At 43.5% G+C, this 64,772-nt stretch overlaps 1 protein-coding gene across 2 annotated transcripts; it reads left to right on the top strand.

Annotated features, from left to right (window-relative positions):
- Positions 1–17,129: 17,129 nt before the first annotated feature.
- GABRP (gamma-aminobutyric acid type A receptor pi subunit) lies at positions 17,130–44,344 on the top strand. Of its 2 annotated transcripts, XM_008061071.1 has the most exons (10): positions 17,130–17,296; positions 22,218–22,314; positions 23,383–23,501; positions 29,182–29,249; positions 30,217–30,434; positions 31,761–31,843; positions 38,115–38,252; positions 39,313–39,465; positions 39,966–40,153; positions 42,749–44,344. In XM_008061071.1, the coding sequence occupies exons 2-10, from the start codon at positions 22,262–22,264 to the stop codon at positions 43,049–43,051; spliced, it is 1,323 nt and encodes a 440-aa protein (XP_008059262.1). In that variant the 5' UTR covers positions 17,130–17,296; positions 22,218–22,261; the 3' UTR covers positions 43,052–44,344. The 2 variants fall into 2 exon arrangements, with proteins under 2 accessions (XP_008059262.1, XP_021569611.1); XM_021713936.1 differs by lacking the exon at positions 39,966–40,153 and having other exon boundaries at positions 42,749–43,295.
- The last annotated feature ends 20,428 nt before the right edge of the window (positions 44,345–64,772 follow it).

Here is a 64,772-nt window from a genome sequence, read left to right as displayed (position 1 = left end):
GAACCCACGGGCTCAGGCAATCCACTCACCTCAGCCTCCCAAAGGCGCAGGATTACAGGCTGAGCCACCGAGCCCAGCAGGGTGAGTCTTCCATGAAGAGGGACCAGGTGGGTGGCGTGTGCAAAGACAAAAGGTACCACTGAGCCTGGTACATGTTGGGAGCGGCGGTGCAGGGCAGATAACGGGGGCAAAAGGGAGAAGGGGAGGGGTGGTTTGGGCCACACTAGACGGGCCTTGCCGGAGTCCCCAGCAACCCATTAGGCACAGATGTCCCAGCATTCTGGAGAGACAGGGACAGCAACAACCCCAAGGGGAGGCTCAGGATGAAGTCAAGCAAAGTTGTGTCAGGGCTACATCTGATCTGGCTGCATGAATGTTTACAAAGCATATGTGTCCCTGAAGGATCAGGAGCCCACATTCCAAGGCTGTGCTGAGAGTGTCACATCTGCAACATGCAGGGAAGAAGGAGGTGGGAGCAGGCCAGAACCTCAGGCGCAGATGGGCTTATTGATTCCTCTAACCTCTCAGGACTGGCCTCCGGCAGCTTCGCCATTCACTGCTCTGCGCAAGCCCAGCCTCTCTACCAGTTGCCTGTTTGACCCCCACCCACACACACCCCGCCTCCACCCTAAGCCAAGTGTCTCTAACCTGTGTATTCTTGAGCACGAGGAAATCCAGCACAGCCCCCCAGCCGCCCCTGCACCAATCAAGGCAGCCCCTTAGTCAGTTCTAGCCAGGGCACATCTCCTTTGTCGGCAGCTCTCTCTGCAACCTGAAGAAGGTGCTGCTGAGTAGGACACTGGGAAGCCGGCCATGGGGCTGAGGGAGTTCAGTACTGGGAAGGGGCAGCAGGAGCCCTGAGGCTGTGAGGGGACTGACTGGTTGTGTCCTTGAGCAAGGCGGGCTAGCCTCCCTGACTCTCTGTTTCCTAGACAGGAATCCTGAAATGCCCACAGCATGGAAGTGCTAGGATTCATTCAACACCTGTGTATACCTACTAGCACTAGGTACTGGACTACATCAGGGAGCAAATCAGATAGACCCCTGTAGAATGGAGCTTGCAACCTCCGGGAGAGCAGTGATCATGAATAAGCAATAAGTATAATAAATGACTCCCTGTGGAGGGCAGTAGAGGGAGAAACAATGAGGAAAAGGGGAAAGGGAAGGCAAAGGGGCAGGATGGCTGGGATGGCAAACACTGGAATATGAAATGTGACCATAGGGTGGGAACAGTTGGGAAAATGCTGAAATAAACCAAGCAGGAGATGGTGTGGCTGAGCCCAGTGGTGTCTGATGATTCCATGAGATGTCTACCGCCATATCATGTGTCTGATGTTATCCATGGGACGGCTGTGTCTGGCACTCTGAGGTTCGAACTGAGTTTGGAAGAGCCATCATCATTCTAACTGGCTAATCAGGCTCTCAGCCTGGCTCAGTGTCTCAGGACAGAACCTAGGCCTCACAGGGGTCATTCAGCCCACTGGGACCAGTCCAGTGTCTCCAGCTACCCTGCAGCCCTCCTGGTGACTGACTATTGTCCTGGTGATTTCCCTACAGTGTCCACCAGCAACATGCCAGCTTATAGACCAGGTGCCTGGGGCATCCCACCATGCCAGAATCAGCAAGTCCAGGTACTTCTCCTGCTAAAAATAGCAGGGCAAGGCAAGCTCCTCAGGTTCCCTCTCACTGTGGGAGCTTTTCTGTCCTCTCAATAAATCTGGCTTTTAAAAAAAAGAAAGAAAAGAGCAAGGCAAGCCATGCCTGCCAGTGACCCTCATCCAGCAGAGCCAATAGGTCTGGTATTGATAGGAGTTTGCGCTGATTCTCAACCTCATCCTGAAGTTGTGAAACAAAGTTTTGTATCCCCCTAAAATTCATATGTTAAAACACCAACCTGCAAAGTTGTAAGAGGTGGGGCCTTTGGCAAGTAATTATATTCAGGAAAGCTTCATGGTGTCATGGGTGGGGGGATGATGAGATTAGTGTCCTTTTAAAAAGAGTAAGAGACTGGGAGCAGCAGCTCATGCCTATAATCTTAACACTTTGGGAGGCTGTGACAGCAGTATTGCTTGAGTCCAGAAGGTCTAGACCAGCCTGGGCAACATAGAAATACCTTGTCACTGCAAAAGTTATAAAAATTAGCCAGTTGTGGTAGCTCTCACCTATAGTCCCAACTACTCAGGAGGCAAAAGCAGAAGGAGTACCTGAACCCAGGCAGTCAAGGCTGTGGTGAGCTGTGATGGCACCATCATGCTTCAGCCTGGGCGACAGAGTGAGACCCTGATTCAAAAAATTTTTTTAAAGACTAAGAGAGACCAATTCTCTCACTCTCTCCATCATGTGAGGAGACAACAAGAAGGTGGCTGTCTATAAGCCAGGAAGAGGGCTCCTACTAGGAACTAAGTTGACCAGCACCTTGCTCTTGGACTTCTCAGCCTCCAGAACTATGAGACAATAAATGCCTATTGTTTAAGCCACCCAGTTCATGGTGTTTTGTCATACCCATACTGACTAAGACTTCTGAGATTTCTAATGCAACTCCCACCTCCACTGCAGAAGACAGCATGGTTTGACTTCACAAATTCTTCAACTAGACAAAACATATAGGATATAGGGGGCTGTGCAGTGTCATGGAAAAAGCACTGGGTGGGAATTAGGAGAGTTCAGCAGCTATTTGACCTTGGACATGCGGGTCAACTTCTCAGGAGTAAATTGGCTTGGTCAGTGGTTTTCTAAGTCTGTCCCTCACAGCCCTAAAGATACTTGAGGATGCCTCAGGAAAATGCCAGAGATACAGGTCTCCCTGACACCTCCCTCTCAATCATAAACAGCTCTAAGATGCTATGGTGTTTACCTGCCTTACATGCTGAGCTCCTTAGAAATATTTTTTTAAGATAAAAAGTACTTTTTAAAAAAATTAGAAACAGCTCAGCCAGGCTTGGTGGCTCAGCCTGTAATCCCAGCACTTTGGGAGGCCAAGGCAAGTGGAGTGCCTGACCCTGCAGGTTCGAGAGCAGCTTGGGTAACTAGGCGAGACCTCGTCTCTACAATAAATAAAAAATGAGCCAGGTGTAGTAGCGCGCACCTGTATTTCCAGCTACTTGGAAGGCTGAGGCAGAAGGATCACCAGAGCCCAGCAGGTCAATGCTGGGGTGGCCGTGAGCGTGGCACTACACTCCAGCCTGGGCGATGGAGTGAGACTACAACTCAAAAAAAAAAAAAAAAGCTCAAAAACCTTGAATAAAATATCTCTGAGGCCATTCCCAGCTCTAAGATGCTATGATGCTGATTCTGAGACTTGGTTAGAATAAGAGAAGGAAAAAGTCGTCCCAGAGAAAAATGCACTCTGTGTTGGGGTTGATGAGAAGAGCTGTTCTTCAGCAGATAGCTAGCAAGGTGATGGGAAATTATGCAAGTGGCAAAAAATTCAACTCAAAATAAATAAAACAGTAACTCTGACTGGAAAATTTATTGGCTTATTTAACTGGAAAATCTAGAGGACGCACTAATATCCTACTTCAGACAAGACTTGATCCAGCAGCTTAAATAGTGCTGCCTGTCTCATCACTTTGCCTTTGGAGATATTAGCTTCATACTCAGGTACCAGGTGGCAGTCTATCACCTCTCAGAAGCTCTAGGTGCTCCCTTGCGATAGTAAAGCGACTTTTTAAGTTTCAGATCCTACATCCTCACATATTTTTCCTCCAGAGGAAGACCAAAAGTGTAAGTCTTCTCTTTCTCAGAAACCCCAACAAATATTTCTTCAATCACCCATTCTAAACCAATCATTGGGACCAAGGGGATGGGATATGCTGCTTGACCTATACTAATCAAGGCCCACCCTGGAAGTAGGTAATGGAGTCAATCCCAGGCAGATTGCAGACTGGAGGGGAAAAGGTTACACTTACGAAAGTCAAAATAAGAATGCAAATTAAAACCACACTGAGATATCACCAAACTTCAGGCAGGATGGCCATCATCAATAACACAAAAAACAATAAATTCTGGATGTGGGGAAAAGGGAACACTTCTACACTGTTGGTGGGAATGTAAACTAGTACAACCTCTGTGGAAAACTGTGGCAATTTCTAAAAGATCTAAAAATCGACCTCCCATATGACCAAGCAATCCCTCTTCTGGGAATATACCCAGAGGAACTCAAATCACTCTATAAAAAAGATACCTGCACACGCAAGCTTATTGCAGCATTATTCACAATAGCAAAAACATGGAACCAACCTGCCTTACAACCATGCTGCTCATTGAAAGTAGACTGGATAAAGACGTGGTACATATACACGATGGAATATTACACAGCCATAAAGAAAAAATTATGGACTTTGCAGCAACCTGGATGGAATCAGAGTCCATAATACTCAGTGATTTATCACAGAAACAAAGATCTGAGTACCACATGTACTCACTCATAAGTGTATCCTGAACATTTCTCATAATATGATAAAAACGGGATTGGCAGTAGTGGGACACTGCTGGGGCGGGGGACATAACTTCAGTAAGACTACTCACACTTTACCTGTACCACATACGCACCTAACCTTGAATTGTACCCCACATTTTTAAATTAAAAAGAAAGAAAGTCAAAATACAGATAAACCGATGAAGGTTGATATATGCAGTGCAGCAGACACAGGCATTGCCTGGAATCCCTCATAATTGTGACTGCTTCATGCTCGACCAACCTTTTAAATACATTTGTGCCTTTGATCTCACCCTACCCTGTAAAGCAGTCGAGCAGGTACTATTTTCCCCATTTCTAGAAAGGGAAACAAAAACCCAGAAGCCTTGAGTTGTGCCAGGATCCCAGAGCTTCTGATTCCCAGCCCAATACTCTTTCCAAAAGTCATAGAGGTACTTATTGACAATGCTGTTCATCTACAGAGAAGCTTGGAGAGGAAAAGTGAGAAGATGAACTAGACTCAAAAGTGAACGAGCTTCCAGGCATATACCCAAAAGAATTGCAGGCAGGGACTCAAATGGGTATTTGTACACCCATGTTTACAGCAACATTATTCACGATAACCAAAAGGTGGAAACAATCAACGGATGAATGGACAAACAGAATGCAGTACAGTATATACGTGCAATGAAATGTTACTCAGCCTTAAAAGGAAGGATATTCTGATATATGCTACAACATGCAGGAACCTAGAGAACATTATGCTAAGTAAAATAAGCCAAGGGTGGTCAGAGTCAGAGAGATAGAGCGTGGAATGGTGGCTGCCAGGGGCTGGCAGGAGGGAGGAACGGGAAGTCAGTGTTTGGTGGGTGCAGAGTTTCAGTCTGGGAAGATGAATAGTTCTAGCCTAGTGTTGATGGTTGCACAACAATGTGAATGTACTTAACGCCACCAAATGATACATTTAGAAATGGTTAAAATGGCAAGTCTGATGGCAAATTTCACAACCACACACTAAAAAGTTAAGAAGAGTAGCTGCAGGTTTTCTGAAGGTGAGCAAGAGCCTAGCTCAACCTGACCGATGGGGACCTCTGCCCCGACTGTTCAGCATGAAATAAACCCCAATAGGAAGGGGCCCCTGCAGATAGGTGTGGGACTTCACACACCAGACTCTGCTGGCATGACTGGACAGTTAGAAGTCATCCCCCTATGTTTAGAAATGAGATGCGGAATACTTTTCTCCCTAGATTTGGCAACTTCAGAGCTAGTAACAAATTGCATTAGCAGAGAGAGGAAAGGGGAAAAAGCAGAAAATGTGGATTTTTCCAGTGTGTGTCATATACCAGGCCAAGACAAGAAACACACCCAGGCATGGAAAACAATAAGCTAAAATTAACTGACCAGGGTTTGCGTATAATACCCAGGTGAACGCCCAGAGGTGGGGCTTTACTGAACCTAACTTCACATTAAGTCTTTCCCAGCATCTTGAGGCCCCCAGGGAGAACAAAGCCTGCCGAGACCCTGGGGAAAGCAAACAAGTCTCAGAGCTTGGCTCACTTATTTACCTTCTTATAGATGAGGGACAGATGCGAGGAGTAACTGGTTCAAGGTCACATTCTTTAGTCTCCCACCTCAGCACAGCCTGGTCTGCCGCCCTGGTTCCTTGCTGAAGCCCCTGCCTTTAGTTTCTCCAACTTCAGACTTTCCACCAAACAGTTGCCAGAGTGATCTTCTCTATAACACAAATTTGATCATGTCACCTCCTTATCTTAACTCCCCTAATCCCATAAAGTCCACATTCCTGGGCGTGGCATTCAGAGATGACCATGAGGCTCCTTGCCTACTTTTCCAAACTTTCTCTAGCTACACTAAACCCTAGCTCAGGCCCCATGCCTGTCCCCACACTGCTCCCTCCACTTCTGGTGCTCTTCCTCCCTAGGATGCCTGCTTGTCATCTCAGATTCAGTCAAGCATCCCTTCCTCTATAAACTTTCATGACCTACTTATTCTCATGCCAGATAACATTAAGCAAGCCTCCTTCACTTGTGCCTCCACTGCCTTCAGTTCTAGCACTCAACCTTCCAGCCTCCATTTGTATTCAGCAGGCTACTATTTTGTTTGACAAATATGTTTTCCTAAGGTTTTATACCACTTCAGTTTCTTAAGGAGTCACGTGCTTCTCATTTCTTATGTATTGGTATTTCACAGAATCACAGTTTTCAGACAGCACGAGGATGAAGCGGTCATGAAGGTACAACAGTTATAGCTATTTGGCCTTGTGGACCAAATTCCAGTCAATGCCTGGTTTTGTAAATAAAGTTTTATTGGAATCCAGTCATGCCCATTTGTTTATGTATCGTCTGTGACTTCTTTTGTGCTATAACAGCAGAACTGAGTAGTTATAAGAAAGACTATGTGGTCCACAAAGCTAAAAATATTTATTATATGTCTCTTTATGGAAAAAAAAAGTTTGCTAACCTGGAAGTTCATACAGGCAAGGACTAGATCTGTTTGGTTCCCAGTACATAAGCAACAACCGATAAATACTTTTGAATGAATGAATGAATGAATGATACACAAGTTCCTCTGGCACAAAAGGGGTTAGAAACATGACAGGAATGAGGATGGAAGCAAAGGCTGGACATGGGCTATCGGGAAGGACCTGGAGCATTTGGAGATGCACACTATGGGAGAGGGAGCCATGGATTAATCTGATGTTATCGTCTGGTCCTCTGATGAGAGAGGATTGGCTCCCTTGACTCAAAAAGGAGATAGAGTCTATGTCCTGGGGAGAGGGGCTGCCTACTCCTTCTCCAAGCTGAACTTGGTTAACAATGGATCTTGGGTGGACCAGCTTTGAGAGCAAAGGGGTGAAAGCCAACATGTAGAGTTCCTTAAGTCCCTCTGTTTTTTCTCTTGTCCTAACCAAGAAATACAGAGTGCCTGGGCCATTCTGTGACCCAGCCAGCTGTGTGTATTTCCCTGAAGACTTGAACCCAAACCGGGGCCTTAAATATTTCCAGGCACTGATTGAACTGCTTAATTTGTTGCTTGAAAACACTGAAAGATTAATCATGTTGCTACATACATACAAATTAGCCCCAGCAGCAGAGGCAAGCGGATTGCCTGAGCCCAGAGGCTTACCAGCCTGGGAAACTTGGTGAGCCCTCATCTCTACAATAAATCAAAAAATTACCTGGTGCATGCCTATAATTCCACCTATTTGGAAGACTGAGGCAGAAGGATCACCTGAGCCCAACAGGTCAAGGTTGTGACAGCCATGAGTGTGCCTCTATACTCCAACCTGGGTGACAGAGTGGGACTTTGACTCAAAATAAAGAAAAATAAAAAGAAGGAAATTAGCCCCCACCCTGAGCCAAATTCCTTAAACCTCCCATATAAATTTCATACCTCAACTCCCTAATGATGGACATACCTAGATAGAATACAGTATCCCTCAGCATCCCAGGGGATTGGTTCCAGAACCCCTGTGAGAATATCAAAATTTTCAGATGCTCAAGCCTTTTACATAAGATGGTTTTGTATTTGCATATAACCTGGGCATATCTTCCTATATGTTTAAAATCACCTCTAGATTACTTATAATTCCTAATACAATGGAATTGCTATGTAAATAGCTGTTATACTCTACTAGTTTTAATTCATATTATTTTTTATTTTGTGTTATTTTTTCCTGAATATTTTCTATCTGAAGTTCGTTTGATCTGTAGATGCAGGACTCTCTTTTCTCTACCTGTCCCTCACAAGGGCCATGGCATAACTTCATCTATAAGTTCCCCTAATAAATGCTTCAGACTGAAGCATTTCTTTGAAATCCAACCTCCCCCATCTTGGAACAGTTTAGACAGACTCTTGAAGGAGCTCCTGCTGCCATTTTGGGGCAACACCAAGCATGGGATAAACCAAGTCGGACACAGCTGCCTCTGACTAGGATCACACTGCTGCAGTTCCTGCTGAGAGCCCTGGCTAGTTCACTCTAGGAATTCAGGAGAGGTGACAGCCCTGAGACTGTGTCACCAGGGAGGCAGGGAAGGTTAGTAAAGGAAAGAAATAAGGAAAGTTGATTGGAAAGCCTTGGGAAACAAATCTCTCTCTCTCTCTTTCTCTCAAATTCCTGAGGCTGAAGAGGAGAATGGATCCTAGTGGAAGGTAGAGCCAAGCTATGTATTTAAGGAGGTGGTCGGGGAATCCCAAGTGTTCACACATGATTTATAGTCTAGCAAAGGGCCTGACCCAATAAATGTATGCCAAATGATTGAACGTGTACACAGTCTCCAGGTTTGAGAGAATGACCAGAAGTCAGACAGTCTGGCCACCAGACTCAAGGCAAAGTAGTGAATTAAGTAAACATCAGGCCAGAAAATTCAAATTCCTGAGGTTGAAGACGAGAATGGATCCTTGTGGAAAGAAGAGCCAAACCATGTATTTAAGGAGGTGGTCGGGGAATGCCAAGTATTATGCCTGCTACAAAGATCTCGCCCACGTGGGCTGACTCTGCCACCTCGGAGCTGGTATGTTTCTGGCACTGAGTGCCATGCCAGTGTCTTACAACACCAAATGCTTCTAGGAAGGGTGCAACTGACTGCTCAGGAGCCTGGGTCTGAAATCACAGATTAAAAAAAATTTATTGAGCACCCGCTATGTGCAGGCACAGTGCAAGTCGCCCTACATATGCTAATGCTGCAAAGTAAGTATTGTGATCCTCACTTTACAGAGAAAAAACTAAAACTCAAAATGCTGAGAAGATTTGCCAAGATGTCAGAGCCAAGAAGCTGGAACCCAGGTTTGGCTTCAACGCCTGGGCTAAGCTGAAACATCTAATCCCAGACAAGACCTGCCTCCCAGAACCCCAAGTTTCACTGACTCAACCCAGAGACTTTTCATTCCCTTGTGATATATAGACCCGTACCCCTTCACCCAGAGGTGCCTCTTGACTCTTGAGGAAGATGCCAGGGATCCAAGGTGGGCAGGGTTAACTTGGCAAATGAAAAGGAGACATGAGGGGGCCCCACTGGGCTCTGAAACACAGGCAACACTGTAGAAAGTGCAAGCAGATATTTGGAATCAAGAACCTGAAAACTGACCAGGGAATCATTTTGACACATCAAACTAATATGTATAGCCTGAACGTCAGGCCATGACATTGAGGGTTTTCATTTTTAAAAATGTCTTTGATCATGTATTTACTTATCTATTTATCTATCTGTCTGCTTATTCAGTTGAGTCAAGAGAATGTGGTAAGGCTGGGTGTGCTGGGCCTGCGCTCTCTACAGCAGGTAGTGATCCTGGGGGCTTGGTGAGGTCATTTGCCCCCTCCCAGTCTCCTTGCCCAATGCAGGCATAACACACTCCTGGCCACAAATCTTTCATCCAGGCCGCCCTTCCCAGGAGCAGCTTCCCGGGGTGTGCAGTAAAGGGCATGGACGGTCCACCCTCACTAGAGACTCAGCCTGCTTCAGGTATGTCCAACCCACCTGCATTCACCTGCCCTGGCCGATCGTGTCTATGCTTGTGTTCGTGACTTATGAATGGTCTCTGAGGTCTTTCATACCTTCTGCTTCTGGCAGAGTCTTCCAAAGATGCCAGTGACTTAGCAGCTCAGAAGAAAAGACTGATTGAGAGAAAAAAACAAAGCACCAAGGGTTGGAAAGAGTGGGTGGAGACCTCACCAGCTTCAGAGATTCTCAGGCTGCGGAGTCTGGCTGAGCCCCAGGAGCTACAAAGGATTTCAGGTCTAACCTAGGGTTTATGTTACTGTAGATATTCGAGTTTCTCAGAGTTCGAGGTGGTTCCTGAGATAGAAAGAGGCTAACTCTTCACTTCTCCTCCAGTTAGGACTCATTTACCTGAATCAAGGTGCTCTCTGAGTCCCTGAGAGAGCTCTGTCTGCCTCTGCCCTTTTCCTCTGTCCTCAACACGTGGCTGACTCCTTCCCATCCTCCAAGAATTAGCTTAAATGTCACCTCTCAAAGGCTTACTCCAGCTAAGCTGGTCAACCCCACTCCTTAGTTTCTGTTGCTACATCCTGTTTATTTCCTTCAGGGCTCTTATCACAAGTTGTAGTTAAATATGTTTCTTAACTTAGATATTATCTGTCTCCACCCTTAAACTACAAGCTTCAGTGGAAGGGCTGAGTGTGATTGAATCATTATTATTTCACCAGCACTTAACATAGTGCCCGACAAGGAATGAGTGGGCATTCAGTAATTTTTTTTTAATTAATAGAGACAGGGTCTTACTATGTTGTCCAGGCTAGTCTTAGTCTCTTCCACTTAAGTCATCCTCCTGCCTCGGCCTCCCAAAATGCTGGGATTATAGGCATGAGCCACCACCAGTAACATTTATTAACTGAGTCAATGAGTGAATGAAATGGGAACACTACCTTAAGGTAGTAGTCTGCAAATTTTTAAATGAATAAGAATTATCTGGGAGTTTATTGTAGCTTCAATTCCTAGGTCTCACTTCTTGAGATTCTGATTCAGTAGGTCTGGGAAGACATCCAGGAGTGTGCACTTTTAAAAAGTACCCCTGGCTGGGTATGATGCCTCATTCCTGTGCAACATAGCCTAGGCCATGTAGTGAGACCCCGTCTCAAAATCAAAAAATTAGTCCAGCCAGCCTCGGTGGCTCAGCCTGTAATCCCGCGCCTTTGGGAGGCTGAGGTGAGTGGATTGCCTGAGCCCGCGGGCTCAAGACCTGGGCAGGTGAGACCTTATCTCTACAATAAATAAAAAAATTAGCTGGGCGTGGTAGTGCATGCCTGTAATTCCGGCTACTTGGAAGGTTGAGGCGGAAGGATCGCCGGAGCCCAGCGGGTTGAGGCTGCGGTGGCCGCGAGTGGCCACTGCACTCCAGTCTGGGCAACTGAGTGAGACTCTAACTCAAAAAAAAAAAAATTAGTCAAGTGTAGGGGCACACATCTATAGTTCCAGCTACACAGGAGTCTGAGGCAAAAGGATCTCCTGAACCCAGGGGGTCCAGGCTGTGGTGATCGTGCCACTGCACTCCAGCCTGGCAACAGAGTGAGATCCTGACTCAAAAAAAAAAAAAATAGCAAAGAGCCTGGTTATTCTTTCTGACAGGAGCCCCTTTGGACATACCATACTTTGAGAACCACTGCCTTTACCTGCATGGTTTGTCTTCACTGCAGAGACATTGCTGAGAAAGGAGTGTTCATCAACTGCCAATTTTTTTCTTCAGTCTTTAAGCATATGGAGTCTGGAAGTTTATGACTTGGAGTTGAGGGGGTTTGCAGAGGGAGGAAGGTATCATTATCAGAAATTAGAATCAAATATAAAAAGTTCACAATACACTACTGTCACTCAGGTCACCCAGGTGTGCAGGTGCCACTGATTTCCTTCATTCATTGGCCCAGTAGACTTCTTGGAGAGTGACCCATGCACTGACCCTGGTATTGGGGATGTACCAATTAAAAGGGAAAGGTGCCTGGCCTCAGAGAGCCCTCAGTTGAATGGTGTAGACAGGCATGTCCATGACTGTTAAGCCCAGTAAAGCCCAATAAGCCCAGCAGGTGAGGGCAGTCCAAGGAGGGAAAGTCACCTGGGAAGTGAGGGGCCCCTCAGGAGAGAGAACATCAGAACCAGTCTCCATTTAACTAATGCTTACTTGGCCAAGGAGAAACATGACAGGGCAAAGATTGGCACAAACTAGAAACACACAGCATGCAAAGCATTTGGGAGGAAGCAGTGAAAGACCTATCAGAAAAGATGCATTCATTCTCCCTGCTAACAGGCCTGGCCTTGACCTGCTCAGAGCTCATTATTGCCAGCCCCCAAACAGAACCCAGGTCACAGCGGTGTTTTCTGTTGCTTGCTCCGGGTTTACTTTTTTTTTTTTAATTGAAATGTTTCTAGGCAAAGAACTCTCCAGTTCAACATGACTCTACCCAGTTCTTATATGCAGCCCTCTTCCTACGTCACATAACCTGCCCAGCCCCCAAAGGCAAGTGGGCTTCCATCCTTTCTAGGAGAAGGCACCTCAAAGGAGAGCAGAAGTCAGAAGAAGAACTTGATCTCCCCTCAGCTGTTATGAAGGTCAGCCTGGTGATATGTGGTGGGCAAGAGAGGGGTACATTTGGAGGTAGAAAGAACAACCGGGAACTTCCTCAATAGCCTGGCCCAACTGTCTCCACACTTTTTTGATCCTATGCCTTCTATATATGTACATTTCTTTACGTAGAAACCACATACATGTCTTCTGTCCTTATAGAGTGTGTGTGTGTATGTGTGATAAGATAGATCCAGAAAGTATTTATTTGCTTGTTTGTTTATTTATGAGTTGGAGTCTCACTTTGTTGCCCAGGTTGGAGTGCAGTGGCACACTCATGGCCACCCCAGTGTCAACCTGCTGAACTCCAGCTATCCTTCTGCCTCAGCCTCCCAAGTAACTGGAACTACAGGTGGGTGTGGTAGCTAATTTTTTGACTTATTGTAGAAACAAGGTCTCACCAAGTTGCTCAGACTGGTCTCGAACCCATGGGCTCAGGTAATCCACTCACCTTGGCTTCCCAAAGTGCTGGGATTACAGGCTGAGTCACCAAGCCTGGCCCAGAAAGAGGTATTTAAATGGATAAAAATAAAGATGAAATAACATGTCGTTGATATGTTTTATTATGTTTGTGTTATCTTCGTATTAACATTTTTGCAGTACAATATTTAGAATGTCTGGTTTTAAGTTCAAAGTATTTTGATATTTGGTTCTAATAGCTTTCAGAATTAATAAAAGAAACCTCATTAAGGTGCACAGGTCCAAATGGAAAAAGTACTATATTGTCCATACTTACTGAAATAATAATTTTTCAGTCTTACCAACTATGCAAAGATTTTTGCTTAACTTCATCTGATAAATTTCTGTCTTCTCTGATGTTGATCAACTATTCTTACAAACTTGTCATTTGTATTTTATATTTTTAACAAAAGAGCGTGAACACCACTTCAAACTCTTTGTTTGGAAGATGTCTAATTAGGTTAGGATGGGTGAAGTGTCAACTTCCATTTTCGTACTGTTTGTATTATTAGTGTCATCTTCTCTCAGTAGTTTCTTTTTTTAGGATTCTCTTTTTTTTAAGCCACATGTTCATTTCTTTTGGGTTAATTTAGTGAAAACAAATCATAAATCCATTTAACCTAGCCCACATGAACCGCAGAAGGTCAAGTTGCACTGAGAGCAAAGGGTAGTGGGGCCAAGCCTTCCACATTGCAAAGCTCCAGCTCCATCCTCAGACTTGGTCCATTGGTTCATGACCTTGGACTGTCTGACCAACAGACCAGTGAATGGCCAGTGTCCATGCACATAGTAACCATGCACGTATTACTAAAGCACAATGTCTTTCCTATTGGTTGAAGCCATAGAAGTTTTAATATTTTCTCCCTACATTCCAGAGTTTCATGTTGCACAGGGCCTTGTACATTCATGCCTCTTTTTGGAGTCCCCAGTTTCCAAGGCAAGGAGATGTTGAACCAGGCAGTGGCAGATAAGACAGAATGAGAAGGTGTCAGGAGTGAGAGTCAACAAGGTGTTGAAGTAGGAAAGAGGGAAAATGAGAAGACTGAGGTTGTTCTACAATTTCCAGCTGGGATTGCAGATGGGTGGGGGTATCCAGTTATGACAGGCAACATTTCCAAGGACACATAGATACAAAGTAGTCTCGTCCCTTGATATCCTCCCAGGCAAGGGGAAGACCCAAAGGCTGTCTCTGTCCCCTGCTGTACTCGAACTCTGTTCCTCTGTACTCTCCACCATCACTGAATGGACATGTGGTAGATGACTTCACATCCTAGGACCTGGGTTCCAGTCTGCGATGGCTCCATCGCTCAGTAGCTGGCTGACACAGCTTTACATCTCCTCATCTGCAAAATGAAAATAGAGAAACAATTCCTACTTGCTTCACAGGATTATTACGTGGCTCAAAAAAAAATAAGGCACACACACACACAGTAAAAGGCTCTGAAAATGGCAAAGCACTGTGTAAGTACATGGTGTTACTATGACTTAGTGTCCTGTATGCATTGTGACTGAGGTGCAAGGCTCACACCGCTCACACCGACTCACTCTGGCCTTTGTTTTTCTGGAACACATTCTAGGAGGGTGTATAGCCAGGGGGAGTAGGAGGTGGATCCTGAGATGAGTGTCCTGTGGGCAGTTCATCTGCATAGTTGAACATCCCGAAATACCTTTTGGGAGGCCTGAGGTCACACTCGGAAACTATGTGACCTGGCTGGTGCAAAGGTTGCGGAGATTCTGTAGCCAAGGAGCAAGAATGCCTGGGACCACTGGAGAAGCAGCTATTTTCCCTAGAAGCTCCCTACTCTGTGCATCTCTTCAGTTGATTTGAAAGAAACCTAGGAAGAAGCTGGCACTAGACTGAAGCATTGTTTGAAACTGGGGGAAAAACCTTTTATCATACCTATTTTATTAACTTAAGATCTGATTTTCCCAGGCCTGCAAGTGTAATCAGTCTCTTAACATATTTACTGGATGTCTATACAGAAGTACGATTCAAGTCCCTTGCAATGAAAGTACTAACAATATGATTAAGAAAATTGAACATAGACAGAGGCTGGGCTCAGTGTCTCAGCCTGTAATCCCAGCACTTTGGGAGGCCAAGGTGAGTGGATTGCCTGAGCCCACAGGTTCGAGATCAGCCTAAGCAACTTAGTGAGACCTCGTCTCTACAATAAATAAAAAAAGTAGCCGGGTGTAGTAGCACGTGCCTGTAGTTCCGACTACTTGGAAGGCTGAGGTGGAAGGATCACCAGAACCCAGCAGGTCAATGCTAGGGTGGCTATGAGTGTGCCACTGCATTCCAGCCTGGGCGACAGAGTGAGATTCCAACTCAAAAAAATTAAAAAAATAAAAATAAACACAGACAAATAGATTGATAGATGCTGGTGATGAAGAACAATGATAGATAGATGATAGATTAATGATATAGGCAGATGACTGGTAATAGATAGATAGATAGACAGATAGACAGATAGATAAATAGATACTTGGATGGAGGGTTGGATAAACAAGTACAAACATGACAAATCACTAACAGCATCAAGAGAAAAATAACAATTTGTTGAGCACATACAATGTGCCAAGTACAATGTGCTGGCTACTTTCAGACAGGCTACCACATCTATCATGCTGAATCCCTGCAGCACTGCCATGAGGAATCATCCTTCCCAATGGTCAGATAAGAAACTGGCATCCAGAGAGGTTAAGCAACTTGCCCAGAGCCACGCAGTCAGCCAGCCCATGTTCTTCCCATCTATGGCTCACAGTTCCTGAATCAGAGGGACACCCCCTCCCACCCTCCCCTCCCAGCTCTGAATTGTCTTTGTTACACTTGAGCCTTTGTTCTGTGTGAGAACATCTTAGAAATTCTGAGAAAAGCCTCAAACCATTGTGCATTGAGAACCTGAAACTGACTCGCTCAACTGCTCAACCATTGCTGTTCTAGTCGCCTGCAGGGTTCCTGGGTAAAAGTAAAGACTTCAGGAGGAATGAAAGAGCTTTCTCTTCGGGTGCCCACTCCCTACCAAGCAGCAGAGAAACATGTTCGAGGCTGGTCAGGTTCCAGAGGCGCACCAAGGAAGTTGGTTTGGGGCCAAAGACATTTACGATGCATTGTACACTGAGGGCCCCCCTTCCTGCAACTCCATTGGCTCCCTGCTATCTCTCTGTATCCTCCCTTCCCCCCACTTCAGGACGGGCAAGGACTGGGCAGGAGCTTGGCCATGATGTCAGGAGGGAAGAAGATGCCTCTGGGCATCTCGCCACAGACTCAGTTCTCTCCCTGCCCCTCCATCTGACTCCCTTCTGACTTGAATCCCAGCTCCCTCAGGGTGCAAGGCCAAACCCCCAAGGAGCTCCCTGGATCTACCCACAGGGCTGGAATCAAGAGTGAGTTTAGGGGCTACTGGCTATGGTGAGGGGGATGACTCAGGGCTCAGTGAACAGATAGTAAGAATTTTTGATAGTAGATTCGGCTGGCTAGGGAGGAAGAAGGCTTCCCTCTCTGGGATGCTCCTAAAGGGACTTTGCAGGAAGTAAAAGAATCCTCTGTATGAAGGCTGAGACGGGGGGAGGAGGAAAGATAGAGAAATCTAGCCAAATTCCTCCCAGAGTCTGTCCTGCCTCTTTCTGGGTTGGCCTGCTCAGCCTCTAGCCTCCATTCTCTTGGCCTCTAGGTCTCCTTTTGCAACTTCCTAACCTGGAAAGCACTGGTCCTAGGATGTGAAAGTCTCTTTTAATATAGACTAGGGCTTTCTGTTGACCCTAAAGAAGTTCTTAAAATGCATGACCAGAAATCAGAGTTTTGAAAACAGTCAAGTTCTCATGTTATGGATGAGAAGCTGAGGATTAAGGAGGTGAAGTGGCTTGCCCAAGGTCATACTGCTAACTCCCATTCCATTGCAATGGGAGGATGGAGTGGCCTCCAAGTTCAGAGTCTGGCATGGCAGGTGGGGTCTTCCCACTCTTCCTGACTCTCATGGGTCTTTGATCTCAAGAGTCTTTTCTGGCTGGAGTGTAGGAGCATGGCTGAGACACTATCTCAGAATCAAACCCCTAGAGGTCAAAGATTCCCACAGATGCCACACAAGACAGAGCCTCACCAGGGGTGGGGCTAGGAGAGGCTCCGCCCACCTCTGTTTTTGTCCAACAGGTTCAGCAGCTCTAGTCCTCCCCAGAGAGAGTCGCTTCATCAGAGAGTGGCTGCGTGCTCACATCCACGGGGTCAGGGCTGAGGATGGGGAGAACCTTGGGGACCCAGAAGACCATGCCCTGCCTGCAAGTCCTGCCTGAAAACCCAAAGGACTTTCCTTAACAGAGCATCAACACTGCCTGGTAAGGGAACTGCTGGCCAGCCCCTCCTGGTGCCTGAAGAGAGGGGAGGGGAGGCAATCCAAATACAGGCCCTGCTGGGGCTGAGGGACGGGAGCAGGGCCTGGCATTTGCTGAGCACCTAATTTGTGCCAAGTGACACCCTCTCGGAACAAGCAGCAGAGCCCAGATGAGAATTCATTCCGTCTAACACTAGAGCCTCAGCTGCTCACCCATCAACCAACCCAGTCCAGCAGACACAGGGCACGCCATGCACTGCTTCACCTTTCATGATTTTCTTGAGGAGCAGCCATGGCAATGATGCCTTTCGTCACCTCAGACTGCTTCCCAATATGTGATCCTGTCTATGCTGAAGAGCAGGGAACCCATGCCTGAAGGAAGGAAGCTGGAGGTGACTCTAGGGATGGGAGTGGAGATTCACAGATAGGGGAATTACTTCTGCTTCTCAGAGCCAGAAAAATGTACCATCTGCCACCCGTGTGACCTTGATGTCCTGTGTCTGACCCTGTCCTTCCTGAGGTGGTGCCAGTCAGTCCACACTCTGAATGGCAGCTGGGGGCATATTAGAAAGAGCTTGGGTTTCTTGTTCATAGTGGGATCTTTGAATTCCCCATGGAAGATGTGGAAGGCAGAAGAGAGTGAAACCTGATAGTTATTGAATGGTTTCTATTTTCATTTGTCGATGGGAAAACTGAGGCTCTGAGAGGTTAAATGACTCAAGTGAGCCTGAATCCGAAGATCAAGCTGGATGGTTCCAGCCAGAATCCGTGTTGCAGTTGCTGGGACAACTCTTAGGACTCTGCTCTCTGGTGGCTCAGTGCATCTCTCAGCTAAATGCCATTGTATTTAGAGGTTCTATCAGAAATGGCCTGAGCCTCCACCCAGGCTGGCAGATACATAAATAGGCACTTAAGGATTTGGCCCCCATGCCACATGGGGTGATGGCACCAGCTGCACTTGTCACTTGGGATGTGCCATGGATGCAATACTACATCCCAGAGATGGGCTTGGTGTAAGAAGGACCAGAGTCCAGTGGAATCCAGTTCAGCTTGGGAGGCTTGGGGTCCTTCTCCTAGATGCAGGACAAAGAACAGGGGATTTGGAAAACATAGATGCGAGTCATGGCCATCAATTGTTGTGCCAAATCCCTTCACAAATCTGAGACTTGATTCTAAAAATTAACACCTCTGGGCCATTTGGCCATGAGAATTAAATGAGATTAAGTACCAAATGCGTCACCTAGCACCTCGCAGGCATTTAGAAGGCTCTTTCCACTTCTCTTTTCTTCCTTTATGAGATACTCTCAGCAACCTAGCTGAGCAAACAGGATAGGATGGGACCACATGTCTGACTCTAGCCTGAGTAAAGCTTCTCAGAGCATAAGATTCCTCAGAAGAGGTTCAGAAGTCCAGGGCCAAACATTCTTTCTTTTTAACAGAAGTTTGGTCACAGAGAAAGCACTATTCAAGGATTCTTGGTGGCTAGGTGCTTATGCCTGTAACCCCAGCACTTTAGGAGGCCAAGACAGGAGGATTGCTTGGGCCCAGGGGTTTAAAATCAGTCTAGACAACATAGTGAGACCTCATCTCTACAAAAAATTAGCCAGGTATGGTGATGCACACCTGTAGTCCCAGCTACATGAGAGGCTGAGGCAGGAGGATCATTGGAGCCCAGAATGTAGAAGCTTTGATAAGTTGTGATGGTGCCACTGTACTCTAGCCTGGATAACAAGAGTAAGATTCTGACTCAAAAAAAAGGAGTCTTGGAGCCAAAGACTAAATAAACGTTTCCTCATCTCATCTTACTTGATCAAGGGCAACTTCCTTCCTAGGAGGAAGAATTGAGGAATATGCCCAAGGACAGCCATGCTAATTCAGGCCGGAAAAGAAAGAAGTAGCAGACAGTCAAGAGCTGCGGGGAAGAGGCTGAGTGAAAGTGGGTGGGAGAGAGGTCATGGACAAGCCTCTACAACTTTGTCCACTATCTAGAGGGGCCCCACCCTCCCTCATCCACCTAGCAAATGCAACACTCTCCTCAAGAATCCAATAACCTTCTCTGTGACCTCCATCCGGGTCCTGCCCCATCTCCCCCAATGGCACTGACCACTCACCTCCTGGGCATACTGAGTATTCTCTTGCCTGCACTCCTGTTACAGGTAGAGGTGGGGAACATCAGTTCACCGTTTACATATCTTTCTCCCTTACTGGGTGAGAGCTCTGGTGATGCCTCATGTGTGTCTGGTTCATAGGAGGAGCTTGAAAAACCTCTGGAAAATGGAATGAAAGGATGAGGGCCACAGGGGCTGCTCCATGGACCCTCTTAAACTCAGGGGGAAAGTGGGACGGGGGAAGAACAGGGCTTGGGGAGATGGGCTGAAGGAAGAGAGTGTGAAGACGATCGTTGGTGGGTGACAAATGCTGATTTTATAGCTGGTATTTTTTATGAGTAAGTCGGAAAGAGCTACCATGACAGAGAGCAGGATTATAGAGCAAAGATGTTCATGACTAATTCTGTAACAGTAAAAGTTTTGGAGATAACTTAATATTCATAATAGGACATGTGTCATATGAATGTTGGTACGTTCTTATGGTGAGATACCTTGTAGCCATTTGAAAGAATGAGGCAGATCTCTATGAACTGACACAGAAGGTGTCGCTAATATTGGGACGAGCCCGTTCCATGGCACAGTGATCAAGAGTCTTGGTCAGCTTGAGTTGAATCAGTTCTGCCCCTCACTTGCTATGTAACTGTGAGAACATTTCATATTCTCTCTAATCCTCAGTTGTCTCACCTGCAAAATGAGGAGAATGGCAGTAACTCAAAGAGTTGTGAGGATGCCAGATAAGCTTGGCACAGTGCAAGCATGCATTACGTATTTAGTCAATATTTGCTATAATTATTTAGTGGGGAAAAAAGTAAAGAGCGAAAAAAAATGCATGCTGTTGTTTCAGTTTTTTTTTTTTTTTGAGTTGGAGTCTCACTCGGTTGCCCAGACCTGCTGGGCTCCGGCGATCCTTCCGCCTCAGCCTTCCGAGTAGCCGGAATTACAGGCATGCGCTACTATGCCTGGCTGATTTTTTTATTTTATTGTAGAGATGAGGTCTCACCAAGTTGCCCAGGCGGGTCTCGAACCCGCGGGCTCAGGCAATCCACTCACCTCAGCTTCCCAAAGGCACGGGATTACAGGCTGAGCCACCGAGCCCAGCTTGTTTTTTTATTTTTTAAGTCAGAGTTTCACTCCCTCCCCTAGGCTGGAGTGCAGTGGCACACTCACGGCCACCCCAGCATCGGCCTGCTGGACTCCGGTGATCTTTCCGCCTCAGCCTTCCAAGTTGCCAGAACTACAGGCGCACATTATTATGCCCAGCTTATTTTTTATTTATTGTAGAGACGCGGTCCCGCCAAGTTGCCCAGGCTGGTCTCGAACCCACAGGCTCAGGTAATCCACTCGCCTTGACCTCCAAAAGTGCTGGGATCATAGGCTGAGTCACCGAGCCCAGCCAGTTTCACTTTTCAATTTGTTTCTTTGTGCAGAGACATATGTGTATATAAATATATGTGTGTACATGTGGATAAAACAACAGTTAGCAATAGTTCTCTCTGAAGTATGAGACGAGAAGGAAGAAATTAGGGAGGGAATTACACTTTTTCTGTTTTTGTTAATAGACTTCATTTTTTAGAGCTGTCTTAGGTTCATAGCAAAATTGAAGCCCTCATCTCCCACCCTCGCCACACACACACAAACACACACACACACACACACACATCCTTCCCTACCACCAACATCCACACCAGAGTGGCCCATTTGCTGTCATTGATGAACTTACGCTGCACATAATTGGGACTCACACTTCTAACTGTGTGCATTTCTGACTTGTTTTCATTTCTACAATGAGCGTGTATTGATTTTGTAAGTAAAATAATATTAACAAATGGCTGAATCACGCCCCAAGCTCCAGAATGGCTAGATTTTAGAAAGTAGCCTAGTTCACAGTGGTTGCCACAGAGAAGGGTGATACACTCAAGGCTGCGTGGGAATGGGGCCTGAGTCTTAGAACCCCCATTCTGCTGTCGCCAGCATGAGGGGCCACAGGCCTGCTGGGCTGCCTCCTGCTCTCTCAGAAGGACATCTGACACAGCTCACAAATCTGAGGAGGCCGGGCCCTGGGCCATGCCCATGAGGTTCTCAAGCTTACACCAGCTGAACCACATCAGGGCTTTCAGGGATCCAGTCGTGAAAGTGGCGAGTGTCCTCAGGCCAACTAATGCATGGTCCCTACCCAGTTCTGAAGACAGTACCAGGGACAAGGCAAAACAAAGTCTCCTCTGACATTTACTAGCATAGTGTCTTTTCTGTGAGCCTCAGTTTCCTCATCATAATACAGGGATTAACCTGCCCAGCACACAAGGCCATTGGGAGGATTAAGTGAGGTCTGTGGGAAAGTATCTAGCACACTACTTGGCCCATGGACGGTTCCAGGAAGTTTTAATTTCCTGTCTACATGACTAGCCTCACAGGTCTAGACCCTGCAAAAAATAAAAGAAGTCCTGGCTCAGTCGGAGTGGTGTAGGGTTGGGGGTGTCCTTCCTGGCAAAGTCAGAAGAAGGACTGGGTAAGGATAGTCTTGGGGCTCCCCAAATGGGCAGCCCAGGGTGGCTGGCTGCATTCCTGGTGCTGATGAACCACTCTCCAAACAAGGTTTCAGTCTTTTTATGGGATGGATTTAAAACATAATCCTCCAAAATGAAGTCATTCTTGGATGGCATGCAGACAGCAGGAACTGTCACCAAAAGGCGTGCAAAGAGACTACTCTCCACACATGCTGGGAAAACACTGTGCCCACTACCCACAGAAAGATACTGACGGAGAGCAGATGAGCCTATTAGACTGACTGTCATTCACATGTCCCACGTGTTTCCCCAGGTGATTCCTACTTCAAGCCCTCCCTGTGAGAACAGCTCCTCAACATGAACTACAGTCTCCACTTGACTTTGCTGTGTCTGAGTTTCTTCACTCAAAGGTGAGCTCTGCTATCCCAGAATGACCTTGGTCTGGGTGCTTTGCATACGGGTATGTGGTGGAAGGGGTCAGCTCTTCCTAGTTATGTGCAGCAAGGCCAAACCTAGTCCACTCACTTCCCTGCAGCATCAGAACAATAAAACCTTCCACTATTTATTTTATTTAGAGAACTAGGCTAGTCGCAGTGGCTCACACTTATAATTCCAGCACTTTGGGAGGCTGAGGTGGGAGGATTGCTTAAGTCCAGGAGTTCGATGCCAACCTAGTAAATATAGCAAGACCTCGTCTCTACAAAAAAAATTTAAAATTACCCATGCATGGTGGCACGTGCCTGTAGTCCCGGCTGCTTGGCAGTCTGAGGCAGATGGATCACCTGAACCAGGAATTTGAGCCTGCAGTAAGCCATGATCATGCCTCTGAACTCCAGCCTGGGCAACAGAGTATGACCCTATCTAAAAAAAAAAGAGAATGAAGCCGGGATCGGTGGCTCAGCCTGTAATCTCGTGCCTTGGGAGGCTGAGGTGAGTGGATTGCCTGAGCCCGCAGGTTCGAGACCCGCCTGGGCAGGGAGACCTCATCTCTACAATAAATCAAAAAATCAGCTGGGCGTGGTAGCACACGCCTGTAATTCCGGCTACTTGGAAGGCTGAGGCGGAAGGATCGCCAGAGCCCAGCAGGTCGAGGTTGCGGTGGCCGGGAGTGGCCACTGCACTCCAGTCTGGGCGACAGAGTGAGACTCCAACTCAAAAAAAAAGAGAGAATGGAAGTTTCCAGAATGGTCATAGGTGGATGCACCCCTGTGTTGTTTTTTGTTTTGTTTTAGAAGACACTTGGAGGTTCCTGAATTATCATGACATTTTGATCTATGGTAAATGGGTAATAAAATGGAGATGCTAATTCAACAGCTAAAAATGAAGAGGTTTCTCTTTAGGAGAGTCACTGTTGATACAGGTACAACACACAAACACACACACCACCCCCACACACAAACACAAGCTTAAGTTGATGTGTACACATACTGATTCACACATAAACAAGCATGAGCAACAAAACCCATTTTCTTTTCCAGGATGTGCACCCATGGGAATCAGTTCAACATCGAGATTAGCAGAAGTGACAAGCTTTCCCTGCCTGGCTTTGAGAACCTTACAGCAGGATATAACAAATTTCTCAGGCCCAATTTTGGTGGTAGGTGATCCTTTGTGTCCAAGACATCAATTCAAAGGGACAGGGACAGAGAAAATAGGCAGGGGAGGGTTTCAGGAGACTTTAGTTGACTCCCTTTTCTGATCTGCAGCCTGCTTAATGGTTGTTGACAATGGATGAGGACACAAGCAAGGGTCTTCACACTTCTTTGAAGAAAGCACTGTGCCTATCCACCTGTGAGATAAAGAAACATTCCTCCCCACTGGGGAGACTGTGAGAGCCTCCAGACAGTCACCCACATGCTGTCTTCTTTCTGCCCCCACTCTATGCATTATTCAAGGAACTCACCAGGTGACACCAGGACGACCCCACCTGGCCATCCTGCCTCCAGCCTGCCCCTCTTTGCCAACTCCCTAGACTGCCAGTGATGGCCCGCCTGGGTCATTTGCTTGCTTGGGACACCTGCACGTGCCCCAGCAACCTCGCATTGGGTCCAGACACACAGGGCCCTTTCCAGCCCAACCTCTGTCTATCTGCCATGTTCTCATCCTCTAAGCTACTCCCCCTGCCCTCTCTTAGGATGCTCCGCAGTGTGCCCCGAACGTTCTCTGACATTCCTGGCCTCCCTGGCCTCTGTGCCTTTGCAGAGGCTGTTTACCTGCCCAGAATTGCTTCTTCTAACTTGACTCCTTGGAAAAATGCCAGTTTTCCTTTCTGTCTCGCAGCAAAGGCTCCCTTCTCTGAGAAGCCCTCTCTGATTCCTCCAGTCCCCATCCCCTTTCTTTGCACTTTATTTTGAACATAACTTCAAATTATAGCCATTGCCCCGTTATACTGTAGCAGGTTTTATGTCTTTGCCAGCTCTAGGCTGCAGCCCCTTGTGGAGGTCTGGCTCCATTTACCTCACTAACTCCAACAGAGGCTTCGTGCTTGACATATAACAAGCTGTCAATTAGTATTTGTTGAAAGAATGCGGCAAGGAGGGAGGCAATGAGACCAACTACATACTGCTTCCAGAAGGAAGTAGTAGAAAGAGCCTTGGAGTTGAACAAATCTAAGTTTGGCTCCTAGCTCTACTGCTTGGTGGGTACCTTAGCTTTCTGAGCCTTGGTTTCCTTTCCATGAAATGGGGCTATCTATCTACTCACAAGGAGGACTGAATGAAGGAGAGTGTGTAAGCCTGAGGCATAGTGCCTGCCATAGCCATAGAGTGAAGTTTATTTTCATCCCTTACCCTTCCTGCTCCTCCCTTCCGATGTTAAGACTCTCTGGTCAGATCTAGGATCAGTGTGGCAGTATCGACCCTCCAAGGGGCAGATGTCAAGAGGGGATAACCACTTCAAGAAATTTAGTGGGACAATGTCTAGAAGGGGAAATGGGGTGGGAGGAGGGGGAGGAGAATGTTCGACCACAATGCAGGTCTCATCAGGGGAAGGAGAGAGGGAAGGAAAGACGGCTGGGCAGAAGTGTCTTACACAGCAGTGCAGTTCTCAGTGTGTTTGGAAAGGCCACAAATTTTCAGGCCCAATTTTGATGGTAGGTGATCCTCCATGTCCAAGACATCATTTCAAAAGGACTGAAACAAATAAAATATGCAGTGGAGGGTTTTGAGAGGTTTTAGTTGACTCCATTTTCTGATCTGCAGCCTATTTAAGGATGTGCTTGAGTTAAAGATGCCATCAGAGGAGTCTCCCATCTCTGTACCTTCCAGGAACAGGCCTGCCTTAGTGTTCCCACTGTGCTCAGTCACTGGTTGGCTGCACTGATTTCCACTGATTTCCATGGGAATTCTGGCCTCCATGCAAGCGTAAGGATAGATTCCAAAGCACACCAGTAACTGACCCTGAGTCAATTACACCCCTCAGTTGGTAATCTGAGCAATGCATTTTCATGGCCACACAATCAGGATTTGAGGCCCTTATGTTAAGGATCCTGGAGAGGTTTCAACATTCCTGGTTCTCCTGGGCCCTACTGAACACTAATGACCAGCATATGAGTCCGCACACCTCGGTTAGGTCCACTCAACAATTTCTCTTGCCTCTCAAACCCCAAAGAACCCTGCCCTTCTTGTTTGTCTGCTCACTGGCCAACATGACACAGGGTCCTTGGGCAAAGAGCTCATTCTGAGAACAGGGGGCCTGGAGTGGGCCTATGTGAGGCCTGTGTGAGGCTCAGTCCCACCTGGAGTGAAAATGGAGTATGAACTCTCCTGTTAAAAAGAGAGGAAGGCACGACCTCCCACCCCTTGCCTTGTGCATTTTGGCACTTTGCCTCCTAAAAGAACCTGTATTTGCTTGGCAGCCAGGGACCTATGGAGGAGCCATTCATTGCTCTCTGCAATGCATGTGAGAAGAGTCCCAGAGATCCTTAAGAGCTCCTAGCTCTACTGCTTGGTGGGCACCTTAGCTTTCTGAGTCTTGGTTTCCTTTCCATGAAATGGGGCAGTATATGATTTCTCAGGTACTGACCTGGACAGAGCAAAGGTTTGCAGGCAGGCACTAGTGCACACTACCCCGGAACTGGCTTTGGCCTTTTTCCTAGGAGAAAGCTGCCCTCTGGTGGCACAGCTAACTCTTGTAACTCAAGGGGAAGAAAGAGTAAGCTCTGGCCCATAAGCAAGCCAATGGAGGCAAGGCCTGGACTAGACAGCGTAGAAATAAACTGAACAAAAACACAACAGAACTCGAGTTCTTGTGTGGTTTCCATTCTCCGCATTCTTTGGGTGAAGTCAGTTAACACTGTCCAGTGGCACTTAAAATAGGTTCTGTAACCTTCTCAACCCAACCTTCCATAGTAGGCACTTACTTGTCTTAGTCCATTTTGTGTTTCTATAACAGAATACCTTAGACTGAGTAATTTACAATGAACAGAAATGTATTGCCTTGGCCGGGCATGGTGGCTCAAGCCTGTAATCCCACTTTGGGAGGAGGAGGTTAGAAGATTGCCTGAGCTCAGTGGTTCGAGGCCAGCCTGAGCAACATGGCAAGACCTCGTCTCTGCAATAAATAAAAAAATTAGCTGGGTATGGTGGCACATGCCTGTGGTTCCAGCTACTTGGAAGGCTGAGGTGGAAGGATCGTGCTAGCCCAGCAGGTCGAGGCTGCGGTGGCCATGAGTGTGCCACTGCACTCCAGCCTGGACGACAGAGTGAGACTTTGACTCAAAAAAAAAAAAAGAAACGAAAAGAAAAAAGAGAAGAAAAGAAAGAAATGTATTGGCTCACAGTTCTAGAGACTGAGAAGTCCATTATCAAGGTGCCGGCATCTGATGAGGGCTTTCTTGCTATGCCTTCACATGGTGGAAAGTGAGAGGGTGAAAGAAAGGACAAGAGGGGTCTGGACTTGCCCTTTTATGCTGGTACCAGTTCCACCCATGAGGTCCTACCCCTTAATACTGTTACAATGGCAATTAAGTAACAACATAAGTTTTGGAGGAAACAATTCAAACCATAGCAGCACTAGTAGCTCTAATTTTACAGGTGAAAAACTATAGCACAGAGAGGTTTTGCAATGCTCAAGGTAACAAAGCTGTTAAGTGGCCTGATTGAAATTCAAGCTCCTTATCTTGAGCTGGACCTTACTGCCTGGAGGAGCAGAAAGCCATCTAGCACCACACCCCATCAGCACCTTCCAGGGTCTGCCCTCAAAGATCTCCCCCGTTTCCATCAAGTATTAACACTTGCTAATTTATTTTTTCTGACATTGGCCCCAAAACTCAATTTCCAAATTTCTACCTATATTCTACAGCTTGGTTTCCTTAGACTTATAATTGGACTAGTTGGGCATAGTGGTGTGTGCCTGTAGTCCCAGTTACTTGGGAGGCCAAGGTGGGAGGATCATTTCAACTCAAGCATTCAAGGCTGCAGTGAGCTCTGTTCATAGCACTGAACTCTCGCCTAGGTGACAGAGCAAGACTCTATCACTAAAAAGAAAAAAAAATTAAAAAATTAGGTTGCTTTGCCCAATTTCTACTGATTGGATGTTTATAAGCTTCTTTTGAATTCCATCTCTCCTCTTCCTGGTTATCACTGACCCCTGAACCACCCCTGGGGTTATTTACTACAGGTGAATGCTATTGCATCTATTAACCTGCTGAACAAAGTTGTTCTTTTTCCAAAATTAGGTAGGATTGCAGAAAAGATGAGGAAGGGAAATTTCATTATTGAGTACCTATTCTTACCTGTTGGATGGACATGATGCTGGGAGCTTTGTACAGATAATCAATTTTTTTATTTTTTTTGAGTTGGAGTCTCATTCTGTTGCCCAGACTGGAGTGCAGTGGCTGCTCCCGGCCACCGCAGCCTCGACCTGCTGGGTTCCGGCGATCCTTCCACCTCAGCCTTCCAAGTAGCCGGAATTACAGGCATGCGCTACCACGCTCGGCTGATTTTTTAATTTATTGTAGAGATGAGGTCTCGCTGCCCAGGCGTGTCTCGAACCCGCGGGCTCAGGCAATCCACTCACCTCAGCCTCCCAAAGGCACAGGATTACAGGCTGAGCCACCGAGCCCAGCCAGATAATCATTTAAGAGCATGTTCCAGATGTCTGGTTGGACAGACATTTCATACACATCCTCTCTTGCCACCACTCTACAGAGACATTGTCACATGCCTAACCTTCTCCATAACCCTATGATATCATTAGTATTAGCCCCACTTGCAGGTGGGAAAACTGCCGCTCTGAAAGATTTGGTAATTTCTCCTAGATTGCAGAGGTGGGATCTAGGGCTTTTCTTTCACATCTCAGTCTAAAGAGGAGTAAACTTTCCTGACCTAGACTGGCCTGGCTTCTGAAAAGGTTACTCTGACACCTTGGTCTCTAGAGCAAAGACTAGCTCTCTCTAGAATTCAATCTGTCTGCAGGATTGAAGCTTAACAGTCTGCACATAGAACTAAGAGGGGAAAATTCTGGAATTCAAAATAGTCTAGGTTCCAGGAGAGAAAAGAAAGAGGAGAAAAGTGTCAGGAGGTCAGCAAGAGCTCAGCTATGAGTGGTCTTGAATGCCATCTTGTGGTAAATTTACTTAGTCAAAGAGGACAAGAAACAACATCTATGCACAATCAGATTATAAGTCTCTGTTACATTTCTAAATGATTTGTTTTTTGCAAGCACCATAGGAAAAATCCTCCATGTAAGAAGTAACAAATATCTCACCATTATGCTTTTTAAAATATGCACCAGTTAGACAGTGTGGTCTCTCTTATGCATTAAGATACCTATATACTTGCGCATATTGTTCATATTAAAGGGAGGTATAGTGTACACTGTGGTTACTCTTTTTTTTTTTTTTTTTTTTTGAGTCAGAGTCTCACTCTGTTACCCAGGCTGGAGTGCAGTGACACACTCACAGCCACTGCAGCCTCGACCTGCTGGGCTCAGGCTATCCTTCTGCCTCGGCCTTCCAAGTAGCCAGAACTACAGGCGTGTGCTACCACACCTGGCTAATTTTTTGATATATTGTAGAGACGAGGTCTCACCATGTTGCCCAGGCTGGTCTCAAACCCCTGGGCTCAGGAAATCCTCTCACCTCAGCACAGCGGTTACTCTTGAGAGGGGACAATAGAAATTAACTTTTTACTTTTTATACGTCTAGATTGTTTAAATTTTTCTAACAAACAAGTATTACTTTTGTAATTTTTTATCATTATTTAATGCACTAATGTTGTGTTAGGAAATCTTACACTTGTGTTTCTATGTCTTTCTATCTTTTTCTTCATTTTTAGGAGAACCAGTTCAGATAGCACTCACTCTGGACATTGCAAGTATTTCTAGCATTTCAGAAAGTAACATGGTAAGTGTGGTCTCTCTATATTCCACAGAGTCCCTCCTCTTGTGTTTAATGAGGATGGACTTTTTTTTTAGTTGGAGTCTCACTCTATCACCCAGGCTGGAATATAGTGGCACAAATCATGAATCACTGTAGCCTTCACTTCCTGGTCTCAGGCAATCTTTCCACCTCAGTCTCTCAAGTAGCTAGGACTACAAGTGTATGTCACCACATCCAGCTAATTTTCTGACTTTTTGTAGAGATGAGGTCTTGCTTTTTTGTAGAGATAAGGTCTTGCTGTGTTGCCTAGGCTGGTCTTGAACTCCTGGGCTCAAGCAATCCTTCCACCTGAGTCTTCCAAAGTACTGGGATTACAGGTATGAGCCACCACACCTGGCTATGAAGTATTTTCTAGCTACTCAGAAAAGAAAGACTCCCAGCCCTCCTTCATCTGGAATGATAGAAGCTGGGGACCTATCCTAAAACTCAAGGCCATAGAAGATTCTTATAGAATAGATGTTCTGAGTATCAGGAAGAAAATGGATTCAAAGGCCAGAAGGAAAAAAGCCAGAGAATGGAGAGGGTACATTTGGTGAGGGGTAGAAACTGGGAAAAATAATAAAAGTGCAATAGGCAAGCCTGGTTGTCACATGGTCCTTCGTGAAAGGGGATATAAATGAGGAAAACTGACAATCAAATGACTGCTTTCAGCAATCCTCTCACTTAAGAGAACACATTAAAGACAAGGTCAAACCAGAGGCAGTCTGCCAAGAAGGCCCACTTGAGTATCCGGGATGAATTCTGGACTATCTAAGCACTTAGTCCATCAAAAACTTCAGCAATTTGGTGGGCCCTTTGTGATCTAGCGTGAGCTTTCTTGCCAAGTAAGCTAAGGTCCTAAACGTGAGGTTCCCATCCCCTTACTCCCTCTAGGACTACACAGCCACCATATACCTCCATCCCCTTACTCCCATCCCCTTACTCCCTCTAGGACTACACAGCCACCATATACCTCCGACAGCGGTGGACGGACCAGCGGCTGGTGTTTGAAGGCAATAAGAGCTTCACTCTGGATGCCCGCCTTGTGGAGTTCCTCTGGGTGCCAGACACTTACATAGTAGAGTCCAAGAAGTCCTTTCTTCATGAAGTCACTGTGGGAAACAGGCTCATCCGCCTCTTCTCCAATGGCACAGTCCTATATGCACTCAGGTAAGCGGGCTCCTACAGCCTCAGGCTTGAAAAAACAGGCACGGGTGAATCTTGAGTAGTTCTGACCAGTGCTAAAATAGTAACTCAGAGGTCCATGCTTCCCATGTTCCTGCTTTCTTATGTCCTTGTCCTGATCATGGAAGAGCCTCTCTCTCTCAGTTCAGCATCTACTAAATACCTGCTCTGTGCCAGGCCCAGTGCTGGACACAGAGGCTACAATGCTGAATAAGGCGCTGCCCTACCTCTGAAACACGGACATGGAAACAGAGCAAGTCCCTGCTTCTGGAGCCCAAGCTGGGGAGTAGATTAGTGGTTTGAGGGTGATGTTAGAGGACACTTTCACAGGATTCTAAGCTGAGTCTTAAAAGGTAAATGGGGCTAGGTGCAGTGGCTCATACCTGTAATCCCAGCACTTTGGGGGGCTAAAGTGAGAGGATTGCTTGAGCCCAGGAGTTCAAGACCAGCCCTGGAAACTCAGAGAGACTTCATCTCTAAAAAAAAAATGAACTGGATGTGGTGATATGTGCCTATAGTCCAAGTTACTCAGGAGGTTGAGGCAGAAGGATCGCCTGAGCCCAGGAAGTCGAGGCTGTAGTAGTCATGATCATGCCACTGCACTCAGTCTGGGAAAAAGGCAGCTCCACAGTGACGGGTCTGTCACAAAAGTTAGATTTAGTAACTGGATACAAAAGCAGCTCAGACAAGCCAGTGAGTGAGTCTGTTCTGCAAAATTGTCGGAATTCTGCCTCTGAATTACCAGTGTTCCAACTCCCCTCACACCAGACCCATTGTATGTGTGTGTGTGTGTGTGTGTGTGTGTGTGTGTGTGTGTGTGTGTGTGTGTGTGTTTGAGTTGGAGTCTCACTCCATTGCCCAGGCTGAAGTGCAGTGGCATACTCACGGCCACTGCAGCCTCAACCTGCTGGACTCCAGCGATCCTTCCGCCTCAGCCTTCCAAGTAGCCGGAACTACAGGTGCGTGCTATCACACCCAGCTAATTTGCGATCTATTGTAGAGACCTGTCTTGCCAAGTTGCCCAGGCTGGCCTCAAATCCGTGGGCTCAGGCAACCCACTCTCCTCGGTCTCCCAAATTGCTGGGATTACAGGATGAGCCACCGAACCTAGCCCAGACCCAGTTTTAACTGAAACTCATGGGCATTACTTAGCACAGAAAGCCTCAAGGATGCTTTGCATGTGAGCTCCAAGCCACATGTTCACTGTAAGAGTTCAAGTGAAAGCCCTCGTGCAGTGACCCTTGGAAGGGAATGTGTACTTTCTATAGCTTCCTCATAAGGCTGCTTTTTAACCTATTTTTCCTTTCTTAGAATCACAACAACTGTTGCGTGCAACATGGATCTTTCTAAATACCCCATGGACACACAGACATGCAAGCTGCAGCTGGAAAGCTGTGAGTATTTGTCCTGCAGGCTCCTGAGATGATTTTCCTGGGTGCCTTAGGTCTGTGTGTTCAAGATGAGTAATCCTCACGCAGTAATCTTTGTTTTCTTGATGTTGATTCACAGTGGATTCTGTACTTGCAGACAGATTTAGAGACTTCTCAAAGAAACACTTCCCAACCTTACATCTATTGGGTGAGCCATTGTTCAGCAGTACCAGATATCTCCACTTGTGAGTGGGCAAGACAGCCAAAGGAAATGCTTTAATTTAGTTAGTGGTATAGGTCTGGGTCAGCAAGCTATAGTCCATGTGCCAAATTCAGCCCATTGGCTATTTCTGTAAACAAAGTTTTACTGGAACACTAATAATAAATGCTATTTTTCAGCTAAATACTATGGCATCTATTTACCAATTTCTTACTATATGCAAGGCACTATACTAGCTACTCTCCAAACAATCCCATGAGATAAATATTGTTTTTCCCATCTTGAAGATATAGAAATTATATACTAATGAGGTGCATTATGATTTGGTAACTTTCCCAAGGAAACAAAGTAAGTAAGTAGCAACACTGGGACGTGAACCCAGGTAGAGTGGGTCCAAAGTCCAAAAGTTCACTAATTCTAGTGGCTCTTCCACTGGGCTGGAGAGCCACCCAGGGATTTTGTTCCAGTGGCTTATCTGTGATCTGATCTGTATATTTTTCATGAGTATACCATAAAGTGTATTTATTTATTTATTTATTTGAGTCAAAGTCTCACTCTGTCAGCCTGGCTGGAATGTAGTGGCACAATCATGGCTCTCCACAGCCTTGACCTCCTAGGCTCAAGCAATCCTTCAGCCCCAGCCTCCCAAGGAGCTGGAACTACAGGCATGCATCACCACATCCTGCTAATTTTTTTATTTTGTGTAGAGACAAGGTCTCACTATGTTGTCTAGGTTGGTCTCAAACTCCTGGGCTCAAGTGATCCCCCCATCTGGGTCTCCCAGAGTGCTAGAATTATAGGCGTAAACCACTGCACCAGGCCATAAAGTGCTTTTAAACAGTAATATGGGGATAATGAAAAGCTTTTAATAATAACTCCTTTCCAGTTTCTTCAGCGCCCATTTCTTATCATCATTGTTCCCCAAATTGAGTAACCGCATGATGCTTGTATTGAATTACCTAAATCCTGCCAGGATGTTCCACTGAATTACTATCTGATTACCACATAGTGGTCTCAAACGTATTCTTGTGCCAGTTCCTTTGCATTACTTAGGATCAAGGCCAGTGTTTTTCCTTTTCTGTGTGTGCTAAAAAAAAACAAACTTTTTTCTCAATCTAATGTTTTAGTTTTACGTATTGCCCCTAAAGTCACCTGCTTGAGTTCTATCTGTCTATCCTTTTTTGAATGCATTCAGTTCAGCCAGTCAACAACAAGGTGGCTGGCTATTCTGTGTTACACACTGTGGTAGATATTTGCAATGCAAAGATAAAAACAATGTTCCAGTCTTCAGGAAGTCTACAATGTAATAGAAGGTACAGGACTTTAAATAATTATAACAGAATAAATGATAACAATAAAAAGTAATGGCATTAGGGAAACCCAGGGGAGTCAGACGTTACCTAGGGGAAGTGTCACTTGAAATGAAACATGGGGGATCAGTTGGAACTGGCCAACAGGACAAGGAGTGGGATGCAGAATCTGCAAGACATGGAAGCACAAAGAAACACAGCAGAGGTAAGAAATGGCAGACAGGCCAGGTGCAGTGGCTCAAGTCTGTAATCCCAGCACTTTGGGAGGCCAAGGTGAGGGAACTGCCTGAGTCCACGAGGTTGAAAACAGCCTCTCTACAAGAAATCAAAAAATTAGCTGAGTATGGTAGCGTGCACCTGAAGTTCCGGCTACTTGGAAGGCTGAGGCGGAAGAATCACCTGAGTCCAGCAGGTTGACGCTGGGGTGGGCATGAGTGTGCCACTGCACTCCAGCCTGGGTGACAGAGTGAGACTCTGACTAAAAAAAAAACCAAAAAAAAAGAAATGGCAGATATGCAAAGCCAGTGACATTTCTCACACAAATGCTTCCAACTTTTAAAAGAAATTATATATATATACACACACACACACACACACATATAACATACAGGAATATATATCTAAATATAAATTATAAATATATATAAAATACAGGATTACCTGTGAATGAGCATCTACATGGTATCTGGGGATTTGCTTGTGATGAAGACTGAGGGTTTACTCTAAATTGATGTGTGTCAAATAAATCTCCTGTCATTGTTAAATAATCTCCATAATTCCTTAATAAACCATGCCCACCAAACTTGGGCACCTGTGACAGGCAAATCACTCCACAGACATGATTTATTAAGCCATCAAAGTATGGCTTGTGTGTGACAGAAATACTATAGTAAAGCTCTGGAGAGTAGTGGGCACTCCTTACATAAGGTCACAGGTAGACAGTATCAGAAAAGCACAGTCATTATGAGACAGAAGTCATTTTTCAGAAGTAGACATTTAATTAAAGACTCAGATTAATTATCTTATTGATAAAGTACATGCAAAACCTTCTTGAAGCAATACAGCTGTTTGGTGGCAGAATAAAACTTGAGGTTATCAAAAAGAGAACTCATTTTTACTCCCACTTGGGGATGATTACCCTCCTTGTGTGGTGGCTGTACTCGTCTCAAATCCCAAGAAGCAAGGTTCTCCTGGAAACCTCAGCGTTCTGCTTACACAGATTATCCCCAGTGAGCAGAAGCAGCAGCTTTCACTGAATGCTTATTAGCAGTATTTTGGGTACAGAGATCTCCCTAAGGGTTTCTTATTTTCTTTTTTTTTTTTTGAGTAGGAGTCTCACTCTGTCACCCAGGCTGGAGTGCAGTGGCATGCTCACGGCCACCCCAGCAGCAACCTGCTGGGCTCAGGCAATCTTTCCACCTCAGCCTCCCAAGTAGCCGGAACTATGCTACCATGCCCAGCTAATTTTTTGATTTAGTATAGAGACGAGGTCTCATCACGTTGCCCAGGCTGGTTATGAACTTGCGGGCTTGGGCAATCCTCTCACCTTAGCCTCCCAAAGTGCTGGGATTATAGGCTTGAGCCACTGTGCCTGGGCAAGGGGGTTTATTTCTAAATGCTATCCCTAGAAAAGAATTGATACCATCCCACAATTTTTTATGTTCACCCAGGGACAGAGAGGTGATCATGTAATGATTATGAGCATTTACTAAAATGCAAAAGCTAAAAAAGAAAAGTGTCCGAGTAGGAACTTGTACTACTCACTTTTATAGATATTTTTTATTTCTTTGGGATGGTAGGCCTATTTAGCATCTAGCTTTAGCACATTTTGGGTGCTTTCAAGGGAAAACTCACAGATAATTTTTACCTGGAAATCTCCTATAAGCATATGACTCTAATTCTCTGCCCTATGTGGGGAGAGATAACCCTTGCTAGGTAGTGGATACCATAAGCTGAGACTTATGTTAGTCCCAAAATGTTAGCAAAATGTTAGTCCCAACGCTGGGATCACATTTCCCAGTAGCCTTTGAAAACAAAGGCAATATAGTTTTGTGTTTAACATTACAGGCACTGTAATTGCTGGGTTTTTCCCCATCACTAGCTTTGGGTGAGTAACTAACCTCTCTGGATCTCAGTTTCCTCATGTGAAGTGGGAAAATAATAGTGTCTGACCCAAAGAGCTTTTTTTTTTTTTTTTTTGAGTTGGAGTCTCACTCTGTCGCCCAGGCTGGAGTGCAGTGGCACACTCATGGCCACCGCAGCCTCTACCTGCTGGGCTCAGGTGACACTTCCGTTTCAGCCTTCCAAGTAGCTAGAACTACAGGCATGCGCCACCACACCTAGCTAATTTTTTGATTTATTGTAAAGACAAGGTCTCACCAAGTTATGCAGGCTAGTCTTGAACCCCTGGGCCCAGGCAATCCTTTTGCCTCTGCCTCCCAGAGTGCTGGGATTACAGGCGTGAGCCATCACACCTGGCTCCAAAGAGTTGTTTTTAACAACTTTTTTCTGGTATAATTTATATGCCATAAACTCACAATTGTACAATTATATACACCAACATTACATGTACAATTCAAATATTTTTCATAAACTTACTGAGTTGTGCAATCATCACCACATGCCATTGTTAGAAGATCTCCAGCACCCCAAAGAGACCCCCTTTGCCCATTTGCAGTCACTCCCATTCCCACTACCAGCTCCTAGGCAACCACTAATGTACTTTCTGTCTCTATGAATTTGCCTTTCCTGGATATTTCATATAAATGGAATCAATACAAGATGTGGTCTTTTGTATCTGACTTCTTTCACTTAGCATAGTGCATTGAGATTCATAGATATTGTGGCATGTTCTAATACTTTGTTCTGTTACCTAAACTCCAGGGGTTTGGTTGAGGTTCTACTGCTCAACCTAGAGAAAGCTGAGATCGAGGAGCATTGCCAGTAAGGAAGGCTTTTAATTGGGTGATATCAGCAAAGAAGAGCAGGAAATTAGTCTCAAATCCATTTCCCTGTCCCACTGAAGTCAGGGTTTATTTAGCAGGGCAGGAATGTAGAAAACAGGAATTAGGGAAGGGTAAGAAAGAGGGGTTGGTAAACAGGAATCGGGGAAAGATAAAGAAGAAAGGTTAGCAAACAGGAGGGGTCTGACTTCTTGTCTGAATGCAATGAGCTGGTGTGTTTCAGTTCCTTGACACTATAGGCCTGAGGGTCAGTTTTCTGAGAAAGGAGCTCAGATAAGACAAATATAAACTTCAAGCTCTAAGACCTAGAGGGTCAGCTTCTATGTTTATTCAAAAACTGTAACCTCAGTTCTATGGAGAAGTGGGGCCAGTTTCAATTCCTTTTTATTGCTGAGTGGTTTTTTATATGAATATATGTATCAATCATATTTTACTTATTTATTCATCCGTTGATAGATATTTGGTTTGTTGCCACCTTTTGGCTATTATGAATCATGTTGCCATGAACATTGGTGTACAAGTCGGTATGGACATGATTTCATTTTTCTTGGGAAGATACCTAGAAATGGAATGCTGGGTCAAATGGTAAATTTATGTTGGCGTTTTTAAGAAATTGCCAAACTGTTACTGTTTTCCAAAATGGTTGTACCATATGACATTCCTTCCAGTACTATTCCAGCTTCTCTATGCCCTGGCCATTTGTTTGTATCTGACTTTTTTCTTACAGTCATTCTAACGGGTGTGAGGTATCTTACTGTGTTTTCGACTTTAATTTTCCTAGTATCTAAGGATGTTGAGCATCTTCTTGTGTGCCTATGAATCATTCATATATCTTCTCAAAATATATTTTGAGGCTTAAATGAGATGATGATGATGTTGTGAGTGCCTAGAAATGTAATTGCCTGCTAAATGATAGATATTATTAACATCATCATCGTCCTGGACTCAGAAATTAAACTTTACTGAGATTTCTTTCTTTGGTATCCTGAGAAAGTTATGCAACCCCTCTGAATCTGAGGATTTTCGTCAGTAAAGTGTGAAAATCATTATAGTTTCCCAATTCTAAGGAAGAGCATTTATTAAATAATAAGATTTTAGGAAAAATATAAGCTCTACTTTATATATATAAATCAACTATAAGATTCATCTCAATTTCAGAAAATGATTAAAAAAACAACTCCATCTTATACTTGGATAGGGAAATGTCTGCCTTGCAAGTTTGTAAGAAAATTCGTGACATAATGTATAAGATACTTCACATAATTGTTTAATAAAAGGTATTTAATATTACTATCATTAACTATATTAATTAAACTGCTTTGAGATTTATCAAACACGCATGTTTACAGACTTCAATAAAGCAGCTGGCTGTAGGTTTTTTGTTTTTGTTTTTGCATTTATGCCAATGTGGAAATATGAACAAGTCAGTTCTAAAGTCCCTGAAGACATCGTCAGTTATGAGACAGGCTTGAAAGGTGATATCTAGCATAATCTTTTGTGTGTTCACAGATGTGTGTTCAATAAATATCATTTAAATAATGAAGGGCCCACTTTTAAAGGCTTATCATCCACCTGATCAACACAGGACCAGTTCTCAACTGATGGCAAGTAATCTTAGTAGGTCGCTTCATTCTGAACAGCTGCATTTGCACTTGAGAAACCTCGCCAAGTTTAGCATGGGATTGTCCTTGGACTTATCTTCATCAAGAAAGAGCCCATGCTGTCTCCGTATTGGACCATTTTCCAGGTCAGCTCAGTTTGCAACACCCTTGCACTGACCAGGGCTTTGCTTTACTTGCCAGGGGGCTATGATGGAAATGACGTGGAGTTCACCTGGCTGAGAGGAAATGACTCTGTGCGTGGACTCGAAAACCTGCGGCTTGCTCAGTACACCATACAACGGTACTTCACCTTAGTCACTAGATCGCAGCAGGAGACAGGTAACTCGTGTGACAAACTGTACAACATAAAAATAAGCACACCAACGTGGAGGGTTGTTCCCTAAGTCACAAATCTAATCGCTTCCCCCACGTTACCTCTTTGGGATTCAGTGGAGGGGAGAGTAAGTCTTGGGGTCAGCGCTTGTGCCTGCTCACATCCAGTGTAGAAGTGGTCCACTGAGGAGCTTACCTTTGGACCATCTTTGAAGCCTGATGCTATTTATCTCCAGATATTTTCTAAAGATTGCTCAAATCCCATGCCTCTCTCATGCATAAAATATACCCATGGCCAGGCGTGGTGGTTCATGCCTAAAATCCCAACACTTTGGGAGACAGAGGTGAGAGAATTGCCTGAGCCTGGGGGTGCAAGACAATAAATAAAGACAATAAATAAAGAGAATTAGCCTGGTACATTCCTGTGGTTCCAGCCACTTGGAAGGCTGAGGTGGAAGGAACATAACTTGGTATTCTAACCCTGGGCATATGTTTTGTGCTGTGCTAGCCTATTTGCCATACAGAACTCTGTTCATGATCACTCTCTACAGCTAGCATTCATCACATCTAGAACATATTGATCGTTTCCTAAAGATGGCCCCAAAGTACCAAAAGAACTGGGGTGCCTCTAAAATTATCAAAAATTAACCTATATTTAATAGGTTGATTAGGTTTATTCCATAGCACATTTATTCTATTGAAAAATAGATGATCACAGCTAATCTTCATGAAACAGGTATTTATTGAACAGCTACTTTGTGAACACAGAACTGAAAGACCCAGGGTTTGCCCTCAAGGGACTCACTGTCTAGTGAGGGAACTGCTGTAGGAGTGCTGTAAACAAGAAAAGCACAAGAAAGACACAAGTGGAGGGGCAGCATCCCTTTAAATCCATTTGATGCAATAGCAGTGTCTCTTTTGAAAACCTTAATGACAGCTCATAATTAACCCAATTTTGGAGAATGACAGAGGCTTAATGGGAAGATGGCTGAGCTGAACATCCCATAGGGAAACTACTCTGCTACATGAATAGGTATGATTTTGTATATCTTATTTACCCTACCAGGGAATTATACGAGACTGGTCTTGCAATTTGAGCTTCGGAGGAATGTTCTGTATTTCATTTTGGAAACCTACGTTCCTTCCACATTCCTGGTGGTGCTATCCTGGGTTTCATTTTGGATTTCCCTTGATTCGGTTCCTGCAAGGACTTGCATTGGTAAGCAGCTCCGACAGGAGGGTTCTGAGACTGACTTGTCAGGTACCTTTTTTTTTTTTCTTCTACCATTGTTTTCATTGATCTTCATAGGGCAGTTCCAATAATTGGTTTCTTGAGGGATTATTTTACAGAGAGAGAAAGAGTAAGAGAAATAGACAGAGACAGAGAGACTACTCTGAGAGCAGTGCATTTTTAAACATATGTCTTACAGTGACAGATGAGGACACTTGTGATTAGATAGTCTATTGTCAGTTATTTGTGTACTGAACAACTCCCTCTAAGGAAGGAGAAGGCAGAAGGTGAAACACTTAGAAAACCATATCACTCATATCTGTACAACATGGGCAAATCAACCCTGTTCCAGAAGCTGGAATATTTTTCAGAATGAGATATGCTCCATTTCTGAGTCCTGCCAATTCCTGAGTGGAGACACTCTGCCAGGTCATGGTGGAGGGTTCACTGGCCACTGACATGGGAATATTTCCTGCCTGTTTTCCCAGGAGTGACCACCGTGTTATCAATGACCACACTGATGATCGGGTCCCGCACTTCTCTTCCCAACACCAACTGCTTCATAAAGGCCATCGATGTGTACCTGGGGATCTGCTTTAGCTTCGTGTTTGGGGCCTTGCTGGAATATGCAGTTGCTCACTACAGCTCCTTACAGCAGATGGCAGCCAAAGATAGGGTAAGAATTTTAAGGGCCCCATGCATGATCCGTCACCTGTACCATGTGCAGGTCTGTAGAGATAGGCTGGACCTGGTTCCCGCCCTCCAGTGATTCACTTTGCTGCAGTGAATCTCATCCTTGGTTGGGCGGCAGCATCTGGAAGTCATAGTGCCGTTTGCAAAAGACTGGTCTTTTCACCGAATACAATGAGATAATAATGTTTAATTTTCCAGCAGAAAATAACTCTGTCATCTATATGCAACATAAAATCAGAAGCACAAGAACAAGCATACATGAAAAATCCAATATCAATTCAAACATGATCAGCTGCTTACAGGGACTGATCAAGGGACTAAAATAACATTTGGGCATTTCTCCTCAAAAAATGGACCCTTGACCATAATTCTAAGTTGTGTATAAGTACTAGCATTACAAGACCTTGTAACGGAAACATCATTCCATTCCTCTTTCATCTTTACTAAGGACTTCCTCATGGAGCCCAAAATTAAACCATAATCAGGGTGAACTATTTGCTCTGTGGCTCCCTGGCCTGCGTGCACCTCATATAAAAACAGGAAGGAGGCCGGGCTCAGTGGCTCAGTTTGTAATCCCAGCACTTTGGGAAGCTGAGGCGAGTGGATTGCCTGAGCCCGTGGGTTTGAGACCAGCCCAGGCAACTTGGCGAGACCCTGTGTCTACAATAAATCAAAAATTAACTAGGCGTGGTAGTGCACACCTGTAGTTCTGGCTACTTAGAAGGCTGAGGTGGAAGAATCACTGGAACTCAGCAGGCTGATGCTGGGGTGGCCGTGAGCGTGCCACTGCACTCCAGCCTGGGTGATGGAGTGAGACTCCTACTCAAAAAAAAAAAAAAAAGGGAAAGAGATCATTGCATGTATTAATATGTATTCACTATTTAATTATTTTGTTTGGAAAAATTAGATTGTGACAAATTTTTTGGCTAGTATATTTTTCTGCAGTTTGAGAAAGACTCATTATTTGGTTTAGCAATGGAACACTGTGGTCCAGCTCTCTGAACAATAATAGTGGTTATTATTTGTCAAGAATTTACATGTTCCAGACAGAGTAATAAACCTTTTGTAAATATTATATTATTTAAAATGTTCATAACAACCCTGTAAGGTTGTCATCTCTATTTTTACATTTATAAAATCTTAGAGCAGGAAGGGAAAAGGATTTATCCCAGGGGATACAAATACTGAGAGGTAGAGCTGGAATTCCAACCTAAGTCTGCTTGGTTCCAAAGGCTGACAATTATCTGCCATTCTCACTTGCAGTGGGCATTGGGCCACCCTCTTAACTATTGCTCTTTACAAGCCCATGGAAGCCTGGAGTTATTTGGAAGCCAAATGTAATAGATTTGACATTCTAAAGCTCATGCTGACAAGCAAGAAAAGAATAGGGATTCAGTTCAGAAAAAATGCCCACCTTTAGCAAAATGCTAGGACTATAAGGGTCTAACAGTGAGGAAAGAGGAATCAGAAGAGCCCAAAGACGCAGCTGCTTTTTCTCCTGTGTTTGGCTATTGTTGCAGTGTTTCGCACAGTCATATTATCTAAGCACCAAAGGCAAATTGTCACACATGCTAGCCAAAGAAGAAAGTGGATTTCATTTCCCTTGCTCCCTGTAGGCTACCTTAAGGGGAAGGAAGGAAGAAAGTTGAATTACCACCCTACCCCATCAAATCTAGATTTGCTAGATTGGCAATAAAGAAGCTGGAGAATTACTGAAAGATTGCACTGCAGACACCATAAAGCCCTTGTTTCGTTGTGTCTATGATAATAGCTGCACTATAGAGTATTTGCTGTGTCCTAAACACCCATCAACATCTCCTTTAGTCCATTCAACAACCCAGTGAAATGGGTGCCATTATTATCCCAATTTTACTGTTGAGAAGTCTGCCACTCAGAGGTGTGAGGATCTTGCACCCAGTAAGTGGCCAGGCAAAGGATCCAAATTACACTATCTCTGACTTCACTACACTCCCACATTCTGTGTTGCCCCAGTCATGTTTAAGAATGGACTATTTTTGCTTGCGTGGCAAAGACTTCAACACACAGCCCTTTTCTATTATCTCACACAATCAGTTACCCCCTTCTCCCTGGAACAAAATAGAATTCATCAAATACCTACTAGATGCTTTACAAGATAATTTATACCATTTAAACTTCTCACTATGAGCCTTATACGTATTAATATAATCATCATATTTGACAGGCAAGAAAGTTGAGTCTTAGAGGGATTAAGGTGGCTAAAATTTCCAGTAGTGAAAGGCAGAATAGGATTTGAACCCAGGTCTGCTAACTTCGAAGGTTGAGCATTTGGCATCTAGCACACTGCTCTGCATTTCTGGAGTGGGCCATGATTATTCTTTCTGTTATAAATCCTGGTGATCTACATATAGGTACCCACAAACAGGATAACAGGATTCCAAGTCTGGCTTACTGGCCAATTTCTCAGGTACTCAATGTTACTTTCTATTAAGCCTAATTATTCAATACTTTTACCCGTGAACTTTTCATTAGTTCATTACCCTCTTGTTTATTTTGCTGAGTCAAGTCTTTTAAGCTAACAACATTTTCTATGAACTAGGGGAAAGCAAAGGAAGTGGAAGAGGTCAATATTACTAACATCATCAACAGCTCCATCTCCAGCTTTAGACACAAGATCAGCTTTGCCAGCATTGAAATTTCCAGCGATAACGTCGACTATAGCAACTTGACTATGAAAACCAGTGACAAATTCAAGTTTGTCTTCCGAGAAAAGATGGCCAGGATTGTTGATTATTTCACAATTCAAAACCCCAGCAATGTTGATCGGTATTCCAAACTGCTCTTTCCTTTGATTTTTATGCTAGCCAATGTATTTTACTGGGCATACTACATGTATTTTTGAGGTGATGTTGAATTTTTTGCATGCTATAGTCTTCAACAGAACATGGTAGTGATGTAAAAGTAAATGGTATTCTAGGCTAAGTGTGCACCCTAACCCAATGGTGCTGCAAGGTACTAAAATAACATTTGGGCATTTCTCCTTAAAGAATGGACCCTCAACCATTATTCTAAGCTGTGTAGAAGTCCTAGCATTACAAGGACTTGTAACGGAAACATCGGTCCATTCCTCTTTCATCTTTACCAAGCACTTCCCCATGGAGCCCAAGATTACAAACATACTCAGGGTGGACTATTTGCTCAGTGGCTCCCTGGCCTGTGTGTACCTTATATAAAAACGGGAAGGAGACCATTGCATGTATTAGGCAGCCCTACCATGTCAGGGATTGTTTCTGAATTAATCATATATGTTATTTACTAAATCTCTGCAGTACTTACAAAATGTATTATTGACTAGGGAGTAACATTTTCTAGTTTTTGTTTTTGATTAAAATGAAATGTGGACTTACATCAATTCACTGGAAGTAATTGTACTAACTCAATATTAAGATGAGTTTTTAATAATGAGTATTATTTAATACCACAGCAGAATTGTCCCCAAACTCATAGTGGTATTATTGAAAAATCATATATAAGCAAATAAAAAAGTTAATGGATCAATAATCTAAAACATAAATCCCTTGTTTCTAAGATCCAATGGATTCACCAGATTTGGAGGACTCTGAGGCTTTCTTCGTTCATTAAACATGTCATCATTTTACTATTATATATACATCAGTCCTAAATCATACAAAAGCCCCTTTCCCACATCATGGATAGAAATTGAAAAAAAAATTTAAAACTTATTTTAGGAGTCTTAATATGGACTTGTCATAAAGACTTGAAGAAGTAAGTCCATTTTCTAGCCACCTTTACTCACATATTGGTGAGGTACTAAAAGTACTAGCTTGGCTGCCATCAGAGTCCCTGTCATTCTGTCATTTCAGCTGCTCTAATACAGGACATCATGTTCCTAGCAGCAGACCCTCTGCATCCTTCCAGGAGGAGCTTTCAGGCCTGTGGTCTAATGACCAGGAATGATGCTTATCAGATAACAAACTGCATTAGCCAGGAACAACAGGCTTAGCTCAAGTAAGCTTGGACTTGCTCAGATCTTTGGTCCTTATAGCTGGACTACTCTGAGTGGCTTATCCTGCATAAGCAGAAGAATGTTGGTCCTGAGTCCTGAAAGTTCTGAGCAACAATGGGACATGTTGCAGAATCTATGTTCCAGCCACAGGTGTGCTGTCTTCTCCAAGTCCAACCAGTCTCACCCTAACACAAGAAGCACAAGTGTGCATCTCTCCCTGCTCCTTGGCCAAACTCAGCCTACAGCATCAAAAATGGTGACTGGCGAGTGTGTCAGGGTAAAGGTTTTCAGTTCAGCCTCACTTATTTTAAAGAATCTCACCATCTTCAATTCCTTAGCTTCCTTTTCTAATAAATGTGTGGCTTTGTCCTTTTCAAAAATAAATCATGGCTTTAGAAGACAGTTTCTGTCTGTAACTTCCTAGAGCCACAGACTCTCAGTCTTTTTCTTATGATTCTTCTCACAATTCAGTTCCTGTGGGTTTGATCACTAATCTTTTAACAAAAATGTTTCTAATGGAATAAGGAGACTAAAAGAGGTAGAATGTAGTTGTATGATTCGATCATATTTGTGATTTTTAAAAAAGCTTAAAAAGAAATATCTGCTCTGAAACCCCATTTAAGCATTCTATAAAGATAACTATAAGCCGGGCTCGGTGGCTCAGCCTGTAATCCCGTGCCTTGGGGAGGCTGAGGTGAGTGGATTGCCTGAGCCCGCAGGTTCGTGACCCGCCTGGGCAGCGAGACCTCATCTCTACAATAAATCAAAAAAAAGAAATCAGCCGGGCATGGTATCACGTGCCTGTAATTCCGGCTACTCGGAAGGCTGAGGCGGAAGGATGGCCGGAGCCCAGCAGGTCGAGGCTGCGGTGACTGGGAGAGGCCACCGCACTCCAGTCTGGGCGACAGAGTGAGACTCCAACTCAAAAAAATAAATAAATAATAAAATAACTATAAAGATGTGAAACTGTGAAATAAATACACCATGTTAGCTACTCACCAAATCAAGTGATTATCTATAGAACAAGTGTTATAAGATTCCATTTGGAAAAGATATACAGGAAGTCTCCAACATACAAATGAGTTCTGTTCCAAGAGCACATTCCTAAGTTCATTTGTTGTAAGTTCAACAAAGTTAGCCTAGGTACCCCACTAACACAATCAGCTACAGCACTGTAAATATTTAGCAGACTATACTGACACCTGGTAGAGAAAAAAATACATTTTTTAAAATGTTGGTGTGCATCATTAAAGTTTGTAACTTGAAGATTCATATGTAGGGGACTTACTGCATATCGTAGTACAAACTCGATGGGCTCATTGAGGGACTCTTCCACCCTCATGTCCCTCTCACCTCAGATATAAGCATATGAACACACATACACCCACACACACTCACCCAACTATTTTCTACCAAGTAAATAGTAAACACTAGTGACACAGTCAAGGTTTTTCTTTGACGTCACTGTACCACAACTTTTGCCTTGCAGTTAAACAACTGGGCCTGGTGATACTAAAAGAATCACTTCTCAAAAAATCCCACAGATCCTCTTCTAAACCTTCTTTATTGTTTTGGAATTCTCTTTTATATTTGTTAAATGATATCTTTATAGTTTGAGAATACACTTTGTGGAAAAAAACAATTCTTGGATTTTGCATCATTCTGCACTTTATGTAGACTATTACATTAGAGTTCTCATTAAAAACTCCTGACCGGGTGCAGTGGCTCAAGCCTGTAATCCCAGCACTTCGGGAGGCCGAGATGAGGAGATTACCTGGGCCCATGGGTTTGAGAACAGCCTGGGCAACTTGGTGAGACCTCATCTCTACAAAATTCAAAAAATTAGCCAGGGATGGTAGGGCACGCCATCCCTGGTAGTTCCAGCTACTTGGAAGGCTGAGGTGGAAGGATCACCTGGGCCTAGCAGGTTGACACTGGGATGGCTCTGAGTTTGCCACTGCACTCCAGTCTGGAAGATGGAGTGAGACTCCAACTCAAAAAAACAAAAAACAAAAAATTCCTAATACTCTAGACCCATCCCATGTATCCTACCTACCCAGAGCAGTCTCAGGACTCATTTTACTTAAAATATTTTGAACTATTACAGAAACAAAGAACTGAATACTGCATGTTCTCACTCATAAGCAGTCCCTGAAGACTAGTCACATAAGCACAAGGGTGGGATCGGCAGTCTCTGGGCAGTGCTATGAGAGGGAGGGAGAGAAGAGGGTGGAGGGCATGTGACAACACAATGAGTACCTGGTCCACTACCGGGGGAGCAAGGGCCAGCCAGAAGCCCCAACTTCACCTGCATGCAGCCTACTTACATAGCAGATCCTCATTGTACCCCCAAATTCTAAAATAAATAAATACACAAATAATATGTTCACAAGAAAAAAGGAATAATTAAAAAATTTATTTCTCAGGAGAAATTATCAAGATTAACTTCATCAAATTTCCAAAGAACATGAAACTAGGTGGGGTTTGGAATATTCTAAGGCATAGAAATGTAAGTTTTAATTACCTTGATATTGAGAATAGCAATAGTCTCAATATAGGGAGTAATATAAATATAAGAAGACGTTCAATAACAACTAAATGACAGAGGGTTCATTTAAAATCAAAGAGAGAGAAATGAACTTAGCAGAAAAGAGTCTGGGCTAACAGTGGACTCAAACTGACAATGAGTAGGCAATGCAGGGAAGGACTATTATAACAAAAGGAGCTGGGTGCGGTGGCTCAAGCCTGTCATCCCAGCACTTTGGGGGGCCGAGATGAGGGAATTGCCTGAGCCCACAGGTTGGAGAACAGCATGGGCAACTTGGTGAGACCTCATCTCTATAATAAATCAAAAAATTAGCCAGGCATGGTAGCGTGTGCCCGTACTTCCAGCAACTTGGAAGATTGAGGCGGAAGGATAGCCAAAGCCCAGCAGGTTGACTCTGGGGTGGCCATGAGCGTGCCACTGCACTCCAGCCTGGGTGACGGAGTGAGACTCCAACTCAAAAAAAAAAAAAAATAGAACTAAAGGACAGCATGGACTTTTGGTGCCAGGCAAGTAGAGTGACAAGCATAAACATCTATAGGTATGGGGAGTTTGAGAGTTGTATTCTTCTTCAATGTTGTTCTTTACTCTTACACATGGAGAGCAGCTCTTCTCAGCAGCTAGTCCATAGTGAATTTTTGTCAGTCTGTTTATTGCCAAAGATCCTTGCTTCTTAAAACATATATATATATATATATTTTTCATTAATCAGTATTTTTTATTATGGTTTTGTGGGGTACAGTTAAGGGTTAGGTGTACAATGACATTTCATTCAGGCACCCTGTAGATAAGAAGTGTTTTCCCATCCCCCGACAGATATTTGCTACTGTTAATCCCATCCCCCTCCCCCCCATAGTTTCCCAGTACCATCCGTCATTTTCTCATAGTATTGCATTGGATGTTCAAGGTCCATTATATGAGTGAGAACATGTGATATTCGGATTTTTGTTTTTGTGAGAGGTCACTCAGTATTATAGACTCTAGTTCCATCCAGGTTGCAGCAAAAAGATATATATTTTTAAATTTACTTTTAACAGACAAGGAATTGCATCCCAACATATGATCAATGTAATTTATGTGGTATGCCAATACCTTTCAAAGAAAGAAAATGAATACATGTTTTATTTATTTTCATTATTAAATATATATTCTAATTTATATATAATTTTAACAGCTTTTGTAAAGACTTTATATATGTATCAGACTGCGGTATTTGGGGGTTGAAAAAAATTGAGTCCAATTTTGGTCCATGCTTTTAAAAAAGATGTACAAAAATGGGAGAAGAGGAAAATGATAGAGATGATTAAAATAATAGAAATAAAGCCCAGTAAGAAGGAAATCTTGCACCTTGATAAACAAGTCTGAGCAATAATAACCATTATTATTAGGTTTAAGAAAAGTTTTGGACAAGGGACATGCTGTGCCACTATTCACCTGAATATGTGAACTGAATAAAAGTAAATAGGCATAAACGAACGTAAGAGAAAGCCTAACTGTTTGGAAGAAAGAAAATGTGCTAGTAATGAAATGCTCAGATTCTCCATCTGGAAATTTCCCATGGGATTAAGCAATCCTCTCTCCCCTGTGATTTTGTCATTCACCTGCCTGAAAGCAGGGGCTCTGTTCTACCAGGTAATCTTGGAAGGCTGTAGATGCAGGGAGATGCCTCTGGTTGCAGAAAATTAAAGTGTCATACAAAGTATTGCCAACATAAAATGAATGCCTTAAGAATATTCCTGGTGGCCCACGAGGTAGAGCTTAAAAATTATGATTTGGGGGGGAGGGCGGGATTTGAAGTGGAGTCATTTGATTCACAGCTTTCAGTGACTTGGGTATGAAGATGAAGACCTGACCATCCACTTTTACTACTTATAATTGTGTCTTTTCAGACATTAGAGAAAATGTAATCCTATTTAGAAAACTAGAAAAGGGAAAGAACATACAAAGTGAATTAATATAAAAAGTAGTTACATGCTGGTCCATTGTCTCTGTGACCTTTGTGGATGTCTATATTTGCAAGCCAGCTATCTATTGTTCTTTAAGTGAAGACTAGAATCATAGATTAAAATCAAGACCCTGTATTCATAGCCTGCTTCTTACTCAAATTAGGGTAGGTTAACCTTATTCTTAAGATCCCCAAGAAATAGAACTTCATATTTCATCACTTGAATCTCCATTTTCATCCAGAAGTTTTTCCTCCCACCCAGTATAGAAACTTGGTTAGCATACTTTTAACCAAGTAATCTTTTATCTTTTTTTTTCTTTACAACTATGTAGAAAAAAGATAACACAGTTGAAACTGCTGTCCCTAGAAAGATCTGTTTGCAAGGTTGTCCTTGGTAGGCATCTGAGAACTGGGATTTGGGGAGGCTTCCTATCATGCCCTAACTGATAAGAGCATAACTGATAAGACCTCAACTGTACAAAGTGATTTATGCTGCACACATGATTAGCTTCTAGAAGATCAGAAGTCTGGAATTCTGGTATATGCCAGGCAGAAGGTGCCTATGTGACCAGACCCCATTAAAAATCTTGGGCAGAGTCTGTAATGATCTTCCTAAAAGAAAACATTGGGGCAATCCCCTTGGGTCTCCTCCCATTGTGGGAGCTTTTCTGTCCTCTCAATGAATCCTGTTTTCTCACACAAAAAAAGAAAACATTTTGCATATGCTGTCACAATTCAGAGCCAGGAGAATAAAACATATCCTGATGGCTATGTAGGGAGATGACTCTGGGAAGCTTATGTCAGGTTTCCTCTGGACATTATCCCTGGGTGATTATGTTGGGGAAGGACTCTGGGGACCTTATGTCGGATTTCCTCTGTACTTTACCCCATACACCTTTTCCCTTTGCTGATTTTGCTGCACATCCTTTTGCTGTAATATATTGTAGCCGTGAGTACAACTACATGCTGAGTCCTGTGAATCCTCCTAGTGAATCATTAAGCTTAGGATGGCCTTGGGGACTCCAGACACACATGTTTTAGAGCAGTGGTTCTCAAACCTGGTGGATCATAAGATGCACTGGCGGAGTTTTACAGACAACAGATTCCAAAATCTCACTCCAGACCTGTGGACTCAAGGCCTGTCTTTTTAAAGTTCTACGGATGTTTTTGATGTGAATACAGATGGGACAGCAGATGCAAAATGCCTTGGTGAGAAAGACAACAGCAGCATGAAAATGATATTTTCAGGGGAAAAGATAATGCAGTGTGCCTGTCACATGGAAAAAGAGTCAAATGAACATGATTATTGAATATGAATAAAGTATAAAGCAGACAGAAAGCAATATTTTTTTTCTCTTGTTGAATCTTCCATGTTAGTGCCATGAAGGAATGGGATAACACCTACTACACCTACTTCTGATGTGGCCATAACATGACAAAAAAGCATCCAATGATAAATGTGTGATACAGGTATATGGGGAGGCAGCAGTTCTTTGTTGCAACTCCCAGTTTTGGGGACACTAAACTTTAACTTCGGTTAAAGTTAATGTGAGTTTATACAAATGAACTAAAAACCTTCACACGAATGTGAAAAGTTAGACTATATGCAGCCAAAGAGTCTGACTTCTGCAGTGGGTAGAAGGGGCAGTTGGCTTGAATGATGCCTCGTAGATAGCTTTCAAGGAAGTCAGGGGCATGATTCCAAAGTTTCATTGAGAACTCACAGAGTGATGAACAGAAGGACTTGGCTGAGAAACACGAAAACATCACAGTTGTGTCGTAAAACTCAGACTCCTTCCTCCTGGCCTTTTTCATGGCCTTTTTGAGTTCAGTCTGCCAACTTATTCTGTGTCGCACCAAAGGCAGAGGCCTGCAAATCTGAATTACATTGTGCATGCTTCCTTGTGGATTCAGACATTTGTGTAATTTCTGAATTTGAGAAGGAGTTTTGAAGCTAGCTTTTTAGGTTGAATACTTTTAACAAGAAATGTGGATACGTCCTCATAACCTACAGAAATGTGGCATGACTGATGAATAGACAGTTGGTCTCTATGAAATATTTCTTTTTAGAGGAAGTAGACAAATATGTCCCTGATGGATTTTGCTTTTCAATAACAAGTTATTGAACCAGTTTTGCCAAAATATATCCTGAATGATCAAAAGCCCTCAATCATAAATCAAATTGTATCTATGGAACAAAACAAAGAAAATGGGAGAAGGTGACAGTGGGAAATGATAACCACAAATATCACCAATAAAAGTTAGACTCAGATGCCATGGCATTTAAAACCACGAGGCTGAGCATGAAATAATAAAATGAATTTCAGAATGTAAAGAAGTCCCAGGAGAAATTATCAATTTAAAAGAATGTGAGCTGTACCTTTTTTGGGGTTATGCATTTCTTACATCCTAACAAAACATTCTAATCCATTTCACAGAGAGATTCAAAGGCAAATTCTCAACAAGGGAAATAGAACTTTGTTTTTTATCTACTCCAGTAGTAATTTAATGTAATTTATTAAGTCTTTTTTCCACAGGAATCCAATTGCATATCATTTTCAACCTATCCCAAAAGACTAATTCAATTTAATTTAGTGTAGGATGAGAGTTGGGACAACTGGACTCTAGCATTAACTTAATCTCTATGTGCCTGTTTCCTAGAATGTCAAATGAAACTAAAATATTCACCCTTGCTATCTCACAGGTTTGTGGGAGAGTTAAAAATGGGTTTACAAATCTGAAAGTATTTTGGATTTGTGATATGTCCCACTAGTGGATCCTCATTAATCTGATTCATTATTACATACCACTGGAAAATTAAAATTGGGAAGTAGCTGGGACATCATGAAGTTCAACCAGCTTATATGACATACTAGTAGCTAAGGGTCAGAGACATCACAGGATGTGTCCAAGGTTGAACACAGGGTTGGAAGCCACGTTTCTAGCTAAGCCACGTTTTCCTTTCCACTGATCTCCTTACCTCTGAGAATGGTTTTCTGCACTCAGCTTCATCCTCTGCCTATGTAGAAACAGCGCTGCAAGACCACAGCACCCACTGTATAACAACAAGCCACAACTCCTTCAAGTAATGGCATCATCTGTGGCCTGTGTCTTGGTGGTCTCTCTCAATCTGCCAGGACTCTTCTACCCTCCGAAATTTAAAGGTAAAGGTATCTCTAGAATCGTTGCTACAAACAGATCATTCCTCCCCAGAAAGGACTTTGAAAGTCATTTGCTTAGAGGACTCAGCTTTCCATTCCTTCCCTCTAAAAGTTGCAAAAGCTGGCATCCTGCCCACAAAACATCTCAGACCTGGCTGCCGGTTCCAAGAACTCAGCATGAACATCCTATATCATTTCTACAAAGGTGAAAGATCTCAGATCTTGATTCCTCTCAGCACTACACAAGTAATTGTTTAAAAAATGTATTTGTATGTACACACAATGCCTTCCATTGCAATGAATCTTTTGCATTTTTAAAGGTAAGTTGTATGTTCTGACACTGTAAATGGTAGTAAAGATATTTCAAATTATCTCTCATTTGCTTACTGTATTAACCAAGAGAGTACATACAGGGCAATAAAGTTATATCTTTATCAGAAAAGCATACAGTGCTTTGGTAAGCACCATGCTATCAAGATACTGTTGTCCTCTCAAAGTTTTATAATGTTTTGCAAATAGAATACAGGAGTAAAATAACTTTTATGCAGCTTCCTGGAGAAAATATTAAGAATAATCACCACAGTGCAGTCCATCAGTAGTTTTCTGATTTTGCTCCTTTCCAGATAGAAATGTGATGTTATGAGTCACCTGAAAGGACAGGAGTCCATGTTGAGTAAATGCTAGTCAATAGCTACAATTTATTATGTGGCAGTCACATACTAGGCACCTCACCTACCCCATCTCTCATCCTGATAATAATTCTACAAGGCAGACGTTGTTCATTCGTTTTGCAGATGAGAAAACAATGATTTCATGAGAGTATGTGGCTGGCTCAAGGTTATACAGTTGGGAACTGGCAGAGCTGGGATTTGAACAGGGAAGGGTGGGAGACATTTGGGTATGTCTACTGGGCCTCAAGACCCAGGCTTCATCTATAACACCATACTGCCTCACTCTGACAAGTTAGTAGAAGTCTCCAGAATCTGGATCCAAGTTAGACAATAATAAAAATGAGAGAAATGCAAACATAATAAGATCATGTCTCTTTCACCTTCCTACCTTAGAAATGTCCACTGAAATTTCCACCTCCAAAGCCAATAACTCACAAGGGTGATAAGGAAACACAAATTGACTCTGTGAGGAATTCAAGGAGTCTGCTGGAGAGGTTAGGAGCTACAGCTTTGAACTGAGGCAGCTTGGGTTTCTGCCCTAGCTCTGCATGTTACCAGTTAGTTGTGTGACCTGACTTAACCTCTTTGAACTTTGTTTTCTTCTCTATAAAATAAGAGAAACATCCTTATAGGGTTCAATGATACAGTATGTGCAGTGTAGACAATGATAGGAAGCCATGCAGAACACTTAAAGTTCCTGGCAGGTTGTTGCATGCTCAATAAATGTAATGTCTTTTTTTTATTGGAACTTTTGCTGTGAGGCTGCTGTATAAAAATAAAAGACACGTTATTGGTGAAACAAAACAAAATTCACAGTTCCTGGTTTAACTGTTTTTGTTGGCACTTCATGGCTCTACATCTCTTGATTTAAGAGAGCCTTAAAAACAGAGTGGATATCAAGCACTGGATTTCTATTTTCAAGAACAGATGCTCTTTTTTAGGCTTAGCTAACACTAGAGTCGAGTCAGGTAGTCCAAAATAAGAACTATGTAATGTCTCCTGCAAACTTAAGTAGGAAATCAGTGCTGCTAAGACTGTGAAGTTAAAGCCTCTAGAATGTCTAATTAATATGTCAGTTCCTAAACCACACATTCCACCCTTTCTTATTTTTACATCATAAAATTTTAGACCTCATTTCCACCACTCCCAAACTCTCCTTTTAAAAAAGTATCCTAAATAGTATTACTGAAAATAAAGTAGCAGCCTGTCTATGTGTAAGTTGAAATGGGTAGATCCCCCTGGGTAGATCGCCTGCCCAAGGAAACTACTGGACCTTTTTTCATTTATGGCTTAATCCAAGAAGAAAAACACAGATGTCTGCTTAGAAAGAAAGCACCTTAAAATATTTAACCCAGGATAACTGAAGAATGGAAGACACCTGGGCAGAGAAGGGGGAAAAGAGAAGCAGGTTGTCGGGTGCCAAATTCAGTAAGCAACTTAGAAGTTAAGCATCCAACATAAAGATTTGAGTGGAAGGTCGAAATCCATAGTTTCAGATAAAACAAGTCTTGACAGGAGTTTTCACCAAATATCAACCTGGGTCCTTCTAGCGTTATTTTTAGGCTTAATTTTTTCTTCCCGGGGACGTCTGTCTTTCCTCTCAGAACAGTTCACACTCCTATGTCTCATAGACCTTTTTTGGATAGCTATCCAAATCATTCATTGGTAAATATCCGACTTTCCTTGAGATTTACACTTCATACAGGCAAGGATCTTGTCTGCCTTTATTTACTGAGTACCTATAGTGCCTAGCATAGTAACTCCACCTAAAAAGCATCCAATAAACATGTGTTGAGTGAATAAATATATCCATCGAGTCCAGAAATATTGAGTCAAATGCTGTTGTTGGAGACTAGGACAGTGTTTCCCCAGGGGTTCCTGGAGTCCAAATACCTGGGTTTGAATCTTGGCTATGATATTTATTAGCTGTGTGGTCTTAGTCAAATTAATTCCAATCTGTGTGCCTCATCTGTCAATTAGAGATAATAATAGTTCTTACTTCACTGTGTTATTATTAAAATAAAATGAACTAAAACACATAAATTGCTTCATGCAATGCCTTGCACAAGGCAATGCCTGAGCAAATGTAACCTAATGGTACTATATTTCTTAAACACCACTTTGCACATTGGGAGGGCAAGGCGGGCAAATTGCTTGAACCCAGTAGTTCGAGACCAGCTTGGGCAACATAGTGAAACCTCATCTCTACAAAAAATAAAAAAACTAGCCAGTTTTGTGCTGACTGTAGTCCCAGCTACTCAAGATGCTGAGATGGAAGGATCACTTGAGCCCAGGAAGTGGAGGCTGTTGTGAGTCGTGATTGTCACGATCATGCTACTGCACTCCAGCCTGGGTGACTGAGTGAGACCCTGCCTAAAAAAAAAATAACAACAACAAAAACAAAAACAAAAATAGCTAGATGATCTGGGGATAAAAAGGCATTTTTTGTTAAATAATTTGGGAAGATACGGAATTAAATAAAGTTAAAGGGCATTCTTTAGTGTAGGACTTTTAATGTGCATATGGTAAAGTACATTATGAATGTCTAAGAAGAAAGCATAATATACAATGCTTCCAAAATTTATTTGATGATAGAATCCTATTTGTGAGCAAATTATATTAGAGTAGCTCCTGGATAGCTTATGAAACACACTTTGGAAAATGCTGAATCGATTATTTAGTAGAAAAATAGCAAGAAATGAAATTTGGGACCAAATATTTTTCAAAATTATAGATTTTAAAGAAATACTGACTATTATAAGTATGACAATTTTAAGAAAGATTTACTAAAGTAGAAGATCTAGCCTTATGCTTTTAAAGGCCAATGTTTGGCTGGGCTCAGTGGCTCAACTGTATTCCCAACATTTTGGGAGGCCGAGGGGAGTGGATTGCCTGAGACCACAGGTTTGAGACCTGCCCGGGAAACTTGGCAAGACCTCGTCTCTACAATGAATCAAAAATTAGCCGAGCGTGGTAGCATGCACCTTTAGTTCCAGCTACTTGGAAGGCTGAGACTGAAGGATCACCTGAGCCCAGCAGGTCGACGCTTGGGTGTCAGTGAACGTACCACTGCACTCCAGTTTGGGGGATGGAGTGAGACTCAACTCTAAATAAATAAATAAATAAATAAATAAATAAATAAATAAATAAAAAGACCAACATTTTACCTGGGCTAAGACCCTTACAGCCCTGACAGCAGAGTCTCCAGGGAAGCCAGCTGTAGCATGTGGGGAGCCCAGACACAAGGTCAAGCTCCCTACTCAGAAGTTAATGCTTTGAAGAAAAGTACAAATTGTACATGGTGATATGCACAGTTACAAACTTGAGTTTACCCTTCTTCTTTGCCCCACAAATAATTTAGCTAGGTATTTTAGTGTCCTTAGACTGATGTGCCAAAGAACCACAGACTGGGTAGCTTAAACAAGCGGGCCCCAACCTTTTGGCATCAAGGAGTGGTTTTGTGAAAGACAATTTTTTCACAGACTGGGGGCAGGGGCAGGGGGTATGTTTTTGGGATGATTCAAGCACATTACATTTATTGTGTACTTTATTTCTATTATTATTACATCGTAATACATAACGAAATAATTACACAACTCACCATAATGTTTCAAAGATGCTCTCCAGTGACATTTGTTTTTTTATTCATTTTGGCTAGGTTAGCTTGTGGGCTTACCAAAACTGTCATTAAGACAAGTGTGCAATGCAGGAAAGAGGCGCAGATGGACACAGTAAATAAAATAATGGGTGAGCCATGCATGGACTAAAATAAGCGTTGGATTCTGATTTAAAGCCTGCCCAGGTACAGCTGTACAACTGAAGTATAACAACTCACTTGCCACTAACTTGTAGGGCTTTGATATGAGTCTGCAAACAATTGATTTATTATGGTCTCTGTGCAGTCGAATATATTAATCTGTATTTGCAGCCGCTCCCCAGTGCTAGCATCACCGCCTCAGCAGCACTTCAGATCATCAGGCATTAGATTATCATAAGGAGTGCACAACCTAGACCCCTCACATGCGCAGTTCACAATAGGGTTTGCACTCCTATAAGAATCGAATACGGCTGCTGATCTGACAGAAGACAAAGCTCAGGTGGTCGTGCAAGCAATGGGGAGAGACTGTAAATACAGACCCAGCTTTGGTTGCTTTCCTGCAAATCACCTCCTGCTGTACGGCCCCATTCCTAAGAGACCACGGACCAGTAGCATTGAGGACTCCTGGCCTAAATGACAGAAAGTAATTTTCTCACCATTCTGGAGGCTACAAGTCTAAGATCCAAGTATCAGCAGGGTTGGTATCCTCTGAGGGCTGTCTCCTTGGCTCTCTGTGTTTCACATGGTCTTTCCCTCCATTCCTGTCCAAATTTCCTCTTCCTAAAAGGACACCAGTCATGTTGAATTAGGGCCCACCTAAATAACTTCATTTTAACTTAATTACTGCTTTAGAGGCCCTGTCTCCAACTGGTCACATTCTGAGGTGCTTTTGTTAGGGCTTCAATATGAACTTTGAGTGAGGAGGGGAGGGTTGGAAACACACAAATCAGCCCATAAACCAGGTCTGACTCTTGTCACTGGTCTCCTAAAAGAGCGAGGGGTTACTTTGTACCCTGTTCAATTTCTTGCATTACAAAAAAGAAAAAGTTTAAGCCCTCTGCTAAGTTACTTGTCACCCTCATTTCTTGCCCAATTTTTCTCCAACTATTTAGCTTTTACTGTTTGTCCCCAAAACCAAGAGAGCCCCTGTGCCTCAGGCCCTTCAGTGCCATCTAACTTCCTTTCGGGAAGAGCTGCAGTGACATCATGCTTCCATGTTGATTCCCAGTGCTGGTCCTTAAAGAGTCTTTGTTCCACAATCCAATCATCTTCTCTGGATCTAGTAATCTCCTCAACTGCCAGGGATCTACTATCACATTGCAAAGATTTAAAACCCCACAGACTCCCAAAGCTCTTCCTCAGTGGTGTGAAAATGGGAGTAATCTTTTTTTCAACGGAGGATAGGGAGAAAACTCACTTTTTTTTTTTTTTTTGAGCCTCAATCTCATTCTGTTGCCCAGGCTGGAGTGCAGATAGCTTACCATGGCCTCAATCTCCTGGGTTCATTGGATCCATTTCCCTTAGCCTCCCAAGCAGCTGAGACTACAGGTGTGTCCCATCACACCTCACACCGGGATAATTTTTTGTAAAGATGAGGTCTTTCTATATTGCCCAAAGTGGTCTCAAACTCCTAGACTCTAGCAATCCTCCCACAGCGGCCTCCTAAAAGTACTGGGATTACAAAAATAAGCAATCATGCCCGGTTCTGAAACTCATAATTTGATGACCATTTACAGGACTGGGAACAGCCTCAGTACCTAACAGCCACAGCTATTGTCCTTCAACGGTGAGAATGTACTTTACCAGGGTCCCTCAGAAGTGGAACCTGGCTGGAGGGCTCAGCCAGGTGTTTGTTTCTATAATGGAAAGCAGGAGACCTTTTTTCTTTTTAATTACCTTGTTATATGATAGAAGTCACAAGGTGAAAGAAAAGTATGAAAAGTTACTTTTTTATATACCTGACCTTCTGATAGCCTATATGTTTTAGGGACAGATACCTTCCTAATGAGACTTTTTATAATAAAGCTTTCATTGTTTCAAAAAATATTAACTTTCTCAGTTCTTCCGGGTAGATCAAACAGACCCTGCAGTTATAGTTACAATATCCTAAAGATTTAGCTTCTGAGTAATAATGGGCAAGAGCCTTAGCATTGCCACGGGCCAAAACTATATTATTTGAAATGAAACCTCTCATAAATATCCAACTATGAAGTCACTATCTATCAACTGCTGTTATATAAACAGGACAGAGCTAAATCTCCCAACTGCCAATATTGGGGCTGCCACAAAAGAATGATTTAGTGTCCAGTACTCACAAATTAAACAAGCTCATGCTCTGTCAACCAATTCTGGGAAGCCAAGTTTGGTTTAGGCAGCCACAGGGTGAGAGGGTCCAAGTAAGAAGGCCTGCTGGGGCCTCAATTCTTCACACACTTTCCTTTTGTTAAGAGCTTAGACCTCTCTCAGCCTCAGTAACTCTCTTCTGGGTAGTAAAAGATGTGACCAATTCTTTAGAACACTGTAACCCCTAGTGTCCACTTCCTAGCTCTCCTTTCCACAGCTTTCTCTATACTCTTGTGACAGAGTCAAAACCTGGACTGCCAGTGCCAAACGGGGATCTCGTCTACCCTGAGCAGTTTCCCTGTGTTGCCCTCACTCTAAGCGCTCATGCACCTGATCCATCATAGTTCTATTCCACACCATAAACACTGATGTGAGGTCAGTAGATCACACCTTGAGAAACAGGGCTCTAAACAGCACGAAACCATCAACAGAATGTACTTCCAAGGGCAGAAATTGCCAATTATTTAGCTTTCACATAATTTGTTCCAAGGCCTGAAATATGATAGTCACCTAATACACATGTGATAATCTGAGTTCAAGCCAAAACTCTTGTTTTCAAGCCTAAGACTTTTCAGCAGGAAGTTGACATGATTTTTTTGGTTTTTAGAATGCAGATAATAGCAACTTAGGAGATGGAGAAAAGAGAGTAGAAACCACAATCAAGGGGACCAATTTTCCCTCTATTTAAAATCAAAGAACACAACTGGGCTCATGCCTGTAATCCCAGCACTTTGGGAAGCTGAGGCGAGAGGATTGCTTGGGCCCAGGTGTTCGAGACCGGCCTGGGCATCATAGTGAGAGTTCATCTCTACAAAAAATTAGCTGGGCATGGTGGCAGGCACTTGTAGATACTGCTTCTTGGGAGACTGAGGCAGCAAGATTGCCTGAGTTCAAAAGGTCGAGATTGCAGTGAGTTGTGATTGTGTCATGGCACTCCAATCTGGGCAACAGAGTAAGAATCTGACTCAAACAACAAACAAACAAATCAAAGAACACATTATAATAATGTCAGTGAGACTGACATAACTCTTATGATGTACCAGACCCTGTTGCAAAGTTTTTCTTATAGTAAATCTTCCTAACAACCTACGAGATAGGAACTGTTATTTTCCTCATTTGAAGATGAAGAAATAGACACCCAGAGAGTAAGTCATTTATTCAAGACCATGTGACTTGAGTGGCAGAGCTGTGATGCCAACAGGCCAACTGGTTTCCAAGTTTAGCATGCAAATTATTTCCATGCACATTCTCTCAATTAACCCGCAGCTCCTCTCCTCTCCCCCCACCACCGTGAGGTTATGCCTCACTGTGACTCCTCAGTGGTGACTCCTCTGGTTGGCTTGCCCTCTCTAACTTCATCTCACTCTGCCCTGCACTTTTCTGCTCACCATTGTGAAGACTTTTCTGACCTTTTCTCATTCCCAAGGGCTCCCTGGGCCGATGTGTTGACTTTCATAACTTAATGTGATGCCCATGCCAAGATGACTCATTCATTCTTTCAACAGATATGGACTAAGCACCCACTAGGTGCCAGGTACTAAGCTAGATGCAGGAAATAGAGCAGTGAACAGACCACCAAGGCTTCACCATCAGAGGAAAGGCAGGTAATAGAGAAATAAACATGTGAATGAATTAAATAATTACAGATCCTGACTAGAGTCATTATGGAAATAAGGAGGATTGTATCTATAGAACAATGACCCAGAGGAATGCTTCTTTGGTGTTGGGAATTTCAGGTGCTGTGGCAAATCACATAGAGAAGATATGTGAGGGCCAGGCTGACCTTTCTGTTGGACCCCTAAATATATTGGCTTCTTTGTTAAAAACAAATCTGATCTCATCATTTCTTCAGTGGTTCCTCTCAACCTTCTGGATGAAGTCCTAACCCTTTAGCCTGACTTGCAGGGCCCTCCAAGTTCAGCTTCCTGCCCCTCTTCCAGGCTCAGTGTTGTATCAGTCCCTTCCCCTACCCCTTGCACACTCAACTCTGGCCATGCTCAAAACTAAGCATCACACATTGCCTCTCCACCTGGGTTACCTACCCTCTTCCTCACACTTCCCCTGGGTCACTCCTATTTATCTTTTCACACTCAGGCTGGAGTTGCCCTATAAGAAGTCTTCCCTACCCTAAGTTGGGTTCAATGCTCCACCTTAGTGATTCCTTAATCCTCATAAGTGAATTGGCTCACCCAAAGGGTGTAAGAGGTCTGATAATTAAGTTCACAAACTCATCCTAGATAAAGTGCTACATACCTCATTACTGAATATCACTATGATCAACTTCAAAGTACTCCCCCTGGGAAGCTATGCACTGATACCATTTCTTAGTCCATCCATCAAAGCAATTTTGGAACTCTTTCTCTAGAATGGCCATCAGAGCTGTCGTCATATTACCCTTGATGTACTAAATATCACCAAAATGTCTTCCTTCCAATATTTTCTGTATCTTTGGGTAAAGAAAAAAGTCACTGGGGATCAGATCAGGTGAGTAGGGAGGGTGTTCCAATACAGTTATTTGCTTACTGGCTAAAAACTCCCTCACAGGCAGTGCTGTGTGAGCTGGTACATTGTCGTGATGTAAGAGTTCCTTTGGGAACGTTTTTGCACACAACTTTCTCATGCCAAGAGTTTCAGTTAAGATTTTCCTGTTTCTCTATCAATGTTTATTTGGTCTGCTATGCTTCTCACAGCCAATGATTTTGACACACAATTTGACAAATTTTTGTAATGTTTTTTCAGTACTGCTTGTTACTGGTTGTCCTGACTTTTCTTCATTGGTGATACTTTCTCTCCCTTCAGAACAACGTTTACTCCATTTGTACACTGCCATGTTCTTCATGATGTTATCCCCATAAACTTGGACTGGCATGTCCCTGATTTCACTTCCATTCTTATCAAGTTTAACAAGAAATGTAATGTTTGTTTGTTGCTCTATTTTTCTAGCTACAATAGTCTCGTGACGGCTCACAAAGACATTCAACAACAATAATGAACACTACTCAGCAAGACACTGCCACATGTCAACATGAATACAGCTGTGAGACACGAATACACCAAGGTTATGAAACCCTACCAAGTGCTGTCAACGTAAGTACACACTGGTGAGTACACTAACTTAATTGTCAGTGCTCAGATGTTGAAATCCTAAATCCTGGTACCTTGGAATGAGACTTATTTGGAGGTAGGACTTTTTTTTTTTTTTAGTTGGAGTCTCACTCTGTCACCCAGGCTGGAGTGCAGTGGCATGCTGCCAGCCACCGCAGCCTCAACCTGCTGGGCTCTGGTGATCCTTCCACCTCAGCCTTCCAAGTAGCCGGAATTACAGGCACGCGCTACCACGCTCAGCTAATTTTTGATGTACTGTAGAGATGAGGTCTCGCCAAGTTGCCCAGGCGGGTCTCGAACCCACGGGCTCAGGCAATCCACTCACCTCAGCCTCCCAAAGCACTGGGATTACAGGCTGAGCCACCGAGCCCGGCTGGAGGTAGGACTTTTTAAAGATAATTAAGTTAAAGTGAAGCCATTCAGTGTGCCTGAATCTCTTATGAAGATGTCCTTATAAGAAGAGAAAATTTGGAAAATTAGATAAACACATAGGGAAAACCATATGAAGACACAGAGGAAGGCCATCTACAAGCCAAGGAGAAGGGTTTCAAAAGACACCCTGCCAACATCTTGATCTTGGACTTCTAGCCTCCAGAATTATGAGAAAATTAATTTCAGTTGTTGAAGCCACTCAATCTGCAGTGCTTTGGTATGGCAGCCTTAGTAGACTCACACACTTGGCATCCTGCATAAGCCTTAGTGACACACTCACTTCATGACCTAAGTCAAGTAACCACTTTTTTTTTTCTTTGAGTTGGAATCTCATTCTGCTGCCCAGGCTGGAGTGCAGTGCCACACTCACTGCCACTCCAATGTTGGCCTGCTGGGCTCCGGTGATCTTTCTGCCTCAGCTTTCCAAGTAGCTGGAACTACAGGCACAGGCTATCACGCCCAGCTAATTTTTGAGTTATTGTAAAGACGAAGTCTTTCAAAGTTGTCCAGGCTGGTCTCAAACCCACAGACTCAGGCAGTTCACTCACTTCAGCCTCCTAAAGTACTGGGATTACAGGCTGAGACACCAAGTCCAGCCAAGTAACCACTTCTTTATATCTCTGCACCTCCAGTGTTGAGTTCAGACCCAGGCACGTGATAAACTCACAACAGGTGTTAGCTCAATGAATGGAGGAATGAATGATCCACTCACTCTGCTCGTGTGGAGGGCATTTTCAACACAGTGTCACTTCTGAAAACTGAAAAGCAGGTTGGGATAGTGTAACCATCCAAGAGAGAGGTCAGCTTGCTCCAAGGGGCAATAAAGAAACCAGCACTACAGTTCTTCCTGCAACAGTCAGGATTTGGAAAAATAGGTTACGGAGTCAATTCCCATAGCACAGATCTATAGTATTTCCCAGGTCTTTCAAACACATTTAATTTCACACACAGGAAAGAATGGCATCATTATTTAATCCAGAATACAATAATAACAATAGATTGCTCATGTGGGCAAATAAGTTCCCTGCAGAGAACTTAATGTGTGTGTTGCCTTTACCCACATAACATAACAGCCAAGACAGTGTGAATGGAGCCAGTCCGTTCTTCTCGAAGTCTGGGAAGAGAAAATGTGGATGCCTGTGGTTGTTACAACAGCAAAAGGCGGGGAAAACAAGGAAAGCCCAAGGGTATAGCTGCAACTCCACTTAAGACTAATGCATATCTTCATTTTAGTCTTCAGCAATAATCCAAAGAAATCACTGATGTTGCTGAAAGACTGCTGTCATCCCTGGTAGATACTCATCAATTATTATTAAGTATTGCACAGTTCAGGTCAAGATATAATATGTCTGAGAAAAACTATGGCACCTCCTTTTAATCTTGCGTAGAAAACAATTAAAGTATATAAAGCACATTATTAAAATATGTAAAATTTATAATTTAATTATAAGATTGCATAGCTTTATGATCTAATAGTTCTGCTGTATTTTGCATATTAGTGAACAATTGCTTTCTTAAAGCACACAGTAGAATCATTTACTTGATGCTGGAGAATAAGTTAATTATGAATTCCCTGTATATGACTAATGGATTTAATAATCACTTTACTGTAGAATTAACTTATACTTCCCTGTGCTTATAGTACTAATGGTGATATTCATAAAAGTTTTTTTTTTTTTTTTAATGTAAGATTGGCACAAAAAGAGAAACCAACGTACAACTTGGTTTTAGAGCCAGCAGTTCCAAATAAATAGTTCAGAGCCATCAAGGCCCTCCTCTTGCTCGGTAATAAATCATACACACTCTCTCCACCTCCCACCCCCGCCACCAACCCTGCCTCCATTGGCTTTATTAAGGGAATTTATTTTATTTAAGGGAAGACGAAATGCTTGCCAGATGCACTTAGTGAAGTTCCTGATTTCTTTAACCTCAGTTGTGGGTTACAATGAGGACTGTTCACTTACATCCACTTCATGGAGCTCTGGGAAGCCCAATATGGGTCAAGATCACATTGGAATGCTCCAGTTCCTCTGTTTGCCCTAGTTTCACGCTGTTAAAGCCATTCACTCTTCTCCTTCAGCCAGAACAAACAACACTAGTAGAAGGACTAGTAGGACTATCCTTTAAGGAGGAGAGACCCTGGGGTTGTCTTTCCCATCTTTCACCCTTCCTTACCACCATCACCACCACCACTGGTACCACCACCATCGTCATCACTGTCATCATCACCATCACCATCACCTCATCACCTGGGTTATTCTTCCTCACAGAATTAAGCAATGAAAGACTTAGATTGTATTCCCAACTCTGACAATTTATGCAAGGTGTGACCTTGGGTGGGTCATTAAACCTCTCTAAACCTGCTCCCATGGCTCTAAAATGGGAAAACTGATGACCTCCCTCTGGCTCCGAATGTGCTTTGTTGCCTGTCAAGTACTAATACAGACAGTATGTCATTACAGGCGCGCCCTCGTATTCCAACCAGCATCACCCACCCCTCCATAAAATAAAAAACTCTCTGCCATTTCGGGCAAAGAAATTTTAAAATTCTGGATGAAAAGAATTAAGGATTACATTCTGGCATGCTACACAGAGCTGTACAAGAAGTATGTGTTTACAAAATACATGCTGATGAACTGATTGAAAGAGTAAATTCTTTTTTTTTCTTTTAAATTTTTTTATTTTAAAATTATGGGGTACAATTCAGGGTTAGGTGTATAAATATTCATTGTGCAGTCACCCTTGTTGATGAGGTGTGCCCCCTCTTCCCCAGGCAGATTTCCACTACTGTCAATC

The sequence above is a fragment of the Carlito syrichta genome, unplaced genomic scaffold, assembly GCF_000164805.1.
Source record: "Carlito syrichta isolate Samal-C Ts95f unplaced genomic scaffold, Tarsius_syrichta-2.0.1 Scaffold93688, whole genome shotgun sequence".
In the NCBI taxonomy this organism is placed as follows: Eukaryota; Metazoa; Chordata; class Mammalia; order Primates; family Tarsiidae; genus Carlito; species Carlito syrichta.
Note: the sequence above shows the minus strand (reverse complement) of the source record. Positions and strands in the feature narration are given on the sequence as shown.

What these genes read in the sequence shown, in the direction of transcription:
- GABRP (XM_008061071.1), top strand. Translation starts at nt 22,262, where the DNA reads ATGAACTACAGTCTCCACTTGACTTTGCTGTGTCTGAGTTTCTTCACT. An exon ending in ACAGTCCTATATGCACTCAG is followed by an intron (nt 30,435 to 31,760) that starts GTAAGCGGGCTC and finishes TTCCTTTCTTAG; the next exon opens with AATCACAACAACTGTTGCGT. An exon ending in TAGATCGCAGCAGGAGACAG is followed by an intron (nt 38,253 to 39,312) that starts GTAACTCGTGTG and finishes TTACCCTACCAG; the next exon opens with GGAATTATACGAGACTGGTC.